At 39.4% G+C, this 62,443-nt stretch overlaps 4 protein-coding genes across 4 annotated transcripts; 2 read left to right on the plus strand and 2 right to left on the minus strand.

Moving 5' to 3' along the window:
* Positions 1-4,647: 4,647 nt before the first annotated feature.
* chs1 (chitin synthase 1) lies at positions 4,648-17,962 on the plus strand. The gene is made up of 19 exons (XM_056761381.1): positions 4,648-4,723; positions 7,270-7,405; positions 7,524-7,709; positions 8,083-9,173; positions 9,255-9,350; positions 9,434-9,598; positions 9,741-9,888; positions 9,974-10,039; positions 10,180-10,414; positions 10,960-11,160; positions 11,648-11,932; positions 12,211-12,390; positions 12,467-13,007; positions 13,609-13,742; positions 13,857-14,200; positions 15,683-15,793; positions 15,885-16,102; positions 17,662-17,728; positions 17,810-17,962. Exons 1-19 carry the CDS (start codon positions 4,677-4,679, stop codon positions 17,879-17,881), a joined length of 4,323 nt encoding a protein of 1,440 aa, XP_056617359.1. The 5' UTR covers positions 4,648-4,676; the 3' UTR covers positions 17,882-17,962.
* A 5,585-nt stretch (positions 17,963-23,547) lies between these two features.
* mpc1 (mitochondrial pyruvate carrier 1) lies at positions 23,548-26,207 on the minus strand. The gene is made up of 4 exons (XM_056761469.1): positions 25,980-26,207; positions 24,140-24,236; positions 23,930-24,062; positions 23,548-23,803 (listed from the first exon to the last, which is right to left on the minus strand). The coding sequence occupies exons 1-4, from the start codon at positions 26,052-26,054 to the stop codon at positions 23,779-23,781; spliced, it is 330 nt and encodes a 109-aa protein (XP_056617447.1). The 5' UTR covers positions 26,055-26,207; the 3' UTR covers positions 23,548-23,778.
* A 183-nt stretch (positions 26,208-26,390) lies between these two features.
* Positions 26,391-49,892, plus strand: slc30a6 (solute carrier family 30 member 6). Its single transcript, XM_056760723.1, has 15 exons — positions 26,391-26,612; positions 26,784-26,830; positions 29,606-29,692; positions 35,363-35,447; positions 42,376-42,418; positions 44,813-44,878; positions 45,037-45,117; positions 45,223-45,258; positions 46,031-46,125; positions 46,407-46,455; positions 46,531-46,650; positions 46,863-46,965; positions 47,048-47,095; positions 47,172-47,240; positions 48,726-49,892. The coding sequence occupies exons 1-15, from the start codon at positions 26,429-26,431 to the stop codon at positions 49,263-49,265; spliced, it is 1,653 nt and encodes a 550-aa protein (XP_056616701.1). The 5' UTR covers positions 26,391-26,428; the 3' UTR covers positions 49,266-49,892.
* Positions 49,893-57,519: 7,627 nt separating this feature from the next.
* Positions 57,520-58,473, minus strand: foxg1d (forkhead box G1d). The gene has a single exon (XM_056761278.1). The coding sequence runs from the start codon at positions 58,471-58,473 to the stop codon at positions 57,520-57,522; it is 954 nt and encodes a 317-aa protein (XP_056617256.1).
* Between the last annotated feature and the right edge of the window lie 3,970 nt (positions 58,474-62,443).

Consider the following 62,443-nt stretch of genomic DNA (forward strand, 5'->3'; position numbering starts at 1 on the left):
ATGGATATTTCACAATTCATTATGACAACATTTACATTTGACAACTTAAGTCTAACTATTGAGATATTAAGTAAGATACATGATACATTTGTACTAAACTTGTAAACTTGTTTTGGGGGTGTCTATACAGAAAACCACCGCGGCAATCATACATCTCAAAATGCCGGACGAGGAATGTGTGCCTGTGTGTGAGTGCCTGTTAAGCCCGCCAACTATGAGGTGTAATATGTACAAATTTGGCTACTAAGCAAACTTGACACGGCAAAGTGTGCGATGATCGACACGACTGATTGCTTTGTTTGCAATGCAGATGCACAAATCACACCTCATAGCCAACCGGACCTGACTGACTAAAGCTTTCACAAAACAACTTTCGTTCGAGACCTTTGTTTCATTATGAGAAGTGTAAAAATGTATTAGATTTAAGCCACCTCTGTTTCACTAGGAGAAGTGTAAAAATTTATTTGATTTTTTTACACCGTCTGTGTAAAAGATATTCACTACACTTTACTAAGAAAAAACACCGTATAGAAGTGAGCAGCGCTACACGACAAAAGTCAACAGAGTATATTAATGTTACAATGAGCGATGCTCTAATTGGCAATATTACTCAAAACAAATTTAATTTAGAAACAAATGCTTTTTTCACTAACCTCTAGCTGAAATTCCGCCTGTGGACACTGGACAGTTTGTGACCGTTAGTCAGCCACGCCTCTTTCAAATGCTCACTTCTCCTGCTGCGGCCAAGTTCAAAGTTTAAGAGCGGCGAAAGACGTCATTCGTAGTGGTTCATATGATTGGTTGGCCGTTGCGAGGTCTTCACCTTTCGCTTGACAGCAGTCTCTTATTGGTGGAGATATTTTCGGTAGAATTGTTCGACTTCATGCGGCACTGCAAGCGGGTGACATCACATTACCGCGAGAGTGATTCAAAAGAGTATTGAGCAGATGGCTCTCGACTCTTTCTCGCGGTAATGTGATGTTATCCGCCTTGTCGGTTCTTGCAGTGCCGCATGATGTCGAACAACTCTGCAGAAATTGTCGCCACCAATTAGAGACTAATGTCAAGCAATTTTTTTTTATTTAAGCTCAAAGTGTGCTTAATAGTATACATGAGCGTAATGGGTAAACCATTATGTAAATGTAAATTAAGTTATGTAGAGTCCAGCAATACATATCAAAACAAACCACTCCAGCTGTTGAAGAGTCCGGCTTCAAAACAAACCACTCCACTGAGACGGCATTGCTATCGGTCACAGAAGCACTGCGGCTAGCCAAGGCGGAATCTAAATCCTCGGTCTTGATTCTGCTAGACCTATCTGCAGCGTTTGACACTGTCAATCACCAGATACTTCTAGAAACCCTGTCATCACTAGGAATCACAGGCTCTACCCTCTGCTGGTTCAAATCCTACCTCTCCGACAGATCCTTCAGGGTGTCATGGAGGGGCTCGCTGTCCACAGCTCACCACATGATCACTGGGGTCCCTCAGGGGTCGGTGCTTGGACCGCTGCTTTTTTCCATCTACACGACATCACTGGGACCCATCATACAGGCACATGGCTTCTCATATCACTATTATGCCGACGACACCCAGATCAACATCTCGTTTCACCCAGACGATACCACTGTAGCAGCTCGCATTACAGCCTGCCTCGAGGACATCTCAGCTTGGATGAAAGACCATCACCTCCAGCTGAACCCTGCCAAGACCGAACTACTCGTGTTTCCGGCACACCCTACGGTCCAACACGATTTCAACATCCATCTTGGCAATACCACAATCACCCATTCCAAAACAGCCAGGAACCTCGGAGTCATATTTGATGAACAGCTGTCCTTCAATGATCACAATGCAAAGACAACACGGTAATGCCGATATGCCTTATTCAACATTAGAAAGATCAGATCATATCTCACAGAGCATGCGGCACAACTCCTTGTCCAGGCCCTGGTAATCTCAAGGTTGGACTACTGCAATGCTCTCCTTGCTGGTCTTCCTGCAAAGGCTATCAAACCACTTCAGCTGGTTCAGAACGCAGCAGCACGTCTCGTCTTCCAACAGCCCAAAAGGGCTCACGTGACTCCCCTTTTCATCTCTCTTCACTGGCTACCGGTTGCAGCCCGTATAAGATTCAAGTCACTAATGCTTGCCTAAAGGACTATCACTGGATCTTCACCGGCTTACTTCCACACTCTCCTGCACTCCTACACCCCATCAAGATCCCTGCGTTCAGCAAACCAGCGGCGGCTTGTATTGCCTTCCCATAAAGGCAGGAAATCGCTCTCCTGCTCTTTCTCATTCACAACTCCTTCCTGGTGGAACATTCTTCCTCTCTCTGTCCGTTCAACCACATCCCTCACAACATTTAAAAAACTACTTAAAACCCAACTCTTCTGTGTATACTTGACAAACAAATGAAAAAAAAAACACTAACCCTTTCTCTCAACAGGTAGTGGTCTAGCTTTTGTTGAAACCAGTAACTTTGTATTGGCACCTAATGTATTATGGCTCCTATATGAACTATCGCTTATTGCTCTTAAACTCTTTGTAAGTCGCTTTGGATAAAAGCGTCTGCTAAATGTCTAAATGTAAATGTAAACATATGTGGCCCACAGTTCTAATTTAGAAATCTGGGCCTAATTATGTGGTTAACAACTGGCCCGTAAGTTGTTTGCCATCTTAAAGTCAGTGCCACCTCATCTATATTCGGTCCATGTTCGGTTCACGTGCCTTATGCCAGTGCCGACCGAATGCCGGCTGTGCCAGTTTAATGCCAAGTCTGGGCCAGATGTATTTGCTAACTGGGAAGCCGTTGAATGCACTCGGTCGTTTTCCTAAACACTGTTTCCTAACGATTTAGTTTTAAAGATTATATTTCATACATTGACAATAACATGACATCATATAATGATGTGGATTTTAATTATTAGACGTTCATTCACATTGCAAAGTATTAACAAATATGAGTAGTTAAAAAAAAGCACTGTTCAGATTGAGCAGATTGAATGGAAAATAAATACATTAACTGCACAATTTTTTTCTAGCATTTATCCTTCAACGTTATAACTACAATTTTTATAGCTATTGATAATAAAATGCATTTACTAGCATTACATTTCTCGAGTGTGTTTGTGGTCTCTCACGCATGAAACAGGGCTGTATTTAAAGTCTGTAGTTGTTTAATCCGAACAGTGCTGCTATGATTCCCTGTTAGTCTCCTTCAGACTTCTGTGATTTGCGTTCAGCCGTGAAATGTCTGTAACGGAGCTGTGTGAGGAGAAATACATGAAACACTATCGTTCACCAGCCTTAACTTTCTCACATATTTTGAAGATTTTGTACCTAGTGATGTCTAGAATATTTCTTCTTATGTCGCTGAGAATGTCTGAACTTTTTAGGTTTCATAGGGAGCCACAGCCCATAGTTTATACAAGTACGAGTTCAGGTCGGAAGTAGCCTACGTCACGAGGCTGCAAGAAGTCCATTCGGATCGCTGATTTACATTTATGCATTCGGCAGACGCTGTTATCCAACGTGACTTTTACTGTGTATACAGGCTGATACAATTTTGTATCGTTATGTATGTTTAAAGGGAATCAATCCCATGACATTTTCCAATGACTTTATAGTGACAACAATATCATCATCATCATTCATTTAGTTAGTACATTTATCATATTAATGAAATATCAGTACTAAAATGAATCAATGCTGTGTCTGCCATCCAAGGAAAGTCTGACAAAGCGTCTGGTCATCGCTTGCAGGGAAATATAAACATGGGTGTCTATCTAATCAGCTGAACATAAACTTTATCTTTTACAGGCGTGTTTACAGTGTGATAAAGAGAGCATCATTTCTCATAAGCATAAACTGTAATAAAACTCTAGCTCATCTTTGACCTTGGACCTGACAGCAAGAACACATTCATACTGTATAACTCAATTAAGTCGTTTATGAAGGTTTCAGTTGTTCACATTATTCTTCATATTTGAAGTTGTTTTTAATGACACACCTGAGCTCATGTGAGGTTTATGACATGACAGAGCTTTACTGCTGCTGTTCAGGCCAGATGAACTGTATTTCACAGTTTCGTGTTTCACGTCACCGCCGGTGATAATCTTTCTCATGGTTACATTAACTACTGACCTCTGAATATTCTAGTTATGACATTCACCACTTATGAACATTCAACTAAAATAACAAGAGCACTGTTTGTAATTGCTGATCCGAACATTGTGTTGAAAATGTTTACATTAGCAGTAAAAAGTGAAATGATCAACAGTATTTTTTTATTTTTATTGTACTATTACTATATGCTTAAAACCTGAATCTTCAACTGAGTTATTAGCTGACAGGTTACAGATGTAAGCACATCTTCCCCTCCTTCATGAAGGTGAAATAAGATTCTTCAATTCTTCCTGGCAATCTGTCTCTTTTCTGAATGTGAGTATTTCCCTCTGGAGCTGATGTTATAGATGTTGTACGTGCCGCTGAACTTTGGTCCAGGTGGAGAACAGGTTTCCTATCAGTGCTGTAATAAGGATGTTGAGATCTTTGAACTCTTTTATGATGATGAAGACAGAGATATTTCAGATGAGATTTAATTCAGCTCAGTTTGTTGAGCAGTTCATACCTGTCCACCGCTGAATGGAGTAACGTGAGAGGGTTTTGAGATGGAGGAACTAAAGCAGAGGGGACGCAAGAGAGAGGGCCGACACAGGTGACCCATACACAATCACACGGGTTTACATTACACACGCTGTTGTGTTCTTGACGAACAACATCTTTATTTAAGCACAGTCAGTCTTCTCAACCGAACTGTTTAACCACTTGTCGAACATGACTACCTACGGATTGTAGATCTTATAGTCTCCTGTGAATTGAACAACGGTTTTGTATAGGAACCGTTTGTTTGGTGTTGGCAAGACCATGGTTTTACTAAAGTAACCATTGTTTATTTGGTCTTAACTGTAGTAAAACCATGGTCCATTTTCAGGATTTTCGTGATTACTCAAGAACCACATCAAGCTACACCATTCCATTACAGACATTATATCAAGCTAGCAGTTTTTTCTTTTCTTTTCTTTTCTGTCTTTCTTTTTTTTTAATCAAAACTTAATCAAGTGTTTCAAAAGGACAAAACTCTGAATGGATCACACACACAGACATCTGTTATTCTGTCAAAACCTTGGGCCTCGTTGATCAAATTCTGCATAGAAACAATTTCTCAAAGTGCGTACATGAGATTGAAAGAACAAGCGCACGCACAGAAAACAATCATTAGATGAGTGAAATCAATTAATCACGATGATCTTGAATTTATGCACATTCATTTTAGATCTCCGCCTTGTAAAAAATGTCTAACTAATGTCATCGACATATAAAAGAGCACCTGTCACCAACCATAAACACTGGTTTCAGATTTTATTTCTTTTCTATCAAATGGTACATACAAAATGTAATCTTAAATTCTGTATATAGATATTACAATTTAATTTGGTTATAAATGTTCTGTTGGTTGTATTTTGTTTAAACGTTTGTGTAGCTTTAGAAACACTTCTGGACCGGCGTTGATCCCCCGTTCTTTACGTCATATGAAGTGGTCTGTATTTACAAAAACAAACAGCAAGGGTCATTTAAGGGTCATTTAAAAAACTCAGCGTATCGTGAGATCAGTATTGTAAATTATTACATTTCCAGCATATAGCTTCACATCCTTTGCATACAAGATACCTCACCATCCAAGTCACCCTGAAGAACAAATGTACTGTAAATCATCATATCAGCAAATACATTTGTCTACCTGAAGTGGCAAGAAACCCAGAACGTCTGTCAGATGTGTTATTCAAACGAAGATAGCGGGTGACATTTTCAGTCTCAGTTCATCTGTAAAAGATCAAGGGCCTCATACACATGGATTTGATTGTAGATTGTGAGTGCGCAAAATTCCACAGGAACGTTCAGATTTATAAAAACAGTCGGACATAGAAAAGTGCTCAGTGCCACCTCGGGCACGTACGCGCTTTTTTTTGTCAGAGTGCTGCAGGTTTTTGGAAATATACGCCATATTCTTGCCAGTCGTAATGTTGACAGGTGCTCTTTCATGTATCATTAACATCAATCAGACATTGTTAAAGGGCGGAGATCATTAAGATTTAAGACATATAAGATCATTGACGATTTATAGAGTTCACAGCTGATAGAGAGGCATACACACGTTTTCTGTACCTACATTCATTCATTCATGAATCACAGATACGCACTTTGAGAAATGATCCTAAATCTAATTTAGGAGTGTTTCTATGCCACACTTTATAAATGAGTCTCGAGAAAGCATTAAAGGCTCACATTCCTCTTCAAAATGAGTCAGAAACACATCCTCAGGGCCATTCCAGGGTTATGGACGTGACATTTTGCGTTATGGACTTGACATAAAAATGCTCAGAAAATGAATTTGTACGATTATATTGATTATATACGATTACCATCTGTTCATATTTTACTGAACCCGTGTTGATAGAGTCTAAACATCCAAAAATATATATTTAAAAAAAGGGAAATAAACATGTGTTATGGATGTGACAAAAAGGATGCGTCTTTTGGGAGATGACAAACTTTGTAGGATTTCTGTAAAATAAAATGCACAATACTGAAGCAATAATAACCAATGAATGGAGAAGAGACATCTCTTTATAGAAATTCAAATAGTCACTTTATATTCATTTTCATGTGTACATTTATGAGGAATATGAAGCGTTATGGATGTGACAATCCTAAAAATGTCTCTTACCTGACTATGAAAAATCATGCACTAAAAATAAACAAATGCTTTACAAACTTGAAGAGAGATCTCACATGGGTATTTGAGCCACGAAATGCTAAAATCTGTTTTGTTACCAAGGTAAAAAACGTAAAAAAAAAAAAAAACCTGGTAACGTTGACATTTTCATGGAATTACCCTTCATTAACATTATTAGAAGTCCTCAGAATGACGTTACGTGACCCAAACTTCACTTCCGGTGGAACTCTGCTAAGAATCAATAACTGTTGAATAGTTTAATTCAAGGAGTTTTAATCCATACAATAAGTGAATATGAATACAAATGAAATAGAAAATAAGTTGTTTTATTATAACCAAACACAGACTGGAAGTTAACTTCGGGCCATGCACGTTTGTCCGTCAGTCCGTCCAATAAAAGCGTTTATATATAAATATATACTGTACACTTTTGATATAGTTTTGGGTCTTTATGAACATCTTTACAGAGACACATGGGACCCTTTCCAGCTGAACCCGATCGGAGCTGAGAAGGAGGAAAAGAGAAGATGCTTTGCACTATTACAGAATCTGGTGGCTGTTGTCGTGGGTGTGCTGGTGCTGGCCAGCGCTGTCATGAGCAAGGTGAAATGTCAATATACCGGCACTCATTCACCTACACCAAATCACCAAACTCCATTACTTGCTATTATCCTGTTGTGTTGGTGCTGTGGTCCAATCCCGATGTTTATCTCTGTGACAGGGTTCTCTGCTGGTTCTGACAACTCTATGCAGTCCAAAGTCCTTGAGAAGCGATGTGGAGCGTCAGTTCTACACACTTCTGTTGATGTGTGTCCTTCTGACTCCAAACGTCCTTGTGTTCCTCAAGTCTCTCTGGAAGTGTGCTTTCAAGAGCTACGTTCCCCCCCAAAAAAAGACAATGGGAATCGTGAGTTGAGTTGATATAATAGATGAATGAACACAATGTTTACATATACTTTCTGTCTAGAGAACGTTCCTTCGCATACCTTGAGAACATAGTGAACTAAGAGCACTAAAAGTCACAATGCCACAATCTAATAAGAAACAGGGCGCTGTGCTAGAAGAATCAGTTATGCTGAATCAGCTGCTTGTTGAAGCTCGTCATCAGCTCCACCAGTTGGAAACAGGCCAGCGTGGATACATTTCTATAATTACTCTATATAATATCATTTCTAAACTAAAGATTAGAAATGGTCTGCTAGAACCTGCGTAGTAAATCCTTGGTTCATCAACAGATGCCACCACAGAAGTCTCACGATTTGTTGTGAATGTTCCTGCAGATGTGCGCCATCGAGAGCCTGGTGGCCTTGGGAACCGCCGTCTTGGTGCTGATTGTGATGCCTCAGTTCGACATTCTCACAAACCTCTGCATCCCCGGAGGAGTGTGCATCTTCTCGTCCGTGCTCCAGATCGTCTTTCGCCTGCAGCGGGAGAGATGGATGATGATCTACCCCATCTGCTCCATCATCCTGGTGGTTAGCGGTTACGTTCTGCTGGGGGTGGACCACTACGTGAGAGTTTCTTCTTACGTCCCATCTCAAAATTCGGACGGTTACTTTTACATCGGGATCGCCATCGTGGCATCACTGCTGATTTCTCTGAACTGGTGGGAGAATCTGTTTCAAGCCAGCAACAACATTCAGGAGATGCTGAGGGACCTGGACGCTTTTAAAGACATGGTTTATCTGGTCACCAGTCTCATCAGAATCGTCATCACCATGGGGGTGTACTTTCTGTATTATGGCCTGATGTCCCAACCCACGATAGTCTGGTCGGCGTTCACCAAAGCCAAAGGCGCAGTTCAGATCGGCCTGGTGCTGTTTTTCCTGCAGGCTTTCTGCTCCGCCGCGTGTCACTGGTTCGGAGTCGTGGCCTGCAAAATTCATGCCGTCAGGTTCAGTTTTGCTCTGCCCGTTTCGTTCTCTGGTCCGGCCACGTTAATCCTAGGAATAACGCTTTTCCTGGCGCAAGCTGAAAAACTGTACTATTTTTCTGAAGTGGCTACCGTCCAGAATTATGTAGGCGTTAACAACACCTTCTGGCCATTTTGCTCCAAACTTGCAGATGTCAAGGTAAAAAATTATACTCCTGTGATGCTGGTAATGCTGGAGATTTCCAACAGTATCTGCAAGACATCGCTAAACAGTCCAAACGAAATCTGGCCCTTCTCCATGCTGGTGCTGGAGGGGGTCTGCATGTGGCTCGGCCTGATGGCCTGCACATATTACGTGTGGAGAATGAAGGTGCAAAGAATCGAAAGGACGTCTCAGCTTTTCGTGCGGCGCCTGTACGAATCTGCCTTCATTGACCTCTCTCTGCTGCTCAACACCAAGATGAAAGTCGTCCGTTCGAGAAACACGGAGCAAGGAAGGTACAGTGAGGCGATCACTTTACGTTACGATGCGAATTAATTCATAACGTAACTTGTTCTCGTCTTCTTTCTGTCGCGCAGCAGTGAAGAAGTGGAAAACTGTGTGATTTACCTCTGTGCTACAATGTGGCACGAAACATATGACGAGATGCTGAAAATCTTGACCTCTATGTTCAGGTATTTGTACAGTTATGCTTTTGTACTATATCATTGCTTCGGTATTGCTCTAGGAATCACATTTGTTTGTCGGTTGCTTTCAGATTGGACAGATACCGAGGAGATCCAAAGGAAGAACACAAGGATTGTTTTGACTTTGAGTGTCATATTTATGTAGACGACGCCTTTATGAAAGAAAAGAACACAGAGAAGAATCTTGTCAACACATATGTTAATGACCTTATAGATGTTGTCGTGGAGGTGTACAGGTTGGCGTTCTCTCATATATATATATATATATATATATATATATATATAAACTCTACTGTATATACTGCACATCAGCAGACAAACATCAAGCAAGAATGCAATGATGCTGTTTAAATACACTTTCTCCTTGTTTGCCGACAGAGTGTTTACAAATAAAGAGCCGGATGAGGTTTCTATCATCGAAGCGCCGTATGGTGGTCGTCTTATGTTTGTAATGCCAGAGGGAAATATGCTTTATGTTCACCTGAAAGACAAAACACTGATTCGAAACAAAAAGAGATGGTCCCAGGTGAGCGTCACCGACTTAAGCCTTCCATATCATGAGGATAAATCCTGAGTCTATGAAAGCCTATGTGTGTCTATTCTCCTTTCAGATCATGTACCTGTATTATCTGCTCGGTTGGAAAGGATATAACGTCAAAAACCCTCAGAAAATCACAGTGCGTTTGTCTGTTTTTTTTCAGTAATTCTTCAGACATTGCTCAGTGGTGTTCTTCTAAGTATCATTGCTCATACAGAGGTAATCGAACCTCAGTGCAGAACCTGCCGTTAACTGTGTGTTTCTTTGTTTGGTTTAAAGAGACAGAACAACCCATGCCGTGCCAGTCTCATATCATTAGATGGCGAGAGTTATCTCCTTCCTTCTCATGATAATGACAGCAAGAGAAGACATATATCTGATGACAACACATACATCATGGCTTTGGACGGAGACACAGACTTTCACCCATCCGCCCTGATACTGCTTGTCGATAGGCTTAGAATGTATAGGACTGTGGGAGCTGCCTGCGGACGAATCCACCCGACAGGAATGGGTAAAGACACCAGGGCACGTATGGGAAATAGAAAAAAGCTAACATTGTAGTTATAAACACACACACATACTGTATATATATTACATAAATGCACTATTTGTTGCAGAAGGCATAGTCAACACAAAACACAATGCTGGAATTCTGTGTTCACAGTTTTTTATGATCTTTGTGATTGACCAGTTAATTGACAGTAAATTAAAAATCAATAAACAAAGGTCTATGTTGTAATGAAAATCTCAATGAAGTCTGTCTGCTATTTAAATCCCTCTTAGGACATTTAACCACGTAAAAGGATTGTAACCATGTACCTTTGGCAAAACCATGGCATGGAACTGTAAACTGTAGTATCAACAACTGCAGTTAAGGGCCACTGCAAGTTCATTTCCATCAATCCCTTTGCCAAAATTCAATACTAGTGTTTAGCACACAGACTCATCTGCGTTTGTTACACTTATGAGAAGAATTGATTTGACAAAATGTTTGATGGATGTATGGGCTCTCATCCCTTGGGAACTGCAGTAACGGCTTGTTTTGGGTGGTTTTAGGGCCGATGGTATGGTATCAGAAGTTTGAGTATGCGGTGGGTCACTGGCTTCAGAAGACAGCCGAACATGTGTTTGGCTCGGTCCTGTGCAGTCCAGGCTGTTTTAGCCTCTTCAGAGGATCTGCACTCATGGATGACAACGTTCTCAAGCGATACACCACCACAGCATCAAAAGCGTCTGAATATGTGCAATATGATCAAGGTACTGTATAAATGTTTGATGAAGGACTATTTGAGTCTTTATCAGTAAGATGGTTCAAAACAATTGTACAACTGCTTGCTAAACTATCAAATCACAGTCAAGTTAGATTAAGGAATTATTTAATTTATCCCGGTATGTTGTTTCTAGTGTTTTCTCATGTCATCCTCCCAGTGGAGGGGCGACCCTTGAAGGGTTTTGTAGCATCCGACCGATGCAGGGAGTATAAAGTGCACTTACATGCGCTAACCCCAATATCCTTGTCAGCTTATTTCCACAAACATACAGTTTAAACTTGGCAAGTTACTTATCTGTTAGGCTTGTTTAACGTGGCAGTCGTAACACAACCGCGAAAACGGGTATTGCTACAAAAGAGCAAACGGTTGTGTACCTCTCTCTTTTTTTTACAATCATTTCGTAAAGAAAGAATGCAGCATTAGGACAATATTGACTCAATAAACGTAGATCTGGTTGATCCACACATGTTTAGGTGAGGATCGTTGGCTGTGCACTCTGCTCCTGCAGCAGGGCTGGCGGGTGGAGTATAATGCCGCCTCAGATGCTTATACCAACTCACCACAAGAGTTCAAGGAGTTTTACAACCAAAGGCGTCGATGGGGTCCTTCAACGCTAGCCAACACGCTCGACCTGCTCCACAGCGGAAAAGAAACAGTCAAGAGGAACACCTCCATCTCCATGCTCTACATCTTATATCAGATCTTCACTGTGTCGTCCTCAATCCTGGGACCTGCGTCTGTCACCCTCATGATCGCAGGTTAACCTTAAAAAAACAATCTCTTTCACATCTACCATTATCCCTACCAACCTACAACGCTGAGAAAAACAATTAAGTGACTCATGTCAGTTTTAAAGAGTTTTAAAACGTTTTATGATTTACGTTCAAAAGTACACATTTGATTTGCATTCATAGATCAGTTTCCTTAGGATTCTGTTAAACTGTAAAGTCATAAAATACCCTTGTGCAAATCCTCTTGGATTATCCTGATTGATAACATGTTAAACAATTATTTTTCTCTTATTTATCCATTTTAGGAGCTTTCCAATTTGTCTTTGGAGTTGAAGGCACTCTATCCATAGTGATAGCAGTTATACCTCCGATTGTTTACATGATCATATGCTTTTTAGCCAAAACCAACTTCCAAATTACAATCGCTGCAATCATGAGTGTCATCTATGCATTCCTCATGACTGCGTCCTTCTTTGCCATTATCGGTAATCAACGAGTTCTTCTGCCATACATTGTTTGTTTCTATGTTGATATTCCATCTGATTAGATTTCTGGTTTTAGGTGACATGGTTAAACAAGGAACATTTATAACTCCTACCGGACTCTTCCTGGTGTCTAGTGCCATCATGTACTTGGTGACAGCCCTCCTTCACCCTCAGGAGTTCACTTTGATCATCTACGGTCTCATGTACTTCATCTGTATTCCCAGTGGTTATCTGCTCCTCACCATATATTCCCTTGTCAACATGGACAATGTTTCTTGGGGTACTCGAGAATCCAACAAAGGCACCGAGCACCAAAAGCGAGTTGGTGTCGTTTGCAATCGAGACTGTAGACTTTGCTGCTGGGATGTGAAGATGGAAATCACCCAGGAGACTGAAAACCTTGTCCTTCAGCAAATTCAACAGGCTGTCAATCCCAACGCACAAGCTGCTGTCAAGACTGAGCTCCTGTCTCAGATAAGTCATGACAACCTGTACGCCGTCAACACACACAAACACATGTTGGACCACAACAAACAGGTGACGCATAAGACAGCCGAGTCCGAAGAGAACCTGTCGCGCAGCAAGGACGACGACACTGACTCTGACTCTGAAAGAAGGTAAAGAAAATGCACCAATGTTTGCTTCAGAACGTTCCAATCAGTTTAAACACTCCCAAAAAACTCCAGGACACGGATGATTCATTTCCATAAAGTTTACTGAGATTATTGTGAAACTGCAATACAATACAGATGAAATAACGTTACATATTGAAATTAAATCCAAATACAAGTGAAAAAAACAACACGGGTAATCTATATGATAAAATGCAAACGAGCTGGTAAACAATCGGCAGTAATAGGCATGAAGCTAACTTAGCCACCACTTTACCGGGAATAAAATAGAGACTACCTTAATATTAAATGATAAGAAGTACTCACAGATTTGGCTTAGCAAAGAGGAGAAAAGAAAAAGAGATCTCTCTAGAAACGGATGACTGAGAGCACTTGCACTCTGCTGCTACTGCTGCCGCTTAGCGATAGACTTCCGGATACATCACGTGGGCCGGTACTACATCACTATAGTAATGGAGGCAGGCAGATCACGCTATGCTAGTAAAACAAAAGAAAATACACATGTATATTCTCAGGGGACACAACAGAAGGATATATTTTAACAAATGATTGCTTAAAATTTTACCCTTTCCAAAATCCATTACAGCGGCAGTTCAAGAAGCTGCGAGAAAAAAAAGGATTCATTTAGCGATGACTCTGATGATGAAGATGATGTTAATGATTATAACGATGATGACAGTAATCCTGAAGACATGGCAATAGAAGTCGTGCCCGAGTGTGGTAAGAGTTCACTGTTGAATTTGTAATGTGTGTCTAGTATGCTTTAAAAGAATAAACATTGTGAAAAATAAATGTCGTAGAAATACTTAAGAAGTTGCTTCTTTAATTGGACAGAGTGGGTGAAACCTGTGAGGGATGTGTTCCTGAAGAAACTGACCTATGCCAACCTAAAGAGAAACCTTCAGGAGCAGATCCGATACACTTTGAGGAACAAGAACCAGGAGGATCTGTGTGAGGAGCTGGTGCTGATGCTCACAGACACTCTGAATGCTGAACTGAGGGATAAGGTGGGCCCTGAGGACATACTGACCGTAAGTCAGCTTGAGGAACTGCAGTACACTCTGAATGAAGCTGCCAGACGCATCCTTAAGACTAATCGCATGGAGAGACTGGAGCGTCGTGTCAAGCGGGGCATTGAGAGGACGCTTGTGGCTCCACAGATTGAGAAACTCTCTGAGGTAAACTTAAGTGTACAACAACTTCTAGTGGAACACATTACGATCGATCAATGCGATTTTACATGGGGAATCTGTTTCTGGACTGTTAAGTACCTGTAAATCTGAGAGAGGTTGATAAAACTTAACCACAATAAGCCCCCTTTTCTATCCTTAAAATAAAACTATTTGACAGGATCTAACTCGGCAAAATTGCGTTACTCTCAGAACTTGGTGCATTCAAACAACACTAACACAGAATAAAAACAGATAAAAATACAGATATATACAGTTGTGCTCAAATGTTTACACACCCCTTGCTGTATCTGGAAAAAGCTAAAACATTTGAAAGAATAAGAGGATTTTTGAAAATGAAGGTTTATTTTTAATTTAGTCCTGCCCTGCAAGTTATTTCACTACAGAAATGTTAATATAAAGCTCACACTAAAGAATAGTAACAGAATTTCTCAAAATATCCCTGATTCTTAATACTGTGTGATGTCACCTTTATGTTTATTACAATAGATAGAATCATTCAGTGCTGCCCACAAAGTCAACACCATTCATTTAAAGTCAAGTGGGTGTAGAACCTCTGAAAATGGTTTTGGTGTAAATTGTCATTGTTTCATTTATTCATCTTATTTTTTCATTCACTAATGTCGTTCGGAAGATATAGAAATACATAAGTGTTTTTCAGGAAAATTAAATATTTTTTTATCTTTCTATCTATTGTAATAGTTTTGTAGGAGTCTCTTGATGGTCCTCAATGTAAACAGATGAATCTCAACATCACACAGTTACTGCTGGACATGAGTCAAATATACAGAACTGCTGAAAAAGCAAAGATTGTGGAGGACCTGTGTGATTGTTTTTAAAATCAGTGGATAGTCTAATGACTCATGACAAACTAGAAACCCTTGAACAACTATGAGTAAACATAAAAACTCTCATTGATTGTTTAGGTGACATCATACAGTATTAAGAATCAGGGACATGTAAACTTTTGCTCTGGGATATTTTGAGAAATTCTGTTATTATTCTTTAGTGTGAACTTTATGTTAACATTTCTTTAGTAAAATAACTTGCTCTGGGCAGGACTCAATTAAAAATAAACTTTCATTTTCAAAAATCCTCTTATTCTTCCAAATGTTTCAGCTTTTTCAAGATTCTGCAAGGGGTGTGTAAACTTTTGAGCACAATTGTAGATACAACTTTACCAGCAGGGATATTTAAAAAAAGAAAACTAAGATTCTGTTAAACCTGTTATCAGTCTCGGGGTCTGGTAGGGTCAGAGTTAGGTGAGCTAGCGTCTCTGAATGATGCTTCAGGATGACTGATTGCCTGGTCAAATCATGCGTGAAAGCTCACTATTAACAAGTAAATGTTTTGATTTCATACACCGCACACAGAACTGTAAATGTCTCTATTATACACAAACATTACCGTTGGTTATTAAATTGCCAAATGTTTAAGTAAATGAAGAAAAGTTCTTCCTAACATAAACAGGATGAAGATGATTTCTGGAAGAAGTTGATAGAGCGCTATCTGAAGCCCATAGAAGTTGACGAAGCTCAAAAGAAAGATGTGAGACGTGAGCTAAAGTCTTTGCGTAACAAGGTAATGTTTGCAGATGAAGTCATCATCTTACTTGTCCGTTTATTCCACATAGTAACTCATACTTCAAAAACCTGTTCTCTCTCCTCTGCAGGCTGTGTTTTTGTACTTCATAATCAATGTCCTATGGGTTGTAGCCACATTCTTCCTTCAAGCAATCGGCAGTGATGTTCTAAGCATCAAGATTCCAAAATACTTCCCAAATGGTACACTGTCAGACGAGCCCTTGAAGGTGGAACCTTTGAGTCTTATGTTCCTGCTGTCATTTGCCGTTCTTCTGATCGTTCAGTTCCTGGCTATGCTATACCACAGGTATCATCAAAACGATAATATGTTAACAGCAGTAGTCGCCACCTTGGAGTTTTATAAGGTTCTATCAGCATTCTAAGCAGTTTTGAGAGCTTCAACGTTTTTGTATTCCATGTAGCAATAGATTACATGGGGAACAAGTCTTTTATACATGGATAAAGACTAAGAAACTAAAGTCTTAATGTACAATATCAAAATTCTATCAGGTTGGTAAATGGGGATTTTTGGAACAGCTCACATGCAGACAGAACCTTCCAATTCTGACAGATCAAGGTTCTGTCTCGCAAAACAAAAACTAAACCAATACTTTTCTAGCAATACAAACAGTTTACTTCCAATTGGTTTTAAACCATGAACATAGTGTTGTTGTTATGTTGACATGTATAAAAAAGTTCAAGTGAATGCTTTCTTTTATTTTATATTTTACAACGATTTCTTTTCCAAATTTAGCATAAAATGCAGTTATAAATATTTTGTCTAGTTCAGATGTTCATTTTAGGAAGAAATCAGAGGCCGTGTTTATAAAGTGTGCGTAGATACGTCTGGATCTGATCGTTAAGTGCGTTAAATAAAACATCCACTGGAAAGTTCTTTGACATGGAAAAGTGCTTAGTGCCACGTCAGGGTCTGACCAGACATACACACTTTTGCTTGTTTGACTGCTGCAGGTTTTGGAAATATAAGCGATTCTTGCTCATAAAGGATTTGGAGGTTGACGGTGCTTTTTTGTGTCAATGACACTAAAGCGACACTGTAGAACTTTTGCTCACAGGTTCCCTCATGTGGATGATAAGCGAAATTGTCTGTTACTAGTGGTGTAAATATGTTGCTGTACAAGGCTACCCGTGAGTAGCGCAATTCATGTGAATTTGTTTACTAAGCTGATGGACCCGGCGAATGCTGAAATGTTGTTTGGAAACCATATGGCACACACTTCTGCAGGAGACGAGTTGTCTGCAACACAATGGCTTTAAAACCTTTATCATTGATATCCAAGCAAAGTCTGAAAGTAGCCCCAATAAACAACCCAATCCTAAGGATGGTTATGGACTTTCCAGTCACATGTGTTTTTTGAAAAACACCTTTGATATTAAGTCAGCTCATATATCACAATAATTGCCTATGGCCGGGTTTCACAGACATTTAGGCTATATAAGTAGCTTTTATAAAAATGGCTTACGAAAACATTTATAAAAGACTAGCTCTAGCAAGTTGACGCATGGGTGTGCTTTTTCCGTGAGAACTGACCAATCAGAAACTAAGAAAAGATGTTACGAAACTGAATTTCATGTTGGAAAGAAACTTTCCGAAACCTATACGAACTCTGGGGGAGTGTATCGAGCTCAGAATACCACATTATACAACTCGTTTTTTGACAAGTTGACAATGTCAAGCATGAGAAGACAACACGTTTAACAGTGTAGAAGTCAGAATTCAGGAAACAATGTGGCACCCCCAACCCCTTAAGATGACTCAAACATTCATTTCAGACTGTGAAACCGGGCCTGTACGTTATAAATTGTTGTAAATGGGATGTTTAACGTGACATTCTCTCTTTGCAGAGTATACACTCTCATCCACGTTGTGTCGTACAGAGGCACAGAGAAAGACTACAAAGTAAAAGATGAGGTAATTCCACGAGGGATTCAGAGCTTTCAAACTGTATATCAGTCTGCCATATGACTTATCAATGCTTTCTATTCCCCGCAGGAGGACGATGACGGTTTAACCCTTGAAAATCATTTCGCAAATGGTCTAATTATCACAAGTGATGACTTATAAAACTGTTTTTAATCTCATGTCTTTAATTCTCATATTGATTTGCAGTCACGGGTTACGAGATACGCACACATCAGAAAGCAACACATCAACACATCTAATAATGAAGCAGAAGTTGAACTGTCACATGCCCTTAATAACCTTTTATATTTTGACTGTTTGAATACTTTATTTCGTGTTTTTATATGTATTTGTTTTGTCTAATATTAAATGGCGTACATTCCCAAGTTCTATAGAAAAATCATCAGAAAATTTTAAGAAACAAAGAGGACTGTGTCATAACTGTACTCCTTCGTAATATTTCATTTCATGGTTTTGTGAACCGAGTTTATTGCACTGCTGCCATGCCAGAAAAAAACACATTTTCACTTCATCTTTCATCCTGTATTACGTTAACATCTTCATTAAAAGCAAATTTGTCAATAATCGTTGTCTCTAGTGTTAGTGAGGAGGGGGGCTTTAGTGTGCTTTGGCTGGTTCAGGTGCAATTACCTCACACATGGAGAAAGTCAGAGAAAAGTTCTGTGCTTCCAATACAGCTGTGCAGTACAAGTTTTTAAGTTGTGGTAGACCAGGGGTGTCCAAAGTCAGTCCTGGAGGGCCTGTGTCCTGCAAAGTTTAGCTTCAACCCTAATCAAACACACCTGAACAGCTGATCAAGGTCTCACAAAGCAGACTAGAAACTTCCAAACAGGTGTGTTGAGCCAAATTGGAGCTCAACTTTAGGACTGTTGCCCTCCAGGACCGACATTGGACACCCCTGTGGTAGACTGACTGTACACAGAGGGGAAAAGCTCTCTTGTGGACAAAAGAGAGAAAAAAATTATGCGTGCTACAGGTGGTCCTCAATTAGGAATTTACAATGTATCTGCTTACGTCTAACACCTGGCACTTAGAGCAGTTTACATTTACATTTACATTTAGACATTTAGCAGACACCCTTATCCAAAGCGACTTACAAAGAGTTTAGGAGGAATAAGCGATAGTTGAGACAGGAGCAATAATACATTAGGTGCCAATACAAAGTTACTGGTTTCAACAGCAGTTCACAAATGTTTCAGTTTGCCAGTGCGAGACCCCCATTATCATCGGAGGTGGTTATAAAACGTTACACTCAACTGCACTTATAAGGTCTTATAAGTGCATACTCGACGTGTGCTTTGGAGTCACCGCTTGTGTTTTATCTGCAAAAAACGTTTCGACGGCCAGTTTTCTTGAGATAAACGCACGTTATGAACGAGTAATCAGGTCAACCAGGCATGCAGTGGAAACGTGTGTTTTAAGTGTCCAGACAGATGAAAATAACGTGCTCTTCTCATGTCGAAAGCATGTGCTCACTTTTTCGGCCTATGGTGTTTCATGTTTTGTCCCCTAGATGGCGTTAGGACTCTTGTCAAACCCTACCGTCACAGCATTGGGACCCAACATGTGAAAGCCCAGCTAAAATCATTTGTGTGGGTGTGCTTTGCTGTTGTACATAAAATCCTCAAACATAAAGTAAAGAACATTATGTGGAAATATCATCTTGATAATTTTAATATTGATTGAGCAGGCAATTTTATTTGTTTAAAACTGAGAGATTATAGCATTGTCTGCTTCTACGCATTTTAGTTTTGGTTTGGTGAATAGGCTACAGACTGATCGACGTGGGAGAAGACCATATCTTATGAGTACATTAATTCATCTCGTCATTGCTGGGGCATGTCCAGGCAGCTGGTAGGTTAGCTAACAGTTTGACCAGAGTATGTGAACTAGCATAGCTAGCCGGTTGAATTCTTGCTAATTTCAGCAGCTATTCTGATACTTGTTTAGTAGTAGTTCAGATTCAGAAGGAACTATAAAAATATTTAAATAATTATGGAATATTCATTTGCCATTTGACTCTTCCCTGAAATCTTTGAAATAGACAATTATTGCATTTGTCTATTTCAAAGATGTCATGGAAGAGGCAAATGAGCGTTCTTTCATGCTTCGCTCTGAAGGATAAGCTCCCTGTACAGGTGGCCAGTTCAGAGAAACTGTGGTGAAGACAGTAGTGGAGGCAGTAGATGAGGCAGTGGAGGACACTGTGGAGGACATCAGAGAGGAGACAGTGGAGAACCCACTGGAAAAAGAGAAAAAGAGAGGATTTAGTAGGGCAGCCACCTATAGGTGTTTCTTTAAAGGGATCATATGGCGCGAATACGTGTCTTTCTGTCTTTGGCAATGTTGGGCAAGTTACTCTGGAAATGTAATTAAATAACTGATTACTCCTTTTAAAAGTTATCAAGTTACTGGTCTGATTACTTTATTTTAAAAAAATCCCTCAAAAAACAAAATAACCTCTTTAACCTTCTCATGACTAAACTTTATTGGGAAGTGCACACTATCTAACAAAAAACTAAATTAAGCCTGTCTTTAATTATTTGAATAAATTATTTCTGCTTATTGCCCTGCGATGGGTTGGCACTCCATCCAGGGTGTATCCTGCCTTGATGCCCGATGACTCCTGAGATAGGCACAGGCTCCCCGTGACCCGAGGTAGTTCGGATAAGCGGTAGAAAATGGAATGGAATTTCTGCTTATTCCATGATAAAGCCTGTAATTAATGATAATAATAATGATCTCTGTGACATTTTAAATTAAAATGTTTTCTTATGTTAACTGTAGTATTTCTATCTCTATTCCTGCATGCTTCATAATGTAAAGTCTCTCTTTAGTTTCTTAAAAGTAGTATATCTTAACTAGTACTTCTTGATATTTCTATGATGATTTCTTTGTCAAATAATAAATATAACAGCGTTAGAGCAGCAAATATCAGTCTGACAAAACATAACAAGTTGCTAATACCAGCCTGGCACTCGACAGTACAAGTTGACTCACTGCTCTCTGTGGCCGGTAACGTTAGTGTCTTGAGAAGTTTGACCGTGCTGTACTGCGCTTTCAGGTTGATTTTCGCAGGAGAGAGGGTTTTGCTTACCACCACATGACCGACAACTCACAACAATGTTCTTGCCTTTGATAGAAATAAACTCAAAATAACGATTGCATTTCCAGCTACAGAACGCATACATTTCTCTCTCCGTGCTGAGTTTGTTTTCGCTGGTAGTACCAAAGATTGTCTTATTATAGGAGATGTATGGCTCTGTAATACTTACAATTGAAGCATAAAGGCTAACATGGATCACAAGAGACACCTCAGCTAATCATATCACAGCGTCTAGTCTCCTTGCCTGTGTTCCGTCCAATCCGTTGAAGCCGAGGCGATAGCATTGGCCGTTACAAGTTTTTTTATCTATAGGCAAGGCAAGTTTATTTATATAACACATTTCATACACAAGGGCAATTCAAAGTGCTTTACATTAAATGATTGACAAAAAGAAATAAACGTATCTTTAAAATGCAAATGATTTAGGATCACAAGTACTTTCGATTTTAAGAAACAATAAAACAGCAATAAAATTGATTAAAAATGTTAGTATATATATAAAAATAAATTATAAATAGAAGTGCAGTTGATGTAAACCAGCACAGTGCTCAGATTGTGAATGCACAGCTAAACAAGTGTGTTTTCATCTGGATTTAAAATTATCTACTGTTGGTGAATGTCTGATGTCTTCTGGAAGCAGATTCCAGCCACGGGTGGCGTAATGACTAAACACTGACTCGCCCTGTTTTGAGTGAACCCTTGTTATCTCTAACTGACTTGATCCTGATGATCTGAGAAGTCTGTTTGGTTTATATTCAATGAGCATATCTGAGAGGTATTTAGGTCCTAGACCATTGAGTGATTTATAGACAATTAATAATACTTTGAAGTTGTTTCTAAAAGTAACTGGTAACCAGTGTAAGGACCTGAGGATTGGAGTGATAAGCTCAGATTTTTTGGTTCTGGTCAGAATCCTGGCAGCAGTGTTCTGTATGAGCTGCATCTGTCTGATGGTCTTTTTGGGAAGACCTGTAAGGAGTCCATTACAGTAATCCACCCTTCTGGTGAAAGCATGAACTAGTTTCTCTAAATCTTGGCTTGAGACAAAACATCTGATTCTGGCTATGTTTCTGAGATGGAAGTAGGCTGATTTGCTTATTGCTTTGACATGGCTGCTGAAACTAAGGTCAGACTCTAAAATGACACCAAGAGTTTTTACCTTGCTTTGTGTCTTTAGACCTCTTAAGTCAAGGTATGTGTTTACCTTGTTAGTTTCATCCTTGTTACCAAAAACAATGACTTCAGTTTTGTTTTTATTTAACTGAAGGAAGTTTTGACACATCCAGCTGTTAATTTCATCAATGCATTGGCAGTGAGAGTGAATAGGCCTGTAGTCGTTGGGTGAGAGGGCTAGATAGATCTGAGTGTCATCTGCATAGCTGTGGTAGGCAATTTGGTACTTTTTCATTATTTGGCCAAGTGGGAGCATATATAAATTGAAGAGGAGCGGTTCAAGAATTGAGCCCTGTGAACACCACAAGTCATGGGTGTCCAGTCAGATTTATGGTTGCCTATGTTCACATAGTAACCTCTCCCTTTAAGGTATGACCCAAACCATTTAAGTACCAATCCAGAAAGCCCTACCCAGTTTTCCAGCCTATGTAGGAGTATGGTGTGATCTACCGTGTCAAAAGCAGCACTGAGATCTAGTAAAACCAGAACTGATATTTTGCCTGAATCAGAATTCAATCGAATATGATTAATTATCTTTATGAGCACTGTCTCTGTGCTATGATGCTGACGGAAAACAAACTGATAATTGTCCAGGAAAGCATTTGAGTTCAAGAATTTGTACCTGCATCGTCTTTGGTAGATATTACCCCATGTTTCATTTCCACAAATAAGATTATCCTAAACATAATCCCTGAAAAATAATCTGCATGCACAAATAGGACTGGTTAATGTGATGCAGTAAAGGGACTTGATGCACGTAACTATGTGTTTGCTGATGTCGTTGTGTGATGCTATCACTTCTGGGATCACGATCGATGGGAAGGAAATTTAAAAGGCTGATTGTTTTTTGTTTGTATTTTTTATTTGAAATCATCTTGCGACCCTCCAGGGGGTCGGTACCCCTACTTTGGGAATGGCTTCACAGGGCAAAATTTTTAAACCTCAACGCACAAAAGAATCTGCTACACGGACCCAGAACCATTTGATACTTGAAAGTAAGAGCCGGTCCTGTGAAGACCCCAAGAAATACAATAAATGTATTACTCAAACACGACATTATTATTTGAAACGCAGATAATAGTAAAGATAATTTGGGATGGATAGTATGCGTATTTGGTGTGCTGTCCCTGGGAGAGCTGGGTAGTTCCTCCGCACTCGTAGCGCCCGCCCCTGTACGAGGAGAGGGCCTCAGGTCCGGTATCTTCCCAGACTGGGGTCGTTCCCCCAGTTATACTGTGGTAAAAACGAGGGTGAGGCGTCTGATCTATTTGTAGGAGTTTTCTCCCGAGCTAATAGGATGATTGGTGAGATTGGATACAGGAAACCGGCCCGGGTTAATTATCTACACATGTTCCATCAGACATTTGTTAATAAAACATCATTTCTGGAATCTACGTTAACTGCCTTGTTTTGGGTGACAGATTGTGTTGTGTTGGAACAGCACAGATGTTGTTACTTGAATTACTATAATTCATAGTCAACTCATCAATCAGCAACTGTTACTTTCTTTAAAGAAACACATGAAGAGCACATTTACATTTTTTATTTTCACAAACCAACTAATTCTAAATGACCTAAAAACGTTAATTCTTGTTAACTCTGTTACTACTGTATGTGTGTAACAGACACAGAATCTGTCAGATGAAGATTTGTGTGATAACAATTTGTATGAAATCAATATAATCTACATTAGAAAGAAATTATTTATTTGTGTTTTATGTATCTGATGTAGCCGAAACATGTCATGTTCAATGAGGTTCTACTTGACCATCTTCTTCTCCATGCTGAGGAAGGAAATGAGAAATTACATTATTACATTTGAAGAACCGGGGGACCGATATTTTCATTATTCGGTGATCGTTGATATATCAATGTGTCAAACATGGAAAGCAGACAGAAGACGCTCTCACTTGTATTTAATGAGTCTGCTGCCCTGGATGACCTGTGCCGTTTCATTGGTCAAGTGACAGGCGAACAGAAGCCAGTTTCTGGGCTGTACCTTGTAGGCGAACCTCATGAAGAGCAGTGAATAACAGGTGAGAGCTGTTGACATAACAAGAGACCATCACTAACCTTTCACTCACAACAAGACAATTGTGCAAGCTGCTGTCATCACTTACCAAAGGTCATCCGGCCGCTGATGATTTCTGGACTCTTCTTCATATCATTGATAGCAGCGATAGGCAGACCCCAGTTTGCCACCGGACCCCAGAAATGCTGGAAAAGGAAACAAAGATAACTTTAATCACTGTGTCTAAACAACCTCTGATCTGAATACATGGGTTGTAAGCTCTGATTTCAGCAGAAAATAAACAGAACTTACCGTACTGAGGTGGTTGTTCCCACAGGAAGACAAGACCAGAAGACAAAGAAAAAAACATCACCAATGTTACAAACAAGATGTTGAATATCACTACCAAATCAAACTATACAGTAATGTGGCATGAGAGGACAGTTGCATAGACTGCTTAGACTAGTCTTACATGAAATAGATGACTGGACAGAACTTCTTTAGATCGGTTACAGAAAAATGGTAGATTGGTCTCATTGAAATATGACACATTTGATTCAGTTCTAGATTTTCTCTCAGTAAATTAGGTTAGTTTGTGTATAGGTTTATTCTTGTCTTACTCCACTGTTGTATGTCTGTATTTATGTAGCACTGTTGTCCTGTGAGGCACGCTATTTCTTTCCATTGTATGTCCTCACATGTAGCAACATGGCCGTAAGGCTCAACTTGACTAGATCTTTTGTTGGTTCTAATGTTAATAAACTGAAACAGAAAGTGATTTAAGACCAGTTCTTTGCCAAGAGGTGCCATGTTGAACTTCCAGTGACCAGTATGAGAGAGTGAGAGCGATAACACAAAATGTAACACACCTGATCCACAGTCACACCTGAGACCTTGTAACACTAAAGAATCACATGACACAGGGAGGAAAAATGACTCATTGGGCCCAATTTGGACATTTTCACTTCGCATTTACTCACTTTTGTTGCCAGTGGTTTAGACATGAATGGCTGTGTGTTGAGTTATTTTGAGGTGACAGCAAATGTACACTGTTATACAAGCTATACACTCTCTACTTTATACTGTATCAAAGTGTCATTTCTTCAGTGATGTCACATGAAAAGATATAATAACATATTTACTGAAATGTGAGGGGTGTACTCACTTCTGTGAGATACTGTAACACCAGACACTGGTTTGAGTGTCTGCTCAGGTAAGTCTGTGTTGAGTTTAAGCAAACTCAAGATGGTGGGCTGGTTTTACGCAGTGTTCATCATCACTATGTTAACCTGCCGTGGTATCTACACAACAAACATGCACCAGAGCTGTTTTTATTCTGTGTAAGAGATCATTCATACTATGGACAAAGATTGTTCTACATGAAATAGAATAGTGACGTTTACACTTCACATCTATAGGGATAAAGATACAGAGAACTATATTGTTACAATCGCTTTTAGAACGATTTATTAACAGCTGATGAAAAATACAACATACTGTCAAACATACAGTGGCTTGAAAATTATTCATGCCTCTTAATTATTTTATTACTGCTTTGTGTAAAACCACTTAGATGTTTTTTACATGAATCTACACTCCATCCACTATGATGAGAAAACAAAAACTGATTTGTGACATCTTGGAAAATGCTTTTAAATAACCCAAGTGCTGTCAGAACAAAATGTGTTTGCAGATTCTAGTAAGTGACGCCATTAGGGTAAAATCACACGTGACGTGAGAAGTGTGTTTACATTGGAAGTGTTCATTAGACATGATGATGATGCCGCGTTCAGGTCATTGGCGGTACAGCAGCTCGTGTCCTTGAAACACACATCTGTCCCAAATTCTCACGATTAATAAATTAATGCACTAGTCTGTGTGTAATGTGAGTGTTGTATCGCACGATAATAGTCAATTAATTTATTGATAATAATGATAAACATTGAGACTGACCTCGTGAGATAATCTCTGAACTCTTTACTGCGGAGCTGTTCCACAGCTTTACGAGCCAGAGTTGCCGCCATCTTCAGTCACGAGATAACAGTATAACAACGATATTGAAGTAATTTTGATGAATGTCCCTCTGTTTCTCTCTCTCTGTGTGTTTCTCTTCCCCTGCAGAGCTCTGCGCTGTGTGACAGAGGGCAGCCAGTGACGCACAGGCGAGCGACTGCGGGGCGCGTCATTTCCGGTGTGTATATTTCTCCCGACGTCAAATTAAAAGTCCTTAAATTAAAAAATGCGCCTATCTTTATCTTAAAAATGTAAACCCATTATCAGAAGTGCTTCAATCTCTTCCACGTATTACTGACATTTTTGTTGTTTGTGATGCACATTAATGTGAGTTTGTTTGATGGACGCAGAGTTGGCGGCGGAAGTGACGCTCCCGGCAGTTAGCATGGCGGTGGACGGCTCGTCCACGTCTGTGATTATGGCTCACAATAAGGCATATCAGGTTCATATGTGTGATTATTACAGCAGTACACCCGATGTAGTGCCATCAGGAGTCAGCGAGAGGAAGATCTCTCCCTCACACACGTGCGATATGATGACGTTGGATGTCATCACCATTAAAGACTCGGGTAAGTCTTTATTTACTTCTCAGATCAACAACATTATAGCATCAACTCAGGAGGTCTGCCTTACTAAAGCCCCCATAGTGTCTGACAGCGTCAGCTTGAGTCTATATCAGAACTACATATAGACATACAATGAGATATTAATGTGTGGTTTCATTTATTCGTCATTTGCAGATGCTCCAGTCCACAGGAAGAAACGTGACGTTGACACTTATGTGCTTGTAAGACTGAAGACTATTGTTGTCATTTATCTGTCACATCTTTTAAACAAATGATCTTTTCATGATGTTTCATCAGATTGCATGAACCTGTGACCGTGTGTCTTTTCCCACTGTGACTAGTCTGCTTATATTACTAAATAATAATATTTGTCATCTTCACCAATCAACTTCCACATGAGTATTATAAGAAAATCTATCGTTTGTGACAATCAACACGGACAACTGGATTAACGGTTTAAGCATGACAGTTAAAAGTTTCATTTAACAAACAAAAGTAGATGGAAATAACATACATATAAATAATAATGGTACAGTGTGAAGTCACTGTATGAGTGATTTTAGAAGTAAAAAAAGTATATATATATATATATATATATATAAATGTACAGTGAGGGAAATAAGTATTTGATCCCCTGCTGATTTTGTAAGTTTGCCTGCGTTCAAAGAAATGAAGGGACTATAATTTTTGTGGTGGGTTTATTTTGACTGATAGAGACAAAATATGTTTTTTAAATCAGGTTAAATGTATATAATGGTTATAAATTGATTTGCATTTCATTCAGTGAAATAAGTATTTGATCCTCTAACAACCAGCACGAATTCTGGCTCCACAGATTGGTTTTGTGCCTAAATGGACCACAGATTAGTCCTGTCACTTTAAGACAGTACTCCTAAATCAGCTTGTTCAGTCTATTAAAGATGCCTGCCAACAGATTCTGTGTCTTCCATTCAACCTCTCCACCACCATGGTCAAGACCAAATAAGTTTCAGATAATGTCAGGGACAAGATTGTAGATCTGCACATACCTTGAATAGGCTACAGACAGAAGCTCGCTGAGAAGGAGGCAACTGTTGGTGTGATTATTTGGAAATAGAAGAAATACAAAATAACTATCAAATAGCTAATGGTCAGGAGCTCCCTGTAAGATTTCCCCAATGGAACAAAGATGATCATGAGAAAGGACAGCACAGAACTACACGGAAGAAGCTTGTTCATGATTATAAGACAGTTGGGACCACAGTTAGCAAGCAAACCACAGTCTGAAGTTTGACCATGCACATCAAGATGATTCAGAAATGTTTGGAGAAAGTGATGTGAGGCCAAAATTGACTCCTGTGTTTAAAGTTAGAGAAATGTTGACTACGACCCCAAGAACACCATCTCTACAGAGAAGAACAGTGTTTGAAACATTCTGCTTTAGGGCTTTTTATCTGCTATGGGCACATGACTTAACCACATTGAGGGGCTGAGGGACGGGCCAGTGTACAGTAAAAGCTTGGACGAGAACCTCCTCCCTTAACTAGATCACTGAAGATGGGTCGTGGATGTGCCTTGACATGACAAAGACCCAAAACATATTGCCAAGAAAACCAAAGAGTGGCTTAAGAAGAAGCACATTAAATGTCCTCACTGGCTCTAGACCCTTTAGACCTATAGAACATCTGTGAAGGAGGAGAAAACTCTTTAAAGAAACCTTAAAGACTGACAGAGGAGTGGACTAAATATATCCTGACACATGTGCAAACCTGCTGACCAACTGTCAGAACGTTTTACCTCTGTGCCTGCCAACAAGGGTTTCTCCACCAAGTAAAAAGTTATGTTTTGCCCAGGGATCAAATACCTTTTTCACTGACTGAAATCCAAATCGGTTTATAACCTTTATATATATATATATTTTTTATCTCTATTAGTTAAAATGAACCTTGCCTAAAAATTATAGACCTTCATTTATTTGTAAGCAGCCAAATTTACAAAATCAGGAGGTGATCAAATTATTATTTCCCTTACTGTACATTTGAAGTAAGTTGTCGATATAGCACAAGTCAAATTTTATTAGCTGTTCATGCACTACTTTCTGCTTAAGAATTTGTTAATTTGCCAGATTCCGTGCATCGCATAAATCATGAACTCCTGTAAGCCTGCTTTGTGTGTAGTGCACTCGTAGTGCGAGATGGAAACTATAAAACCTGCGGTCTACCAACTTCTGATCTGTGTTTGTTTATCTGTCTGGCTAGTGGCTAGTAATAAGTCAATTTATATTTCATTTAAATTAATATTTTATTAAAGAGTGATTGTACTAAATAAACAATTTGTTGAATGGTTAATGTCACATTCTGGATGGTGCCCCCTCTGTCCGTTTGCGATTGTGTTCCGGTTCCCCCGGTTGGTTTGCAATTGTGTTCCCAAGGCTACCCACATGAGCAGCATCTCACTGGGAAAACATCCGACACTCCAGACGGCCAATCTGCCCCTGGTTCTTCTACTGCTAACCCCAAATAATACCGACTAGACATCATTTCAATGTAATTTACTTGATATTTCTTTTGCTTGTCATCTGAACTATCTGCAGGAACTCTATTCTTTGCAGAGGTCTACTGGAGGTTAAGTTTGGGCCAAAAAAGCGTGCATGTGCAGTAACGTTTGTTTATGTTGTTGCCGGCATCTACAGTATAACTCGCATCGGATGTTTCACCTCTCTGATTATACTTTTTATATTGTTATTCTTTATTGTACTAGCTTTTACTTTTAAAAACTAGCTGCTAGCCCGCTAGGTACCACTGCATGCAGACAATGACAATGAAGATTTCAAGATTTTATTTGTTACATATACTTTGTAAGCATGTACAACTTGCATTGAAATGTTGATCTGGTATTCTCTAATGACCTAGAAAATATATACAACAAACCACAATTACAATGTATGTACATACTAAGAAGTTAACTCTCTTTTGTCCTGGTGTGGTCTGATCTGAGGAGTCTTTTCTCACCTGTAGGGAACGATACATCCATTCCGGAAAACTCATCGGTCCATCCTGGGCAAGTTTTTCCAAGAGATCAGCTTGGTTGCCACTAACAGACGGGTAGGTGCATCAGTTTTTTTAAACGCTTTACATGTATGTATAATTTAGATTATTAATGTAGCTGAAGCTTATTTCCCTAGTGAAGAGTCAATAAACAAAGTGTACAAAACTACGTTTACAAGTATCGAAGCTATAGGCGAAGACCACAACATGAAGAGTTTTAGTTAAACATTACATCATAAGATGAGATCTCACTCAACTTGCTGCCTTACACTTGCTACATCAGCTTTAAGTCTCTCAAGCAGCCAATCAGGACATGAACTGAACATGAACTTATTTTTGAGGTAGAACTAGGGCTGCTCAACTATGGGAAAAAAATGATCATCCTGATTATTTTGGTCAACATTGAAATCAGGATTGTTTGAAACGATTACTGGTGAATGAAAGTGGGCTGCTTTGAGAGGAGCGGTTGCCTTATAATGAAGTCTATGGAGGAATAAACGCTTAATGTGAGATTACGGATTTTTGACAACCGTTTATTACAAGTCTAATTTGACAGAAATGTTGTTTTCCCCGGTCGTTGTTTAGTTGTCGTATGTTGAGTTGTTTTTGAAATTAAGTCAGAAACTGAAATCATAGGGTAATACTCAAAAAATCACAATAGTCTGACAGTAGGATAGAAATCTGCTGCTGTCTTTATTTTCAATGTTAATGAAACAGGAAAAGACCAAGAGAAAATCATTTGCTGCTCTTCAGTGAAGATCTTTTGTACCACAGATCAGGGTATGTTTCATTCATAAAGCAAAGCTTCTACAGGTTTTTTTACAGAAGAAAGTTAGTTGGGCTTAACTACTCCATATCTTTCAAAATAATCTTAAAAACCAACGCTGAAAGAAAATAATAAAGTTTGTGATGGTGCCTAAAAAAAGTTACAACTTTTTACAGTTACAACTTTTTACAACAGTTACAACAGTTTGTGTACAACTGTGTGTACAGTTACAACTTTTTTTACAAAGTTACAACTTTCACTGCAACTTCAAATGGTTCAACTGTTACTATACGTAAATTTGCTATTACTCAAATAAAACGACAAAAAAAGCTTTGTTTAATACATAATTTAAGATCCCTGTAGTATTTACCGTACTATAGTCAGGGCTCTAGAGTGCGACCTTATTTCTCGATGGAGGTCGGACTGGTGCGACAAGCTGTTCAAGGGAGAAGAAAGTCTCTGCAACTCATAACTCCCATAACTTTATTTACACACACAAGATCTGAGCAAAATAAAAACTGATTTGGAAAGGGCTTGAATATGGTATCAAAAACTGTAATAGCCTATATTAATTTGCACCATTTGTTGAGTTTTCTCAGATCTAATCACATATGAACATAAACATTAAAAGATGAAATATATAAATGAATATAAACAACAACGGCTTTATTGGGCATTCAGTTGTATTAAAATACAACAAGTTCCGAGACGCAAGTACAGTGTGATGACGTCACGAACATACTAATTACCACCTGAAGCCACCTTGCACCATAGTGACGTGTAATAATAGATTATGACATATTTTTTACTCAACTCAACTTTATTTATATATTTTTTTTAATTTTCATTGTTACAAAGCAGCTGTTCAACAGCAATTCAACACATTGAATACAAGAAAAGAAACTAAAGGCATATACCTGTAAAAACAAGATCAAGGTGAAAACAACAAAAGACAGACATACAAATGCTCCACACACACAATATGCATACATACTTACACACATTGACATAGACGCACACACGCAAACACACTCGCACAGTGAAAGCACACATTTAGGATAAAGGAGAGAGAACCACAGGTCAAATATTAAACAGACTATAAATTCTTATATACAATATTAATTATGTCTAACTTCTAAATTCTAACGCAGCCCCCCCGGCCAGGCAAATAGTGCAAAACAATATGCAAACGGGGCGAGGAACCCAAAACTCCAATCGAGAAAAAAAACTCAGGAGAACCCAGGCCCAACCAGGGGATTCCAGCTCCCCTCTGGCAAAAGCTGCTGGGTCTGCACAAGCTCAACAGTGCTTGCACAACAAGGTTAAATAAAAAATAAATAAACTTACTAATAAGGTAAATTATAGATTTAAGGTAATCGTTAACAATCCAATAGCATTTGAAGTGTTGTAGGAAAATCGTGTCAAGTTGCCCCGTCTTTTATCCAGCTCTATCATCTCAGCTCTTGTCAGGTCACCGCTTCCCATTCAAAGGCCCTGCCATCAGGTCTGGGCATGAACTGCATCCTGCTGTAACCTTGGAACAAAGAGACAAGACTGGCTGAGAGTAGATTACTGTTCTGCACTCTTTGATGCAACAAGTACATCATTTGTTGATTGATGTGTTCCTGGTTCCGGTTGATCTAAATAATGCAGCCTTAACCCTCTGAGGATTAATATTATGGAGGTGTAGTGTATGTAAGATTGAAAAGATGCGTCTTTAGTCTAGATTTAAACTGACAGAGTGTGTCTGTCTCCCGGACAGTGCAGGGAAGAATATTCCAAAGTTTAGGCGCTAGATAAGAAAAGGATCTACCACCTGCACTTGATTTTGAAATTCTAGGTATTACCAACTGACAGGACGCCTGAGAGCGTAATGCACGTGGAGGATTGTAATACAATAGAAGTTCATTCAAATACTGCGGTGCTAGACCATGTAGGGCTTTATAGGTAATAAGCAAGATCTTAAAGTTAATGTGATGCTTTATAGGTAATCAGTGCTAGGTTGACAGAACCGGGGTTATATGCTCATACTTTTTTGTACGTGTAAGAACTCGAGCTGCTGCGTTTTGAACCAGTTGCAGCTTTTCAATTCAAGTTTATTTATATAGCGCTTTTCACAATGTGTATTGTTTCAAAGCAGCTTTACAGGGGCAAACAGGGCCAGATCCCCTCTGACGTCTCATAGCTGCACTCAAACTGGTGACATGTGAGTCAGTTTTTGTAATAGGCCTGCAGGGCAACCACCTAAAAGTGCATTACAGTAATCTAGTCTTGATGTCATGAATGCATGAATTAATTTCTCTGCATCTGACAGTGACAGCATATGACGTAGTTTAGATATATTCTTAAAATGGAAAAATGCAATTTTAACAATAAAAAAGTCTAGCGCAACCTCTGGTGTGTACGTTTGTAAATGTGTGTGCTGCAGTCAGACAGAGAGAGTTGAGCAGCCGTCAGTTAAACAGAGTGGATGTAGCCGCGGATGATGAGAGAAGATGACAAGAACGATTGACAGCTTTTTCGTAAATAATGTTAAGTTAAGGCCTGATCTATCCGAAAATTCATAAGCAATGCCCTGACACGGAGCCATCGACCTCCCAGGTTATGTCAAGACCTGGTCCATTTATCTTGAGATCTTTTAAGTTTAAATTTCAGTTCAGTAAAGCACTTTAAGCACCAATAACAATACTTACTGAAACTTACTTTCAGTAAGTTACCTTTCTTGTAGATTAGTGCTTCAAATAAAGAACTTTATGTTGACCAGATTGTTAGTTAAGTTAATCATTTACAAGTCAATTTTGCCTATATGGACATTTAAAAAAAAGTGGTAAAACCAGTTAAATGTTAAATGAGTTGCCGTCGAAAATTTGGGTGCACCTAACTTTTGTGCTGGTGCACCTAAGAAAACAAGTTAGCCGCACCAGTGCAACAAGTTAGTCAAGAGTCCTGCTAGTTTATTACAGGAAAAGTGTTTGTTTAATTTGTGTATTAACACAATCAGCAATCTTTCTAAATCTGATCTCTCTCACTTTCAACATGAAATCGCAATAATGTGTTCTTGAAATACATATATTGTAGATGATTATTATACATGATTCTTTTCTGAGAGGATTAATCGATTAAACTTGACTAAGTACGAACAAAGCCTGGTTGCATCACTTTGGTTTGGCTTTGTCAACTGAGTTTGTTTGACTATTTTCGTGCCACAGGGATGTGTAGATGTATGTTTCATACAGCAGAGGTCAGTGTTTTCCTACAACACACACAGCTCATCTTAGTCTCTCATTGCTCTTGTGTTGTTCATAGAACACACACACATCTACACCAAGGGTCAAATGTTTCTCTTTTCTTACATTGAAAGTACACTCAAAGTAAATAAAAATTATCTCATCATATACTCCCTTTCTTGTCGTTTTACACGTGTGTGACTTTCTTTCTTCTGCAGAACACAAAATAAGATATTTTTAAGAATGTTGTTAACTGGACCACATTCACTTGCATTGTTTTTGTGTCCATACAATAGAAGTCAATGGGCTCCAGTGCTGCTCGGTTGCCAACTTTCTTCAAAAGAACTTCTTTTGTGTTCTGTGGAAGAAAGGAAGTCATACAGGTTTGAAATGACGAGCGGATAAGTAAATGATGACAGAATTAAAATTTTGGGGTGAACTGTCCCTTTAAAAAGGTATTGATCTGAACATGTGCTGAAATGTCTGAAATATAATTGTGAAAATATGAACTAATTTCCTTAACAAACTACAATTTAATTGACTTAAAATGTCTTTGAAATGGACCACTGACTGAATAATAAAAAATACCGGCCAATAAGAGCACAGAACACATGGGAACTCCTTTAATATAGTTTAAAAAGCATCTTGGAGTGAGACCTCAAGAAGCTGCTTAAGAAAATGACAAGAGAAAATTGCTGCAAATTCGCGGCAAAATGTGGCAAAAACGTTTTTTTAATGCTTTTTTATTTTCAACATAATAGACTCTATGCACAATGAACTCTGTGTTTTGTCTCACTGTGCTAAGATATATGCAGCAAACTTTGTGTCTGTAGTAAACAATAATGTTTTCACTCAAGATGGGCAACATTTACGGTCAACAATGCGAGTTAAACTATCCAAACACTACATCATACATCGACAACCACAAGGTCATAGGCTTCAGGTTATCCGTTTTGAGCTACATCAAAAAACCTAAATAATCTTTTGCACTCTCTTGAGACTTCATCACATAGGCACTCAACAATGCTCAGCTGTAGTGCTGTCAGTTCGCGGAAGTGGCTTAGCCGGCTGAGATTTTAGCGGATGTACGATACCATCCCACGTGCATAGATTCTATTCTATTTCCTTTTGTTATTCAGCTGTAGTGCTGTCAGTTCGCGGAAGTGGCTTAGCCGGCTGAGATTTTAGCGGATGTACGATACCATCCTACGTGGCACTCAACAATGCTCAGCTGTAGTGCTGTCAGTTCACAGAAGTGGCTTAGCCGGCTGAGATTTTAGCGGATGTACGATACCACCCTACGTGCATAGATTCTATTCTATTTCCTTTTGTTATTCAGCTGTAGTGCTGTCAGTTCACGGAAGTGGCTTAGCCGGCTGAGATTTTAGCGGATGTACGATACCATCCCACGTGCATAGATTCTATTCTATTTCCTTTTGTTATTCAGCTGTAGTGCTGTCAGTTCGCGGAAGTGGCTTAGCCGGCTGAGATTTTAGCGGATGTACGATACCATCCTACGTGGCACTCAACAATGCTCAGCTGTAGTGCTGTCAGTTCACAGAAGTGGCTTAGCCGGCTGAGATTTTAGCGGATGTACGATACCACCCTACGTGCATAGATTCTATTCTATTTCCTTTTGTTATTCAACAGTTTTGATGAGTTTGTCATACACCAAAGTTTGTTTTATTATTTGTCTGTTTTTTATAAGGTGTTTGTTGTATGTGTTTGTTTCAGTCGTGGAGGATTCTGCTCTTTGGTGTGTTGAATCTGATGTGTACGGCCTGTCTGCTGATGTGGTGCAGTTCTACCAACAGTATGGGTGAGCTGACATCTGTCCCCTTTACCCTACACACATCTAAATGATTATCATCTATAATCATCTTTAATTATTTTACATCACTTTCTTCATTTCTGGTTTGGTAAACCCTACAGTGTGTGGACTGTTTTCTTGAAGTTGGCTGAACGGTCTTTGGGTGGTTTGCCAATGTATTAGAATGCGTTTCGCTGTAGTTATGGTCAAGAGAAATGCGGTTTTAAAAGAAATCAACTTAATTTCCGACTCCGGAATTGCCTTGAACCGATATCAATTCCCCCGTCAGACTTCATTAGGCCAGTGGAGGACACAGCCAATTAGCTCCCTTCAGAAAGGTAGAAACCCAAGAGAAGAAGTAACAAACTCTGATCTGTGAGCTGTTAATATCGCCACATACACCTTTGATGTGGATGGAGAACGACCCGGATCCAAAAGGTGTTGCAGAGAATCCAAAACACAACTCACTGTGTCACAATTTAATTGGTCAACATTGTGAGTAGAACACCAGTCACAAAACACATTCCACTTTCATGGGCAGAACAGAACAGTGTCCCTGGCCCTCTGTGAACACTCCAAGAGAGGCCCGGTGGACCCAGGGGCCACACCCACAGGTTCAGTTGATCTGGATGTGGTTGCCATACTCTCCCCTCCAACTGGCACAGCAGGTGTGTTCTGCTAGGTAAACGGCAAGGTGGTCCTACTAACAGTGAGAGCAGAACCTGAAATTAAGGCCTCACAGGCCAATGAGGAGCCACTAACAGCAGACGATGACCCCAGTCGCACACTCTGCACAGACACAGCCAAATCAGTGGCAATGGGGGAAGAGAATACAGCATCATGTCTTGCCAGTCGTGGGCTAGTTCATCTAGACCCAGAGTTCCCTGTTTGTCCCTCAGATAAAACCAATGATGGCAATGCAATATCTGACTGTATGGGAAAACATCCAGTACTGCGGTCCCATATGTCCTCCATATCATTTGAACCACCTCTGGGTGTAGAGTTCAACCTCCCTGTGATACCTGACCACGAGAAAGTGCGTCTGCCATCTGATTAAGTCGACCTGGCTGATACGTTGCCCAAATTTAGAGCAGGTTGTTCTGAGCCCGAACAAACAGGTTGTGTTACCTGAAGAGTACTCCCTGACCTTGTGCCTCCCTGGTTGTTGATGTAGAACACTGTCACCTTGTTGTCCGTGCTCACTAAAACATGTTTTCCTCTGAGAGAAGTCAGGTAATGAAGTAGAGTAAGAAACACCTCAGTCAGCTCCAAAACATTTATGTGGGCTGAGCACAACGCCCAACTCCAAGTAATGCTCACTCCAGTGGCGGCTGCTGATCTTTTAGAGAGGGGAAGCTCATTTTCGGCCTAAATCATAAAAATTGTCCATTTATTTATATGTAAATTCTGCCCTACGTTTCTTTTCAAGAAAATGCTCTGTAACCCTGTCGTACCAACTAGGCGTCTTTTCCAGTGACTTGACCAGTGTCCTCTCAATGGCCAGCAGAGCTAGGCTGCTTAAACGACCTTGGCCCATTGTGTTACGGGTGTAGGACTTGAGCCGCTCTAAAAAGGAGAAGCTCCTTTCTACACCTGCAGATGTAGCTCCAATTGTTGCCACTAATGAGAACAGTTTGTAAAGCTGAGGCATTGCACTGTCCAACTCCATGTCTTTAAGGAACACCAAGTAATCACACATCTTTCCCCTGTTACTCTGCAAGTCCTGATCTGAATACAGGACTTGAAGTTCAGACCTCAGTCTCCCTGAATCAAAGTGATGGCCATAACTTTTCAGGACACTTTGGAAGGCCTCCTCTGGAAATGCTTGTCTCATGTCATCAAATTTCCCTGCATTGACTAATTCTAATAAAAGCATACTTTCCAAATTTGAAAAACGTCGAGGAATCTGCTCCAAGATGTTATCAAGGATGGACATGTATAGATTTCTGTAGCGCTCTTGGGGATCCTGCAATTGGGTCAGACGGCGCTTTCTCATGGGCTCATCTCTTGGGTGTGATGTGAGATGTGCTGCTTTGGCATAAACAGCTTGGAAAGCCCCCTCTGACCTCTTCTCTTCGACAAATGCAAGAAGAGACTCTTTTCTTGCAGTAAAGAACATCCATCGATCTCTGTTGGACAATATCAAAGACCACATCGGTCTCGGAGAAGATTTGTTCATATGTGTACAACATGAACACAAACTCAAAATCCTCCAGTTTCCTCACGAAGCCTTTGGCACAATCCAGTGTATCATCATCCATTGTCGTATCTGCAATGATGTTATCAAATGTCTGCAGGAGGCCAACATAATTGTTTGCCACAGTGCTCACTATCCGTGATGTGAAATTCCATCAAGTAGGAGCGTTTCTGGGCAACGTTGAGCAGCCTGCAGACTCCAGAAAAGACGTCCTCTTTGTGGATTTTGAGAAAAATGTGCCAAACCCAGAGAGTGATGCAAAAAAAATTCTGCACTCAGGCAAGCATTTGGCCCCCTGTGACAGCACCAGATTCAGTCTGTGTGCATAGCAATGCACAAACATTGCACTGGGGGCTATTGCTTTCACTTTGGCCTGCAGACCACTGAGAGCAGAAGCCATGACAGCAGCCCCATCATAGGTCTGTGCCACAAGCTTATCCTTAAAATTGTAGCCCTGCATGTTCTCATTTAAAACATCAAAAACGGACTGAGCATCTCGCCCCCCAGAAACATCAACAAATCCAATGAAGCGCTCCTGAATTTTACCTGCACTATCCACATAGCGAACAATGACAGAGAGTTGGGCACGGCAGGATATATCAGTGGTTTCATCCACCTGCCATCCAAAAAAGGGAGCATCCCGAATTTCATCTCTGATCTGATCAGAAATGGTGGCTGCAAAAGCAGAGATCAAGTCATTTTGAATAGTGTGTGACATACCAGAAAACACAGTTGAGGACTCGAATTGTGTGGACAGGACAGAGTCATATTTAGCTAATGTTTCTGTGAACTCTCTGTAATTCCCCTTGTTGGATGATTCACTACTCTCATTATGTCCTCTAAATGACAGCTCCTGCCGGCCAAGCAAGGATGTCACATCAATAAGGGGGTTTAGGAAGGCCCTGTTTTGTTTAACAGTTTCATTATGTTTAGCCACTTGAATGCGAGCACCTTCATTGATTGCATGCTCGACCCTGATCCTGCCCATGCAACTTAATCTTGCACATGCACTCACATGTCCATTGCTATTGTCATGCCTTTTATATGCCCTGTCAAAGTTTGACAGATCTCCAAACCCCAATTTTGACCAAACAACACATCCATGAGATGGTTTCATCAAGAGACATGGCCAGCAGTACATTTTCTTTTTCACAGCACTTCCAGTCAGCCAGCTAACTTTGTCATACCAGGAGAGCTGAAAAGACCTGTTACTTTCCCCTATCTTTTGCACTAAATCAATCTTAGGTGTTGATCTGCCCGGCTGTTTAATTCTAAGTTTCTCCTCGTAAGGAAGACTTTCTAATGGCTTTGCCAAAATCAGGTCGACAATATTAGCACTGTCTGCCATCGTGTGCAGTTTGCTAGCTGGCTAGTTCAGACTATATGAATGAATGAACAAACGATCTAATATATATATATATATTTAACTCAACGGGAGGAAATGTGGGAATTATGTTAAACTGAAACATTGAATGTGGTGTGAAATTGTGTGAAATATACGATGAAGGTTGCAGCAGTTTGTCTTTCGACTACACATGCAAAATCCGCGATGGGACTGAGTTGGAAATGGAGACACAGAGTGATACACGTCATAATCTGAAGACCATTCCCACACCAACCGTCTCTTTGCATTGCGAGATGCTGCCACCTCCTTGTCATTTATGATTTATAAAAAAAAAAAAATGTCTATAAGCTGTCTATATGTGACAATGTGTAAAGCAAACAAGCTAAAAAAAAACAAGAAATACGTTTTTATAAGCTGTTGACCCCAAAAAACGTGCGTTTTAGGACATAAAAGTGGATTAAAAAGAGATGACAGAGCCTCCAATCATCACGCAGACGCTCGGAGTCCGGGCCAGCCCACTCCGCATTTTTAGTCAATAAAATGTTAACATAATAGTACATATATTTGACCATTAATTTTTTGACAATTATAGGGGAAGCAGAGCTTCCCTTGCAGTCTAAAAAAAATATTCGCGTCTGGCTCACTCCCCTCTTGCGCCACTCTCCTCCCCATCCGAGAAGATTGCCATTTGTCTTCACGACCTCCCACCATGAAGGTGGAGGTCCCAATAACACTCCCCTCAGTAGAAACTGCCTCTGCTATCAAGGCGATAGTGCCCGTAAGCAGCAATGTGTGACCTGGAGCGTGTATTTGTGCTGTATTCGTCAAAGACTTTTCTTAATGAGCCATCCCTGTTACGACCTGAGCCACAACAGCCCTGGTGGAATTACTCCTGACGCTGCCGTGAGTTTCCCCAAAAGTCTCATGAGGGAAAAGTATCATTGAGTGTTTCAAACACGAAAAAACGTTTGCAGAATGGAAGGACCCTGAACTGAAATGTGTGACCCTTGAATGCAAACCGAAGGAGCTGCCTGTGTTCAGGAGCAATCAGAACGTGGAAAAAGGCATCCTTTAAATATATTGTCAAAAACCAATATTGTGGCATAACAGCCTGTAATACATCTGCCATGCGCCACATTCGGAACGGAAAGGACTTCCTAAAACGATCAAAATTCCATAGGTCTATTATCGGTCAAAACCAGCTATCTTTTTTTGTGAACGGAAATAAATGGAAAAAAATCCCCCTGAATGAACTTGGGAATCTACTTACCGTACTCTATGGCACCTTTGCGCAGACACACTAGAGCTTCATGTTCAAGTGCCTCGGCCCGATGAGAGTTCTATAAAAGAAATCTACCGGCATTTGGCAAGTTGACGGGTGTTAATGTAAAGCCCTGGTGGAGAAAATAAAGACTGTTATTTAAAATAAGGGTTTGGGAATAATGATTTACTTTTGAATGCCCTGTCATACTGACATCTGGGGCAGGATTCAGTCTTAAGAAAATTATTCTTAATTGCCATATAACTTTAGGGATGTTTTGCATCCCCCCTTAAAGACTTCTTAAGACGATTCTTAATTAATGTTCTTAATCAAAACATTCTTGAAACAAAAGCTGTTGTAAATATCATCTTAAAATGAAGGTAGCCTCACGGTTGTATTAAATCTCAAAGGGTAAGATGTTTTAAACAGGTATTTGGTTGTTTCACATGAGACGTGTTTTGTATTGAGCCAGAATCATAATTTTGTTGTTTAATTGGCATTCAAATATGTTTATATTGATATATTAATGATAAGGTCTAGCTTCCTCACTTTTGTGTTTTTAACATTTATTCTGCCACAAAGCGACTGCAAACAGAGAGGGGCATAATAGTTATTGTAACAGCTTTGTAATAGCTTTGTATCTCTTGCTGATATTGTGGCTAAGATGTGATCATAAATGCTATTGAACAAGTCACATGCTAATATAAGAATGTGAGGAGCTTCTTACACCAATAAAGTTTATTGTGTAGATGAATATATACACTTACCACATGAGCAGGTGAGTGTAGTCATTGACAAAGCATTTGTCGTTTATTCTTACGAAAACAATTAAGATTTTCTTAAGAGAACATTAGAGAGCTTCTTAAGAATTGTTTGAGAATCGCAGTTAAGACCATTCTTGCGAATGAACAATCTTATAATTTGCATCAAGAACAGTTCGCTGAATCTGACCCGGGTCTGGCAAATGAAAATCAATGAAGGCTAGTGGGAAAACATGTTTTGTAAAGAGGGCAAAAATGGAGGATAGTGAGAGTTTCATAGCCATTATATACTGTAACTTGGAAGATTTTCTAAAACAAATAATAACCACAGAATAAAATAACAAATCAAATGTTTCTTTGCGTTTGTTGACAGTAATGATTTTGCAGTTCAAGAGTTCAGTCACAGATTTACCAATGGATGACCATGTTTGCCCGAGGAGAAACCCAGACCCTTTGTTCTAGACTCTTTTAGATCTGCCTCTGGATTGCTTGTTCTGTCAGGTTTCAAGTAAGATCCCGGAGCATTGTGGCCGATGTGACCCTTCTTCTGTGTTTTTTGTCGTGATATGACAGCAGAAGTGTGTTTAGCTGTGCCGGTAGTGTTCTTCCTCTGCTCGTCTCCATTTCCCCCACCAGGTGTTGCTTTGTAGTTTGTCGATAAAGCTTTTAGTTTACATATGGAGCGATCAATTGTTATTTTAATATGCCGCGTTGACAGACACCCGAGCCGAGCCGCTCGATGCGTATTATAGAACTGGGTGACAGCTGAGCGCTGCAGTTTGCAAATGTTTTTTACCGAAAACCCCAGCAGCAGGGAAAGGCGATACTCACCTCGGGCTGACGCTCCCCAGCGCTTGGAGTAAGCAGTCAGCACTTAATGGAGCTGTGTTCTCATGAGGACGGCTCGTGAAGGTCAGCGGATCCTCAGTCTGTACACGATATTAAATATTCAGGCTTGCTTTACCACTGCGTCTTCATTTCCTCTTCGCTTTCATCGATTGCGTCTGTAAACATACACAAGTCACCTCAGTGTGCACACAGCACCGATTCCTTTCTTAGCCGTTGTCCCTCTTCCATTTATTTGTGCGTCCCTCCGTCTATTGTAGTGTAGCGTTACCTCATCCTTCCACCCAAACCCACAGATTCTAGTTTTCTCCTGCAGTGGACGGATCGTTCGATTCCAACAAAATGATATATCTTCTTGTCAACAATTCAGTCAAGATTGGCAGATGTCACATGATTGATCCCTAAGGAGACATTGATGTAGAAACCAGCTTCAGATCACACATGTCAGAATGTATCTGTCCACTGCTGCTGTGTGTGTGTGTGTTAGATGTGTGTTTTTTAAATCATGCGTGCTTCTTATTTTTCAGCTTTAACTGCATATACGTACCTCACAATCTTCGATCTCTTCAGGTGAGTTCCACATCTTATATTCACAGCCCACTGCTGACATTTCCCCACGAACATCTTACTAATACTAACAACACCAAAGTTACATACACAAGCCATAAACACATGTCCAGATAGCACCTTTCGTATGAAATACAGCTTCTGGTTCTGTGTGATCAATTGCTATGTTTCTATCCAAAGTTGCATCCAAATCTGAATGTTTCATAAAACATTTGAGACAAACAAATGAGAGAAAGAGGACAGAACCGAATAATCCTGATAAATTAGCCTGTAATATTACTCAAGTAAATGACTCTGGAGGAATCCCTGCTAGTTATTCTGTAGTTTAATAAACGCTCGGCTGTTAGACTTCATCACGACACAAAACGCTCTAAGCAGAAGTCAAATTGGACTTTTGTGAAATTACTGCAAATATATGCATTCTTTATTGACTTGAAAAAATCTATGATTTTATTAAATCAATGAAAATCCAAGCAGATCAGCAGTTTTTGAAATACTTGGACATCCCATCTGAATCTTAAATCCTTGTTTTTACCCATTCTGATGCTCAGTCTAAACTTCAGCAAGTTGTTTTCACCACGTTTAGATTTGCTGCCATGTGATTGGCTGATAAGCTATTTGTGTTAACAAGCAACTTGACAGGTGTACCTAATAAATTGGCCGGTGAGCATTCTGGTTAGGCAGCTGTCTTATGTTTAAGTATTTACATTTTTTACATTCATCTACTCCATACATGATAACAGCAAAACAAGTGTCTACTTTGCAAACAAAAATTACAGGATTTTGGAGAAATCCATATTAAGGTCCAGACCTGAAAGAACTGTTTTTTTTTTATATCTGATTTCATACATAAGTTAGACGCTCCATTGGGATCAACTGAACAATAGTCTTATGCCAACCTTTAGAGGGGTCATATGACAAGGCTTAAACAAATATTATTTGTTATTACTTTTGTTCCCACACTTTCCTTTTTGCAATGTTACGTGTCTAATACATGCATGGGTAACTTATAACACACCAAGGACAGAAAAATATGTATTCATGCCATAAGACCCCTTTATGTGATGGAGCTTTATCATTGATGCAGTTTAGCTAGATATTTTTTCTAGTAGCGAAGGTCAGATGATATCATTTCCTTCCAGCAGATGTATCAATGAGTCCATTAGGTATGCCCAACAACAAGACTGGGTCCAGAACTTTTGAAATGTGACCGTTGCTCTGCTCCCATGGCATCATGGGAATGATGGGAGATAGTCCATATCCGGGTATTTCTGCTGTACTGTTTTCTTCAGGTTTCAGACATACGATTCATGACTCTGAGTGACTGATTCTCTTCTACTACTGTATATGGTCTGTAAGTAGGGGATTTGGGAAGCAGGGAGAGTTTGTCATAGTTTAGTTGTGATTCTGTAGGCAGTTTGCTGTAGACTGGAGATTTGAGACTTCCTGTAGACGAGGACTGATGGATTTATTATATAACACGCTGAAACAGTACATGATCCTTTACTTACCCTCAGTTGTATGTGTCTGTCTAACATCTGGTTCGACTACCCATAACTCCGTGCCCTCTGCTCATGTATAACAGATCTATTATGAGTGATGAAATGGATGGTGGTTGATCTCTGATCTGTACTGATCGTGCTCTACAGGTCAGAGGTCAGAATGCATGTGACCCGCCGATTACCTACTAGTGTATTCATCACGGAATAAAAGATAGTTCTGCACGCGCATGCGCTCGCTCACTCTCTCTCGCCAGTATCTGGAGTTCAATGACATGAGGTGTACAGTATGAAAGCGCATCCTTGCATTTATCTTAACTTTAGCTGTAAAGCCTAAACGAGTTCTAAAGGGAAAGTAATGTTGTGTTAAGTCAAAGGTCAGACGACACAATCCAACCATCCACTAAAAACGTGCACAATTTTGACATGCCACTCACTCATAATTATGTTACGTATTCAAAAAGATGAAAGTCAGTGAAAATCCACTCCATGATCTCCATCATAACACATTTATATTCTGATCTCTAGAGATCCAGTTGTCAGCTGTTTACTCCGATTGCACATTTACTTATATTTATTTGTTATACATATTGACCTATAGGCCTAATGCATGCTGTAAAACATAGACTAGAAAATAACTAATAACTGTTTAATAATGTTCAATAATCTATTGATATCTTCAGGGTATTTTCACAACTTCTTCATTATAAAATTCCCTAAACTGTTCATATTATAAAACTAAAACTATGATGAGCATTTACATTAGCTGATCCAAAAATTATCAGATCCGAGACCCCAAATCCAGAATATGATCTGAACCGTGAGTTTTGTGATCTGTTGCACCACTATCTATTATATTTATGTTTTCTGTTATTAATGTGTTGTGTCACATTTACAGTCTTCTCACATGTTTGCTGAGTTTTTGGGTGAGCATGAAGAAGCCCAGTCAGGTCTACACTTTTGGGTAAGAATGGTTTGAGCTCAAGAATGTGTTTCTTTTCATTCATTTATGTTGATATCATATCAGAATTCACCACATTATACTGCATGCAAAAGCCATGTGATGGTCATAGCGCATCATGGCGTGCGGTGTGTTTATTCTGCGTGTGTTTGTGATGTCAGGTTCGAGCGGTTCGAGGTGTTGGCGGTGTTCGCCTCCACTGTGTTGGTTCAGCTGGGCGCTCTCTTCATCCTTAAGGAGAGGTGAAATCTCACTGCTGTGTTGTCATCTCTGGGTGTCAAATCTTACATCCCATAATCACAATGTTAGCTGTCATTTTAAACTGAATGTTGTGTTGTGTTTCTCAGTGTACAGCGGTTTGTGGAGCAGCCAGAGGTTCACACGTGAGTAGAAACACAAACACACACATGTTTCATTACAGTACATTACAATGTATTACATTCAATGACAATATTATTAGTATAGTAACAGTAAAGTACACATACAATAAACATGCAAAATGAAACTAAAGCCAAAGCAAAACAAAAGATGTTTCACAGTTGTTAACAGTAGTGACAGGGCACACACGCAACACATAGAAATGAGACAACAATTGTTCAAAACAGGTGGAAGACAGATGTGAGCCCTCCAAAAGCACAAGTGATTACATTTGTTGAGCTCATTTGTTTTTTATTTATTGCACTACAAAGTAAAAAAGGATTTAGGCTACTGGATGAATTCCTCTTCAAACTATAAAAGTTCTTGATTCATCGGCAGTGAGTGATTCTCTTCTGTTTTTTTCTTTGATTTATGTAAGCCTCATAGGATGGCAGTAAAGTTAGGCTGCTGTCACGTTAAGATAGAAAACACAAACATCGGATTTCTTACCCAACCATTTACGCTCACTTCAGCCAAAAACACAGAGTTATCACTCACAGAACCCATTGGTGCTCACAATGCCTCTATACCCCACAGCGGCGCCGAAGTCAAAGCCGACATCTGATTAGATGATTTGCCAAAACAACAAACTTCATTCATCTTTCCAGCTAGCCGTAGATGATCTCTTACACGTGTCCTTCTAGAGCTTTTATGATACTGTAGATTTCATTGGATAACATGAGATCACAGGGAATGTAAATGTCATGCTGTCATGCGGTTTTGTGTTTTTTTCTTTAGCGGTCGTCTGTTGGTGGGAACGTTTGTGGCTCTGTTCTTTAATCTGTTGACTCTACTGTCAGTGAAGAACAAACCCTTCGTCTTTGTGTCTGAAGGTAAGATCACTCCAGGCGACTCCAGCATTGAGCAGGTTTATTGCGACAACACGACTCCATGATGTTCTCTTATCTCACAGTCTTATCTTAGATGTGAACAACACAAGATACAGAAATCAATCATAATACACACTATACGGTCATATAGTGATTCACATTCACAGCACATTTGTCCAGGAATAAATATGATCTGACCATTAATCTGGTCAAAGAGGTGTTGTTGTCTTGTGTCTCAGCTGCAGTGATAGTTATCAATGTGATTTGTGTGTGTGCGCTTTCAGCGGCGAGCACAAGCTGGCTTCAGGAACATGTGGCCGATCTGAGTCGAAGGTACTTGCTCTGGCTTTCACATTGACTCGTGTTGTGGTACTATCACAGTGTGTAAATGTGTGTGTTTGTGTGCAGTGTCTGTGGACTCATCCCAGCACTCAGCAGTTTTCTGTTACCCAGAATGAATCCCTTTGTGTTGATAAACCTCGCCGGCGCCGGCGCTCTGGGCATCACGTACATGCTTATTGAAATCAAGTAAGTAGTTGTGATGGCAGATGTTGGAGGTTCGCTCTGCCTGTTAGCGGCAGACGGACCTTCGGCTCACTTCATGGACTGTCACAAAAGCAAATGTTGACTTGTCTATAGGATGATAACTCAAGTCTACTCACAGCGAGGATGATGGGGTACTGTTAGACAGTGTGCGTGATCTGTGTCGAGTTATTGAAGGTTGTTGTTGTGTTGTGCAGTAATTATAATGCGATGGACACGGCCACCGCCATCGCCATCGCCCTCATGACCTTCGGCACCATGTATCCCATGAGCGTGTACAGCGGGAAAGTTCTGCTTCAGGTGCGTTACATCACACACGTGTGTCATTTTCTTCACGTGTGACGATGATGTTTGACACGTTACGTTGTTCTTTTACTTTCAGACCACCCCCTCTCATGTGATTGGTCAGCTTGATAAACTGCTCCGAGAGGTGAGGCCATCTGTTGATGGATGTGATTGCTTCTTGTTTGTCAGCTGAAGTTTGAATGTGTTTGTTGGCTTCTCAGGTCTCTACACTGGATGGAGTTCTTGAAGTCAGAAATGAACATTTCTGGACCGTTGGCTTTGGCTCTTTGGTATGTAGATGTTTTTCTGATCATTGATCATCTTCAGTAACCTGGGACTAACATTTCAACCAAACACTCTCTACCAAACGTCTGAGAACACCATACAGCAGCAACTGTTTGAATAGCAACCATGCAGATCTCCACAGTAACATCTCAGTTTCAACATTTCACGCCATGTAGACATGCTTGAGTTAAGAATTTGAGAAGCACTTTGAAACCACTGCAACGTTTAATATAGAGAGTCAAATCTTTATCTTTTATTTAAAACATTGTATGCTGAATGAGATGTGGATGGATATTTTAAATGGGTAGTTGACCAAAATTTGGCCTTGTGTGACAAAAATATGAGCAAAAATTGTAGAAAACAAACGGTTAATAATATATTTGTTTATGTTATTAATGTTTACATTTATAATTTAATAAGGCATAAGAGAGATTTATCTAAACGCTGATGGGATTTACTAAAAAGACGCATTAAAAAACAGGAGTTATGTCTCATTCCCATAATGACCAACGCAATCTACCAAGAGCAATTCAAATTACCGTAGGGTTTATAGTCACCACGAAACAGAAGATGTAATTGTCTTCTTTTCTGTGTCGTATGTCTGAATGAAATTGCTTTTGAAATGAGAAAAAATGTAAGTTGGGACTTCAGTTCACCCTCTCCTCATTGATTGGATTGTTGTAGGTGGGGTGGTGGAGCGCAGAACAAAACAGAGGTAGATTTGAATGGCAGTGTACAGTCCGAGACACCGCCGGTTGCCATTGGACAGTTAGTATAGTTCCACTCCTTCTGATTATTACATCATGAAGAGAAGAGATGTCCTTGAGAGGGGAGATCATGTTTTTGATTAAATAATAATAATGATGTGCACAGACAATTCATTTACAATTAATAGTAATATCATAAAAAAATTATATAAAAAATAAAATAGTCCTTTTTTATTTCATTGTGTCTTTAACAGATGTTTTTGGCCAATAAATAAAGCTACAAGAACCACTACAATGACAAGCACAGACCTTAGTAAATCATGTTGTGTGATCTATTTAAATACTCTCCTCCCATAAAGCTTGTGTCTGAAGAGGAAACTCTTACAAATGCATAAGGTCAATTTGTTTAAGTCGTGAAAACATCTGTGTCCACACCTTTCCAACGCTAATTTTCACTGCGTGTCTTTATTAAACACCTACAGTAGTTTTCTTTACACCACAAGAGACCTTTGCACTGCCGAAAGCTGTTAGTAAATTTGGCTTAAGGCGTTTGGCCAAATGTTGTTTAATCATAAATTTTTACATGAATTATTTATCCCTTTATATAGATTTGGACTAATATATATAAAACTGTATATCAGTGGAATAAATGAATGTGAAAGCATAAGAACCTAGTAAAAACATTCTACACCACTTGGTCTTATCTAAACCTCTGAGATGATGAAATCATTCTACAGCCGAAGGATTTCTTTAAATGACTTTGAGTTGTGTGTTTGTGCGCAGGCTGGCTCGGTCCACGTGCGCATCCGCAGGGACGCTGATGAGCAGATGGTTCTGGCTCATGTCACCAACCGCTTGAACGCACTGGTGTCCGCGCTTACGGTTCAGATCTTCAAAGACGACTGGAGCCGTCCCTCGCTGACGGGGGGCGTTCTCCCGACAGGCTCGCTCAGTCTCTCAGAGTACGTCTCTTCTGCTGCCTTTCCTCCCGCCGTGACCAAACAACTGGAGGAGTGTGACCCGGTCACATCTACACCCGCGAAGCCCAGCAGCCCGCCACCCGAGTTCTCCTTCAACACTCCGGGAAAGCACGTCCAGCCGGTGGTGTTTCCGATGGCCCAGCAGCAAAGGCCACTGGCTTACGGAACGTCTCCTTACTCCTCGGGTTTGCTGAAGCAGGGTTTGGGTCAGGCCAGCGGTGCCGCTGCCATGAGGCTGGGTTTTGGCATGCCGTCCGTTCAGGGTTACAGAACTGTGAACACAGTCCCACACAGATACACCAGCAATCTGTCTCCATCACAAACACATCAACAGAGACTGTGAGCTGCTATCACAACCTCAGCTTGCTGTTCTACTCTTTTTGTTTCTGTGGGACCACCAGCAGCACTTTCTCCTCCAGTTTCATGTTTGAACTTCATATTATTGTTTTAATCTCCTCATCTAAAGAGGAGTCAAATCGTTTTTTTTATCTTTTCACACCCGTGAAGTCCTTCACTGCCCGAAACATTATGGATAAACCAGATGGATAAAAAAAGTTGTAGAAAATAATTCCCATAAAGATAGTATTGTATTAAACTTTATTTTCCACTGTCATTGACTCTAAACACTAGACATGCTTTATATTTCATCCGTTCCTTTTTTCCTGTGAATATGTTAAATATGATGATATATAACTGAAGGGATTTTACTCATAAGCAGCAGATGTGTCCAGATAGGAATGGCTGCAGTTCTTTAATCCTTTATTGTTCATACTACACGTCTCTTTACACAGACACAACAGTCACAGTTACTGTCAGTAGTCGAGAAAAAAAGTAAGCAGATAATATCCGGTTCTTCAAAGGACTATCATCCTTATTATCATGGTATTGTGTTGCCTTTTAAGTTTAAAAGAAAAATGACGATCATATTGAATTTAATTGTGCTTTAAATACAATTGAAGTGTTTTTGCAATTCTGGCTGTGTGTTTAGTTCCTCATTTGTAAAAAAATACAAACCTGACAGGAGAAGAGAGACATCCTTGAGAGAAACCAGACTCAACTAGGAGAGGCAGTTCTCCGCTGGCTTGTTAACACAACACTGCTGCATCTTGACAGGCTAAACTTGTATACGCTAACTAAGCTATAGATAAAACAATCAATCTCAAGAATGGGCAAATAGAAAAATGTCAACGCAGACAGAAAGAAAACTCATTTTGACCATTGTGTCGAGTTGTGTTGGCTTAATGAGGAACCCAGCAAAGTCCTATCACTGATATACAGTACAACTTTCTTCTTACATGCTCCTTTATCCATAACCTGAAGTAAAGGTGCCCACAGTGGCAACCCACAAGCTTACTGGCGTCATCTGTGTCATCAGCACTGATGCTCTACAGACATGAGGATTGTTTGGAAATGTGGGGGTTAGCAGTCTGGAGCCCTATGGAAGTTCAGGGGAAAAACTCTTTGGTCAAGTTTCTTTTTTGTTCTTTATTTAGGTACAAAACAAAGCTGCAAAAGGTTGAGTGAGGGTAACCGTATGAACATTCCAACACCTTTTGTTTCTGGAGGTGAGGTTCAGGTGCACGTATCCTTCAACAACAAAGATGATGATGGTTGTGATAGAAGAAAATCGGTGTGGAAAACATCTGCCAGTGACACTGATCTTTTCAACTGCAAACAAAAAAACAACGTATGAAATATGTGCTCAACCCAAATATTAGAAAAGAATACATATAAAATGAGTTTTTTAAAAAAAAGTTTGCTTGCCCCTTTAATTTAGCAAATGTGGAGCATAATTGGGGAGGTATTGAAGTTTTGAAGCAGTTTAAAGAGTTTTTGACTTTAGTGTCTAATTGTTTAGTCCAGGCACTGTACTGAACAGCTGGTTTATAAACAACATCAAACGCCCGAACACTTGTGGAGGCACCTCAATATCACAACACTTCCATTTTATTCCATGTTATTGGCCAGTATCTCATGCATTCTTTGATCTGAATGGCCATCTTTATCGATTTTTGATGTTGTTTTCACATATCCAGTGACTGTGGCAGCATGTGTTCAGGGGCTGGCAATTTGTCCAGTTTTGTAATCATTTACCTCGTATTTAATTGTGAAAATAACCTAAAAAAAATTCAAACACAATCAAATATATAAATGATTAACACCAATATAAATTCTTTTTGTAACATATTTGCCTTTAGTTAGATTAGATAATCCAAATATTTTGGTGTCTTCATAAAAATAAGAGAGGTTTGTTGCCTTAGCTTATGTGTGTCATAAACTGTTATCCATTGGTGACTGAAAAAAAACCTTTAAAAAGGAATGATTTAGACCACATTCCATAGAACTCGCACAGTGTGATGTCAAGCATGTGGATGAAAGACTAGAAGGGCTCTTTTCCAAGATATTGGTTCAAATAGCAAACCTGTGAGACTACAGTATGAATGACAGAACATCAGACTTTTGTTTTGTTCATAAAATGTAATTCTAAACATACTGTATATACAGTATGTTAAACTTCTCACCACACCACGCTTTCTACAGTACATGCAGAATGGTAATGCTTGGTGCTCAGAAACAGTGTTGAAGTATTGAGCGTAAATCCTGATGAGGAAATGTAGCTCTGTTTGAAATGCAGGCAGTGGTGTAGAGCTGATGCAGATGGAAGAGGTTAGACAAATGCTAATGGCCTGATCATGTGATGTCTGAGAATTCTCAAGCAGACCATCACAGTGAAGGCAAAGGTAAATGTACAGGGTGATGGTTTGACCAAAGACAGGAAGACGGTGAAATGATTAAAGACTCAAGTATCATTTGCAGGACATGTGATGGTCTGAAGCTAGCATTGCTACATCAGTGCTTTTTAATGGAGTCAAATATTTGCACCCATTGGAGCGGAAGAACACCAGGATCTGGTTCTGTTTGTGCACATTTATTCCTCTTTGTTATCATTCAAACCCTAATCTCTTCTCTCTTCCGTTTCTTTAGTGAAATGAAATATTTGGCAACACTTTACGTTAACATTAGTTAACTAACCTTAAATGCCCAGTTTTGTTAGTTTATGCACCTATATAATGCACCTCTAATAATGTGCATGTTATCAGTCACTTTATTGACCTTACAAATGAACAACATTTGTGACCTTTTACTGCATATTTAACCCAAGTTTCAACTGTTAGCTTTAGTCATATGCGTTTAGAATCTACTCATTTTTTAAGGTTCATTTTGGCAATGGCAGTTTATAAAGAAGAATATGAAGATACAATCTCAAATCCTTCATGATGCATTGGGGGTAAAAAACGTTGTCGTGTTTTTGTGAAAAATCATTCCCATGTGCCGTGCATAGCCCTTGAACACACATGTAAAGATCAGAACTGTTTACAACATCAGGAAAATGGGACCATGCTACACAAATCTTTGTCAAAGCTCTGGTTCTATCCAGTCTGGACTTAATGCCCTCCTGACCAGACTACCAGCACAAACTGTCAAACCTCTACAGATGATCCAGAGAGAGGCAGCAAGACGTTACGCATCTCTTCTTCAGTCTGCATTGCCTTTCAGTCGCTGCTCGTATTGAACTCAAAGCTCTTCTTTCAGCTAGTTTTCAAGGCCACCATACCTTAACTCTTAAGAAAACTGTTTTTCTTTCAAATAATTCCACCAAAAGGTAAATCATATGTGATGAATTGGACTGACCTAAAGCATAATTCTTAAAACACTATCACTATTTGCCACTTACCAATTTAACTCAAATGTTTAACACCTTTATTACTATACCATTTTTGTTTAAATTATTTTCTTTTATTTATTTCTATTTTCTATTCTATTATGTATGGAATTGAACAGCACTTTAGTAAACTCTGTGGCTTTGAGAGTCCTTTATAAATAAAATGTTGATTGAGAACGATCTTGATTTTTCTCCATTTTCGGCAATGTATACTACTGTACAATAACACTGACTTCAAAATTTCCCCCTTGTTTTATACTGTACTATAAATAAGCATTCTGTCAATACACTGATTCTGTGGTGATGATCAGAACTGTGATCCTCCGGTGATTCATGCGGGTTGTTTATGTTGTCGGATGCAGAAGCAGATGCTACTGCGCATGCTTATTGTCATATCTGTGATGATTTTACAGCAGAAATGGACCGTCTGAGGAGAGCAGACCTCACTTCAGCATTGTTTCTTTAGTTATAGTTGCTTGGCTGTAAGGTTTGAGCCGAATGATTCATGTGAAGCAGCTTTAAGAAGGAGAACACAACTCATTTTGATGTCCGCTCTTTTTTCCCGTTCATTAAAAAGAACGTTATTACGTTGTAATGTGATTCCTGTTGCATATTGAAGTAACTGGATTAATGTTGGGTCAGTGTGGTTTGTTTCTTGAAAGCATGTTTGATCAGCAACCGTCATTTTACTGCTTGATTACAAATACATGCGAAATAAAGAAAATATTTAGTGTTAGGCTATGTAGTGTTTTAGTGACAAAACCAGTCGTTGGCACAGGCATATGTATGGCAAAAGCACACAAAACATTGTTTGGGACAAAATTACAGTTTTTTGTTTTATGCAAAAATCATTAGGATATTTTTAAAAAATTTAACCGTTAATATAGTCTATCAAAACTTTATTTTTGTGTGTAAATGCAGCAAAAATGGCCGCAAACACGCCTAGAAACTTCTCTCGCTGCTGCCCGCTCTTTGAGAAATCTATGAGGTATCTATGTTGGCTATATATATAATTCAATATTTCTCATGTAATAATCATTTCTAGATGTATGTGAACATTCAAGTCCAGTGTCTGTCATCCAACAACAATGTAAAATACTGACAGCAATTCCAGGTTATCACGTAAAAAAAGATTTGTTGAACTTTTCTAAATACGTGTACAAAAATGAGTGTTGTAGTGCTTGCATCTGAACTTTTTTTCTTTGCAGTAGACTATTTGAGGTTTGAAAAAATATTTGAGGATATTTTCTGTTATTTTCACCATCTTTCTCCAGTTTACATTGTATGCAAATAAATGCAAACAAACAATGTTTTATTTTAAATATTGTTACTAGTTCACATAATGAACAAAAATGATAATTTCACCTAAACACATTACCAATAAATAATTTATTCAGAGAAGCTGAAGATATTGAAGAGATTTTAAAATGGTCTCCTCATTTTTTATATAGAACCAAAAAATGTGGAGGGGACCATTTTTTTTATTATTTTCCTTTTTTATGTTTTTATTTTATACAGACAATTTAGAGACCGTTTCAGAGACCGTTTTTCTGATTTTAAAATTGACTTCTTTGTGTTTTAGGCAAAATTATAATTTTTATCTCATGCTGTAAACTACAAACAATATTTCTACCAAATGTAAAACTGGAGAAACAGGTCAAAATAACAGAAAATATGCTCTGTATTTTCAGGTTTCAAATACTGTAAAGAAAGCATGTTCATATTCACCATTAGGCAATACAACAGTCACATTTGTATTTGGGATAAGTTCAAACAATTTTTTTTTTGTTCTTTGTCACTCCTTAGGTTTTATTTTGCTAAAATTCAACACACACTGGGCTGGAATGACCACGATGCACCTAGAAATACTGATTAAATGAAAATTTGGAATATTTTTCTGCGGCTGTATGTGTTTCAAATGTGTTGATGTAGGCTATATATTATCTTTATGATCTCAGCTGTCAATCGAGGAAATGCAAACGTTTGATACGGGCATTATATGTGCATTCATAAATCATTCGGTTTATAACGACATTACTTTGGCAGAATAATACGTGCTATCTGATATAAAACATATTATTCATCTTGTTCAATTAAATTAATAATGAATGAATATTGATCATTTATATATTTTTCAATTCCATATTTAAAACAACATATTTTACTTATATGCTATTTTACAAAATACGTTGCGGTTGAAATGTATGAACACAAATTAGATTATAAAGTGTCTTATTTTCTTTCAACGAGGCTTAAGATCCGTTAAATCTGCAGTTCAAGTCACCTAATGTATATTTAAGTGGTAAATTTTCTAAATATTATGGAAAATTACTACATCTCGTCTGATAAATTGTAAGCTTTAAAGCCACGTTGAATGAAGCCGAATTTATCATTCATCAAACAGATTGTCTATTAGCTATTTCGGTTTTTACATTATGTCATCGCTGTCAGACTCAGACTTTTCATACATTTTCAATCTTGCCTGTTTTCTTATCACAACTTGTCACGAAGACAGTTAATGGATAGAAAATGTTATTTTATTGCAGTTAAATACTATTAAGTTTGGTACAGACTATTTGTAGAGAGCAGTGAAGACTCGATTGTTTACATGTTCACCTGCAACGAGATATCCTGGAGTTTCCCGCTGTGGGATGACGGGGTTCTCTAAAGGTCCATCTGAGGTTTCCGAGCACGAATGATTTACAAATGTTGCTTTGTAAATGTTGTTTACATCTTTCTGGACTATAGAGTCGGACGGTTGCATCACTTGACTTCCACACAGTGTGTATGCCGTTACGGAACAAACACACATAGGAATAATACAGGCAAACGTGCGATGTAAAACAGGAGGTTATTATTAAGGACTTCTAAAAATCTATGTACCTATATATCAACTTTACAGAGGGTGTTATAAAGTTATATTTTATTTACGTTTTGCTGTTAAACCTATTGTATATAGAGTTTATTTCCATATGAGATAACACCGTTTTTAAAAATCATGTTTTTTATTTTCCATTCCAATTAATATCAATCAAACTGCAGTTAGTTTATTTTGATTTTATAGTAACTAATAAAATACAACTCACTAAAACAATAAAATACAATTAAAGATGACAACATAATAAAACACGAGTTTTAAAGGTTATATCAGAGTTATCTCATTTGGAAATAAGCTCTTCATACTTACATATTAATTGTCAATAAATGAAATCAATTAATATACAGCCGCAAGAAAAAATAAGAACCATTTTCATTTCAAATCAGCATTTCTAGATGCACTCCAGTCCAGTTTTTGCTGAATTTCTACAAAATCAAACCTCAGAAGTGACAAAGTCATCCAACAGCAATGTTAAAGACTGACAGCATAAAAAGACAAATGAAAACTGTGATATAAATTCAGGTTATCACATTAAAATGTTTTTTTATGAACTTTTCCTAAATGTAATAATATGACAGATGTATTTCTTAAAAGTCAAACTTGTTTTCTTTGCAGTATTTGAGATCTGAAAAAATACAAAGAATAATTTTCACATGTTTCTCCAGTTTTCATTTTCTGCAAATAAATGCTAAATGAAAAACAATATATATATATATTAAATTTGACAGAAATATCGTTAGATAGTAGCTCATGTATACGTGTGTGCGTGCACTGTTTGTTTAATTTTATATACTCTATTATTTTTACCAGTATATTCCCCATTTTTTGTAAGTAGACAGAAGAAAAACCTGGATTGTAGTAGTTTTTATGTTATTATATTTGTAATACAGAATAGCCTCAGAACTGTCATCTGTTTATCGTCAAAAAACAGTTAATAGGTATGGAATAGTAACTTGATATAAACAAAAAATACTTCTGTTTTATGTCTCAAAACATCTGAACAGTTGTGCATTCTAGGCCAACCGCCGCAAATTAACTATGAAATACAATGTATTTCGTTTATCAAAATCTTTCTTGTTATTTTTTTTTTCGAAATTACTAAACTAACAAAAAATATCAGTAACTTTGGTGTTTATACTGTACATGTTTTGTGTTTGATCAGAAAATATCAAGATCACATCAACTTGTTTGACATTTACCCATCCATACTCGAAGTGCATCATTGACATGAAACATTCTACACAAATCTCCGAAACACCCGTAAAAAAGATGACACAAACTGTGATATGTGACAATGCCTGTGAAAACCAGACTAAAGTCCCAGAATATATTTATAATATATAGTTTAATTTTAACTATTAATTTCACAATGATTTTAATCTGTGGCATCGCCTTACTCGGTCAGTATTAATGATATCAAGTTTATAACTTCTAATAAAGTTCTTTATTACGAACGATACGATTAAAACAGCAAATCACCAAAAAATATGACTTTAACTGGGTTTTCACTGAGAGAGCCTCACATATGTCCTGCAGGCTGTATATCTGACACTTTCGGGTACAGTTCACACATAATTAACAACCGCAAATCATTGTAATATTTTCAGCAGGCCTACAGACTGATGAAGGGACAATGAAATAGACACAATTCCATTTAAATATAATGTTATATGATGAGTTGAGTTGAGTAGTCTGGTGTTATTAAACAACAGTACCTGGGCTCAAGTGGATATTTCAAGCCATCATTGGTTGCTAAACTGCATGGCCGAAGCCATTCGATGTTTCCACATCCCTGCCGGGGGGCTTTTGTGGGCTACACCTCGTCAGTAACTATTTTTTACGTTTACATGTGTTCATTTTGGCAGACGCTTTTATCCAAAGCGCATTCCGTTGCATTGTACAATACATTTGTTTCTGACAATGTGAAATCCCCTGGGATCGAACTCATGACCTTGAAGTTGCTAGCGCCATGATCTAACCACTGAGCCACAGTAGTCAAAACGAATCTGGGCAAACTGCAGGTAAACAACGGGATCCAGCAGGCGAGAAAGATGACAAAGTTGTCCTGTGACTGACCGTAAGTAACGTCTGCTGAGAGCTGACCGTGTTTTGATGCAGGGCCGGTGGGTGTATATATCCCGACTGGACAGATAGTAACCCAACGGGAGACGAACTCATCCCGTAAGCGTTCGTCAAACCAAGAGGACCGCCAGAACCTCCCAGAATCGGCCGGCTCACATCCCTGCTGCCTAAATGCTCCACTCCAGGGACGAAAGAACCGTAACCGTTACCTTGATTCAGGAATCCATGTGAAGTCCCACCGTAATGTGGATGGTGTAAGGATAACAACGGCCAATAGAGAGGATTACTCGATGACTCGCTGACTGCCAGCCCCAACGGGGAAAACCGGAGTCCTCGTTTAATCGCGAGTTTTCCCCTCGAAGTTGCCGAGCGTCGGCGCAGTTTGCCTGTCGTACCGCCAATAAACACATCATCGCTGGACGGGTCCAACATCCAGTAGTTGCCTTTGCCCGGGTCGTCGTAATGTCTCGGCACTTTAACAAAACATTTATTTAGACTTAAATTGTGTCGGATTGAGTTCTGCCAGCCTTGCTTGTGCTCCCGGTAAAACGGAAAGTTCGTCGTGATAAATTCGTAAATTCCGTTAAGCGTCAGTCTTTTGTCAGGACTTTGTCGAATAGCCATCATTATTAACGCGTTGTAGCTAAACGGGGGTTTGTCGAGCTTCTTCTCCGCAGTTTTCTCGTTCTCTGAGGACTCCATATCGGTGGGATCTGGAGATTGTTTGGAGTCGGTGTCGGTGTCGGGGGGCAGCTGGTTTCTTTCTGGAGGTTTAATTTGCGCTCTGTCAGTTTTGGATGGAAGCAGTAAACTCTTGATTGTGAATGAACTCGACCTGTGCAGCATCCTCGGTTCTCTTATATCCATATCGCTTTATTAAACCAGTGGAGGTGTTGTCAGGACATAGTGTGTACTAACAAAAACTGCCGATCTCCAGAGGAGCGAGAGGTAGAAAAATAAACTTATTGATTAAGGAGGTTCCGCATATATATTGACATCACTGAGAGAGGGTGGAGTCCAAACTGGATCATTTTTACTTAAGCATCTTTCCTAAACTCTGTTGTTATAGTAGGCCTACACTCATGATATGTATTAAACACACATTAAAATATTGGCTTTTATGTACCTCTAGAACAATGCAACTGATTCTCATAATACTCTTTCCACCAACTACATTATGTTAGTTCACGAATTCGCTTATGGAAATAATAATGATGGCATGGATAAGGCTGGAGAGCAGGGGTAGAGGAGATATGCGTATTTGCCGTGCTGTCCAGGGAGCGGGTTCCTAACTCGGAAAACGGCCCGAACCCAGAGCTGAGTTGAGCCGGGGACGTGGGGGGATGTTGCAATACTTGAAGAGAATGCGCAGGTAAGATACTGGTCTTATCATGGGGGCCGTAAAGGGGTGGAAGGTTAGGACGATTCTAAGGGCCCAGGCTGATTTAGGGCCCAGAAGAGCAGACCCCCTTTTAATTTTCCTATTTGTAGTGGGCCCAGAAATTTTGGTTTCCATAGGGTCCAGAATTTCTGGCGGCACCCCTGGGTCTTATTTTGGCTCGTTTGAGCTGATAGGATAGATGTCGTGATTGCTGATAGCGAACCAGCCAAGTTTGATTATGTGCTCCGGCTTCTCCCGAACTCTGTTAATACAACATCATAATGTGATGCATCTTAGATAAATGATATTACACAAATGAAAGACATGGTTTATTAGATGACACCCAATGGGACCACCTACATTATATGGCACATAATTAATTTTCCATAATCACTTTAAATTTGGTTACCTAATACACAACAATTTTCCTAAAGTCCTAACACAGCAACACACATAAAACACTAATTGGCAAAACTATAAATTTCATGCTCAAAATCACACATTGTAAACTAAACTCCAAAACTCATTAAAAAAAAATACAAAAAGACACTTACACAGTACACTGTCCCTACCAAAACTCTAACACATGTTGTCTACTCATAGGAACATTCAGTCAATTATATAACAATGTCATACAAAACACTAACATCAGATGGAATAACAGTAACTTCATTATTTTATATGTCTCATGTCTGCCCTTGTACAATATCCTACCTGTTGGTTTCTCAAAAAATCTGGACAATAAATGCCACTGGTGTTTTCATTCACCAGCCTCTCTGTATGATGGCATGACAGGGATTTTCAAACTAGGGTACGGAGACCCCAGGGGACTCCAGAAGGTTACAGTTTTTTTCAACTGCTAACAAGCATTGTTCAATACTGACACCACATTTTCAAAACTCTTCACACAGTCTACATTACCATGATGACTGTTAGCCAAACAGTTGATCTCACCTCCAAAACTCTCTCAGACCAACAAAACACTTCATATATGTCTCAAAATAGTTTCGTTCCACCAACGACTGGCAACAAATTCTCTTTCAGAAAACATGGATGTCACTCAATACACACTGACCTAAAAAACACTAGCAACCGGGAGCATTAAATAATGATGACCTTTTATTTTTAAAGTTTCAATCCATTTCACATAAACAGTATTTTATAACAGATTTTTAATTTATTGAACATACTAAAGCATAGGTGAAAAAAGATTAACTAGTTCGCCTATACAGATGATTTATGTTTAGCAGGAGTAGCGAGGGAAAGCTTGTTTGGCATGCTGTCCGGGGGGGTTGCGGCCCCGAGCTCGCCGGTTCCTGTCGAACCCGGAACATCCCCCTTCGCCAAGGGGAGTGCACCGAGCTTGGAAGCGGCCCTAACCCTGAGTACCCCTGGAGTCCTGCGAGAAAAGCGAGTTCGTGGAGAGGAGCTGGGGTGGTGGAGGGATGTGTAAAGACTGAAAAAGTGCAGATAAAATGGTTTCCAATTTATTGTAAGGTTCGCTGGGTCTGATAGGTTGAAATTGTGATAGTTAATTTGAATCAGCTGCTGAGCTGAAGCGGATCGGCTGATTGCTGATGCGCATCAGCCGGGCTTGATCGTATGCTCCAGCTCCTCCCGAACTTAGTTACAGTTTTTTACAGACGCTGGGACACATTTCTCAATACTTAGGTCACTTTTGCAAAACTCTTCACGCAGTTCTCCTAACCAACTTTCAGCTTGGCAAAGCAGTTCATTTCACATTCAAAATGCATTACAACTACCAAAACACTTTATTCAGGTCTCAAATCAACTCGTTCTTCCAGAACACTAGCAAAGGTTGAGAGCCGACGAACACACTTTTTCACCCACAAAACAATGACCTAAAAAACACTATAACAACATGTAGCATTATACAATGTTTTCTTGTATATAACAAGGACACATCTCTGTTTATATTTCACTGCAATATATGTAATTGGAATTAATCAGACATGATGCAGAATTCTTCAATATTTTATGTCGTTTTTTTTTGGTTTGGGCTGGGCTGGGCCGCAAACCACTCGGTGACTGCACGGGAGTGGTGAAATGCCACATTGTCCCATACAATTATAAATGTTGGCTGATTCCTTCTCTCTGCATCCCTTTCCTCACCTAGTACAGCCCTTCCATAGAGATCATGCAGGAACTCAAGGAGAAGTTCAGTGTTGTATGGCCTAATTAGTGGTCTGTGTAACAGCAGTCCATAAGTGGATATTGCTGCGCACATTGTGATGTTGGCACCCCTGTGGCCAGGGACATTCAATGTGGCTCTCTTCCCAATCACATTCCTCCCTCTTCGTCGTGTTTTGGCCAAGTTGAAACCTGCCTCATCCACAAAGATGAAAATGTGGGGTGTTTGCCTGCCTCCAATCTCCATGACTCTCTAAAATAAATCCACAAGGCAACATGAGCTGTTACAGTAGTACATTTTTAAAAATTGTCTTTGTGTGTGTTTGGTTTTGTTCAAAAACAGTTCTATATTTTATTGTGATCTTACCTGGACAAATTGGTTCCTGCATTGCTTGACATGTTCAGAGTTCCTCTCAAAAGGCACTGTGTACAACTGTTTCATCCTGACCTGAGGTTTTTTCAGGACTCTAGAAATTGTTGCTTTGCTTACACCTCCTTTGGTTGTCCTCTCCCACCTTTGTGAGGTAACCTTTGATTCCTAAGGAGAAATGCAAAAACAATTACACACAAGTTTATTTACTTCTGTAATATTCAACTCAGTCAAATGCCCTTGCAGAATACAAGTTCCCTTTCTGTCGGTCTCTCGACGTTGTGTCGAGAACGACAGATGGGGTTCGCCCTTGAGAACCAATCAACTCTGACTTCTATAGAAAAGGCCAATGAAATTTTGCGAATGAAATTTGCATGCCGGTCTCCACCCAAGGATGTCCGGTATAAAAGGAAGACGGCGTGCAGCATTCATTTACCTTTTGTTCTTCAGAGCCTTCGCTCATGACTAAGAACAAAACAAATTCAATGAATTCTTCTTCTTCTACATTGCCGGATCTATGACATAGAGCATCGGACCGTTCCTACCTGCAGCAACCTTCCCTTGGGCATCTCGGCGGTTCTGGAGGTGTTAGAGATTTTTTCTAAAAGAGGGTTCCTTTTCAGGACTGAGCAATCTCCAGCACGGCATGTCCCGCTGTTCTCTTGGGTGCGGCACCCTCATCGAGGAGGGGGATGGACACGATCACTGCATTAGGTGTCTGGGCATCCAACATGCTGAAGCAGCGTTCGTTGACACATCTTGCCCGTACTGTGGGCGGTTTATCATTCAGAAGTTGCGGTCACGGGTGGCTGTCTTCTTACGGGAACCAGCCAACATTTCGTCTGCTACTCGGGCCGTGACATCGGTGGCTACGGACACGAAGTCTGCCTGTATTAGCAGCGTTAGTGATGTGGGGACCTCTGCGAGCGTAAACC

Source organism: Triplophysa dalaica, chromosome 11 (genome assembly GCF_015846415.1).
Source record: "Triplophysa dalaica isolate WHDGS20190420 chromosome 11, ASM1584641v1, whole genome shotgun sequence".
Lineage (NCBI taxonomy): Eukaryota > Metazoa > Chordata > Actinopteri > Cypriniformes > Nemacheilidae > Triplophysa > Triplophysa dalaica.

Bases quoted from the DNA above. Each gene is read 5' to 3' on its own strand.
- chs1 (XM_056761381.1), top strand. From the start codon at position 4,677: ATGGAGGAACTAAAGCAGAGGGGACGCAAGAGAGAGGGCCGACACAG. The intron at 9,174-9,254 runs GTACAGTGAGGC...TCTGTCGCGCAG, and splicing joins AGAAACACGGAGCAAGGAAG to CAGTGAAGAAGTGGAAAACT. The intron at 9,599-9,740 runs GTTGGCGTTCTC...GTTTGCCGACAG, and splicing joins GTTGTCGTGGAGGTGTACAG to AGTGTTTACAAATAAAGAGC.
- mpc1 (XM_056761469.1), bottom strand. From the start codon at position 26,054: ATGGCGGCAACTCTGGCTCGTAAAGCTGTGGAACAGCTCCGCAGTAAA. The intron at 24,237-25,979 runs GTCTCAATGTTT...TTCCTTTTCCAG, and splicing joins GAGATTATCTCACGAGGTCA to CATTTCTGGGGTCCGGTGGC. The intron at 24,063-24,139 runs GTAAGTGATGAC...TTATGTCAACAG, and splicing joins CAGCGGCCGGATGACCTTTG to CTCTCACCTGTTATTCACTG.
- slc30a6 (XM_056760723.1), top strand. From the start codon at position 26,429: ATGGCGGTGGACGGCTCGTCCACGTCTGTGATTATGGCTCACAATAAG. The intron at 42,419-44,812 runs GTGAGTTCCACA...TCACATTTACAG, and splicing joins ACAATCTTCGATCTCTTCAG to TCTTCTCACATGTTTGCTGA. The intron at 46,126-46,406 runs GTAAGATCACTC...GTGCGCTTTCAG, and splicing joins CTTCGTCTTTGTGTCTGAAG to CGGCGAGCACAAGCTGGCTT.
- foxg1d (XM_056761278.1), bottom strand. From the start codon at position 58,473: ATGGATATAAGAGAACCGAGGATGCTGCACAGGTCGAGTTCATTCACA.